The sequence below is a fragment of the Saccostrea echinata genome, unplaced genomic scaffold, assembly GCF_033153115.1.
Source record: "Saccostrea echinata isolate AGI-Se365-2 ecotype Australia unplaced genomic scaffold, CSIRO_AGI_Sech_v1 ptg000033l, whole genome shotgun sequence".
Classification (NCBI taxonomy): Eukaryota; Metazoa; Mollusca; class Bivalvia; order Ostreida; family Ostreidae; genus Saccostrea; species Saccostrea echinata.
In genome coordinates, this window is record NW_026889782.1 from 36,565,899 (window position 1) to 36,637,987 (window position 72,089).

Genomic DNA, 72,089 nt, shown 5'->3' on the forward strand with positions numbered 1-72,089 from the left:
AGAAAAAAAAATCTGGATATGTGTCAGAATTAATTTTTATTTAAAGCATTTTCCCATTTCATTTGCTTTATTCACTGAAACCTTCAGGTAAAATATGTTACATGGAATTTACACATAAAGCCCAGTTTAATCTTTTTAAAGAGATCCGTGCATGCGTGTTCATCCATTTTTTTTTAATGAAACTGATACATTTTTTGCCATGGTCTCGTTATCTAGACTGGCGTCTTTCTATGCTTCCGTTATTTACTCAAAAACATTTGAAAATTTCGATCATGTATTGTCATCGCACGTGCACAGGTAAAAACTTAAGCTGTGTATACTGAACCGTATCTAATCCCGTTAGTCCAGATATGCCTACATTCACACGTGCATCAACAGTTTATTGTCTTAAACAGTAAGTCTACAACAAAGAACCAGTTTTAATCAGCAGATAAACAGAATTTCATATGCACTCAGCTTTTCTTCTAGATCCTCAAGAAAAAAAAAGTTTGACAAGGAAACAAAGGGTGTGCGGTGGGACGAGTAGCTCCTGGCATGGGCAAATTATTCATTTTCATTTTAACCACCGAACATGTATCTCTGCTGGTGGACAGTCTGTCCCCGAGGATACTTGTCGTTCGGTACCTATTCATTCATGAGTACACAGAATAACGAAATGATACTGGCAGACGCGTCGCCAAGTATAAAAAGGCATCACTCTTTTGAGTCTATAAGGAACACAGACTCAAGGAGTTCATTCGGTGCCCCTCGGATAATCCTCAGGGATATTAAACATATGTCATACGTACAGTCTTCAGATTCCCAGTTTTGGTATAAAACCAATAGTTCATACAAACAATTGAAAGAATGTAATGTTTCTATTAGAGATATATTCGAAGACTCCTTTTCCGATCCCATGTCTTCTATTTCAAAATGTCCTGCAAAAAACTGTAAAACCTGTGACATTTTGATAACTAACACTTCTTTCACCAGTAATCTTACTGGGCAGAGCTTCTGTACAAAAACTTGGGAAAATCTGAACTGCAAATCTTCTAATGTTGTCTACGGAATAGAATGTAATCTTTGTGGACTTGTTTATGTTGGTGAAACCAAGGTATCACTCAATAAAAGAGCATCAGGTCAAAGATTTCAGATAAATAATGGGGGTCAGTAACTTTTATACAAACATTTTAATTTACCTGATCATTCTATTTTGTCAATGAAAGTTAGAATTCTGGAAAAGATTTACCACCACACAAACAGTCCATCACTGAGTACACCTTTCCGTAGACAACGAGAAGAATTTTGGATAAGAAAGCTAGGGACAGCCTTTCCCTATGGATGTAATGACAATGTCGATAGTGTTGGAAATCTTTCCAGTCCACAGTGTAACAATGTAAATGTGATGGGACTTTTTAACCATACACAGAAACGTAAGCGTAGTCATGGGCATCGGTCTTACAATAAACCTTTAATACACGATGTCTCTTTTGATTCATTACTACCTTACGTAAATCAACAGTTAGGACTACATCATATTCGCACCAAACTTTACTCTGTTCCTTTGAAACTTTTAAACTTTTTAACTTTTCTTCTTGAAAAGGTCAAGGAAAGTCCATTTTTGGATTCCTAGACACCAGAATATAGGCTCGGATCTGTAGTTATGGATATTGCCAATTATAGGCTTTTTAAACCCCCGCGTTTTACTGAAGAAAATGCAGCTCAAACAATCCGTTTTTTTCCTTAAACTTCAATATGCCAACAAAGGAATTGACGCGGTTAATATAAGTAATATTCTTAATCACAAAAGGGTCCAGTCTTGTATTCCACCATATTTCAAGTTAAAGACTACACCTTGTATTTCCTACAAATATAAATCGACTATTGCTTCCAAACTTTTTAATTACAAGAAAACTTTACAGGGCCTGGATATCGAATATCTGAAACATAATCCTCCATCGTGTTCATGTTCTTCTTCGCCCTATAACTATAGTCCTGCTGGACACGTTATTACTGGTGACGTAAATATAGTTAATAATGAGGGCCTTAGATCACTAATTTTAAAATGTCCTAAATTTAGGGAACCCAGATCCTTCAACTGGCGTAAGAATTTCATAAATGTGATGGATTCTGTAGAGGACTACGCCAGGCGATGGGCCAGACATGCAAAAGAAGACCTTGACACTTTGTCAGAATGGATTAAATGTATCAGATGTATGTTAAAATCGCGCATTAAAAGATTGAGAGGCAATATGAAAACCATCTATCCTTCTGTATTCAATAATCCAGAAGTGAAAATAGAATTAGATAGATTACATGATCAGTACGTACTGGTCCCTGCTGACAAAGCAGGTAACAACATTGTCTTTGTTTGTAAGGCTCATTATATTAAATGTATTTTAGAGGAACTTGGATTTAATTCTACAAGTGGTAATCCAACTTATACTCATAGTTCCCTTTCTAAGGAAGAAATTCTTCAAAATCATATGTCAGTTTTGAATATTTTTAATATTCCAAACAACCAAAATGAATTCGAATTACCATATTTATATTGGATTCCGAAACTTCATAAAAATCCTTACTAACAAAGATACATAGCGGCTTCCAGTAAATGTTCAACCAAGCCTCTATCTTTACTCCTCACTAAGATATTAACAGTGGTGAAGGAGAAACTTCAAGAGTACTGTACAATAATATATTCGAGAAGTGGTGTAAATCAGATGTGGATACTTAAAAATTCCAAGGAACTTTTGGAAAATTTGAAATCACAAGATTTTACCAAAATCAACAGCTTAAAAACTTACGACTTTTCAACTTTATACACAACCATTCCCCACGATAAATTGAAGTCCAGGCTTTTTGATATCATTGACAGCTGCTTTTTCAATAAAAATGGAACTCGTAAATATACTTACCTTGTCATTGGTCATTTGCAAAATTATTTTGTTACAAAACATTCTGATTGTACACACAAGTACTCTGAAGTTGACATTAAAAATATGTTTGAGTTTCTGATTGACAATATCTATGTGGTTTTTGGAGACCAGGTCTTCCAACAATGTATTGGAATTCCTATGGGTATCAATTGCGCCCCGTTATTAGAAGACCTTTTTTGTATTCATATGAAAGAAATTGTCCAAAATCTTGTACGTGAAAAGAAGAAAACACTTGCTGTGGCGTTCAACTCGACATTTAGATGAAATATATGGAGATAACGAACAGTATTCAAGCTCAAAAGTCCATTATACAATACAAAATAGGAGCAGAGCAAACACGGACCTCCAAACATCAGAGGTGGGATCAGGTGCCATGGAGGAGTGAGCATCCCCTGCCGACCGGTCACACATATATCGACGACGTATTGTCAATTAACAATGGCTATTTCCATTCTTATGTCGATACGATATATCCTGGTGAACTTGAGATAAAGATACCATCTGTTTCATATTTGGATATTTTACTTGAAAAAGACGTTAATGGTAATCTAACAACCAAGCTTTATGATAAACGTGATGACTTTAACTTTTCAATCGTCAACTTCCCTTACTGATGCAGCAATATACCTTCATCACCTACATACGGGGTATATATCTCTCAGTTGATTCGATAGGCAAGAGCATGCTCTACGTATGTACAATTTCTAAAACGAGGTAAATTATTGACAAATAAGTTGATGCAACAAGAATATCAGCTGTCTCGTTTAAAGTCATCATTTCGTAAGTTCTATGGTCGATACAATGACCTTGTCAGCAAATACAATTTATCACTGAGTCAAATGCTGACTGACGTTTTTCATACTAATTGTTAGGCCATTATTTACACACTGAATTGTCGACGGATTTTTCCGTTATTTCCCGATCATGACTAGGAGCACACGGCGGGTGTGACCGGTCGGCAGGGGATGCTCACTCCTCCATGGCACCTGATCCCACCTCTGATGTTTGGAGGTCCATGTTTCATGTAAAAAGAAAAACAATTAGCAGAAAAGTAAGTGATATTTTGCACTAATTTTGTGCACTTCTACCGATTACTTTTCAAAGTATTTTTTTTTCTAGTGAGCCAAACACCTTAGGTATCCATGTAAAAAAAAAATATAATTCCTCGCAAATAAAATTAAACCTATTTATTATTTTATTGTTTGTTTGGTCAATCGGTTAAGAGATTTTTTTATGAAGCAACAGCAACAAGAACATAAAAAGAATGATAGACGAAATTAAAGCATAAGGGATTTACAAAATCAAACTCATTTGTTTAAAAGTATGATAGGTGAATATATAAAATAATAATTGTATTCAATTAGAAAAATTAAACAAAAAAAAAAAATAATCTACGCTTATTCTTTAAAAAAAAAATGCAGATGGACCTTTATGGCGACGCAACCAAATATTTTTTTTCATCCTTGTTATACAGTATGTGTTGATATGCTCCATTTCTTTCCATGTTATTGAACCATAAGGAGATAGTGTACAAAATAAGACAATCAATAGACAACTTAGCGTATTTTTTTTTAAAAATCAAAAGTAGTTCATACAGAAAGTAAATTAAAAAAAAAAGATACAGTAAATAAGACAACTAGTTACATGTAATAACGAAAATACAGTTGTAAAATGGAAATATTTTTAACAGCTTTAACTTAAAATCAGCTTGTTAAAAAATGCATGCAACACCGTCCTTCCATTGATATAAAATAAAAAGATCATAATAAAGAAATAAAAGACTTTATGAAGTAGCCAATCATAAACTAAAGCGTACAAGCTCCGCCCACTTAATTTGCATACCCTTCACCAAAGCGTACCGTTCACAAAACGAACCGTTCCAAGCAAGAAGCGTACCGTACCGTGCACAAAGCGAACCGTACGGTTCACAAAGCTACCGTTCCGTGCAAGAAGCGTACCGTACCGTACACAAAACGAAACGAACCGAACCGTTCAAGTGTTTAGTAGCACGTTTTATTGTCTGTACTATTACCACAACTACTACTACGTAGTGATGGCGTGTTGTATGGTAGCGCGACCTTGTGTTTTTTTCTGAACACGCTGTTGAGCTTTTGCAAATGACCCTATCCGGATACCTTGCTTCTTTCACTTCAGCACTAAGTCTCGTTTAATTAGAATTTTGATTATCTTCATGACCCATCCTTCTGATATGGGTATCACTATATCTGTAATATTCTTTTCAACCTCTAAGTCTGACCAATAGCAATCAAATATTTTCTTGCTTGTAAATGATTTACTATGTCGAGGCATTTTCCTTGTTGCTGTAAACATGCTTCCATATATAATGATTTCACTTATGAGACAGTCTATTAGTGAACTTTTTCCATTAAACCTTTGAGCGTTTATTCTTGCTCTGGTTCATATGTATAACTGTCATCAGCATGCACCTCCTCCTTTGTTGACATGCCCTAATATCCATAATTGTGTAACTTCAATAGCTTCTATTGTGCTTTGTTATCAGATCATGGAATATTATACATGTTACAGTATTCAAGTCTTGTGAAAAGGAATGTTAGCACAGATATAAAAGCACAATTATTTCAATAAAATTACATGGTCATTATAAATTCCGTAGATAAACTGCATATACATGTGCTGCACTACATTGTAACTGGTAATATTCATGCAAAATGTGTATATTTTATAAGTAATGAAAATTTTTACCAAAATTATGTTTATGATCCTATGTGAGTCCCTGTACATTTCGGGGTGTATGTACATCTAATAATTTTCTCAATATATACCTTTTTTTTTTTTATTTTGCTCATTGAAACTGGTATAACCATTCTGATAAAATAAGAACCATTATTAATTATTTATTATAACATCCATTTTCTTGGGGAACAACCATTTCAGTTTCATTTGTAGGGAGGTGGGTGGATGGGGTAAAACTACTGGGTAGATACACATGTATATAGAACCTGAACTTGAAAATGAGTAAACTTTCCTCCACTGGGAAGAAGTCAATCTGACCTTGAATACCCCCACCCCCTCCCTGCCAACTAGTTTCAGTGAATAAATATATACAAAAAAGTATCCGGTCATCTCCTAAAATAAAACTCTATCTGCAAGGGTATTATTATTACTATTATGGTTATTTAGACAAAGTATCGAATAAATTACAAAGCTTAATACAATTTTTTTTAAGAATACATGTATTCTACAAAACTAAGATAAATGCCCTGACAAAATTCAACAGCTCCCCCCTCCTATTTGAATGAAATTATCACTCTTTTATCATGTTTATAGATCTTAATTTCATTCCCTTTTTTAATTCTTTCCAGTTTGTACTGAAGGCCATATGTTTTGGCTGCATTCGTGTGTTCTTTGCACAAGCGGAATATTGTAAACGTGTATCATGATACTTGCTTTGTCCTTGCTTGTTTTAGGATGAATCTTCTATCCGCATACATGCACAATGTTTGCTTGTCTCTCCAATAAACAAAACATCATCACGATGTTTTAAAGCATACATGTATTATAAACGTTTTAACAATTAGATTTCATCACAATTTCCATGTCTACACACCGATACAACATAATGGGCCTTAGCGCAGGGGCTATTTGCTTGTTCTAGCTAGATTGTTGCTTTTTTTTCTTACATTTAAAGATATTTAAAATGAGTTTTCCACTTTCATTGTACAATGATGATCCACAACTCCCTTTGTTCATACAAAATGATCATACATCACCATGATGACCTTCGTTATTCCATGTTTATAAAAATGTCATTTTTACCCCATAATACCAAAGAGTTCCAACAAGGGGAGATAACAATTTAACTCCAGGAAATTGGTTGCAGGGGGCTTAAATAAGCAATAGAAATTTATATGAAGTATCTAAATCGGTTATTCCTATTTTCAAAAAATATATATATATATTCGATTTAGAATTTTCTTTCTTTTTTTTTTCATTTAGATATTTAGGAAATAGCCAATAAATATGATAATAGGCTGTTATTTGAAATATGCGAAATTGTAGCAAAGTGTGGTATTTCAAAATTTATTTTGAACATGTAGATATTATTTCCCAAGCTCAATATTTTAATACATAGTAGACCTAAGACCATTCTAAAGATTACGCTTATTTTAATTAAATTTTTTGCTTGGTCTTGAGAGAAAATAGCATTTAAAATTTGCTAAAGAATCATACTCATTGATTTAGGATCTATAAAAAGACCTTTAAAAGATAAAACATTCATTTGAATTAAGTTTTTCTTCATTATTTGCATATAAATAAGACCATGCTTTTGAAAAGAAAACACAATTTGAAAATAATCTGATGGCAGAAGGTCACTTTTTGAATTAATCAGTTTGTACGGTTTTGTCCGTATAATTTAGTGTGATTTTATTAGTGTGAATATGCAAATGAGTTGTTAGTAGAAATAGATGCGAGGTTCAACAATTTTCTGTAAATATTCTGACTTCTACTTTTATGCAGAAAATTTTAAGCCACTAAAAAATCCTAGGTTGCAACCTTCCATTTGGACGATTCTTTTAATTTTGCACGGACAGACTTTTAATGTAATTAATATTTTGTTAGTTGAACTTCCTTTGTCAAAATGTTATAGAGTTGTAAATTTTCTGTCTTGTATACAAATCAATATATTTTTCATGCTTTTAAAAAGGCAAACTGCCAAAAGTTCTGGAAATTCTATTTTACTTATACACTAATATAGAGTTGAAAAATATATTGCAAGCCAGAATTTGGAAATGCAAAAATTTTATTTATGGAATAAATGGGAAGGTCTATTTGACAATAATATTAAGTTTTAATCTGTTACAATACGTGAGGTTTTCCTGTGTACTTATATTGATAAATAACTATTTTTCTCTCTCTTAATTTTAAAATATATTAACAAGTAAGCTTCCATGAACCACAATGAATGAGTGTTAGTGAGAAAAAAGGAGCAAATGGATAGGTAAAAAAGAATAATATGTACTTGATAACGTATGTTAGTATTCAGTTTAAATAATGGATAAATAAAAACTTAACAAATTGTTAATTATATATATTAGATTATAAGAATTTCATCTTTTTGTAATTTTAAATCATTTAGAAGTTATTTCATTTTCTTTTAAATTATTAACAAGATTATTTTTTGTATAATCGGAAGATAGAGATCAAGTTGATAAACTAAATATCATTCGTCTTTTGAGCAAAAAAGAAAAAAAAGTATTATATTGGTAATGTAAATATTTCGAGTAGGAATTAAACCTCTAAGTGAGAGGAGTAAATTGTTTTATATACAGTATTTATACTTATATCGATTACAATGAAAAGTCAAGGTAATTGAGGTGATAAGTTATTTGTATTTATTTTGTAGGGTCTTGAGGTCTTAAACATCCTTTTTATAGGTGTTTATAGAAATAATCATTCAATTTTTCTTATGTTCATCATTTTGACCTGATGTATGTCTACGGACGGATTTTTCTTTCTATTTTCCAATGGATATAGTTATATTTAGTTCCCGAACTACATTTCAACGTACGTTGTGGTATAATGTTTATCAGCGTATAAGTCTCCATCCTCGCAAGCCAGGGTTCCTGAGTCAACACGTTGCCGTTGGACCCCTGGCATATTTCATTCAATATTTATGGGCTGACTGTAGCGACGTCTTTCGGAAAGATTACAAATCCTGATTGTTTTTCTTATCTTTCAACCAATCACATTAAGCCATTCTATGATAAACAACTTGTAACACGTGCATTTGAGGTGTCAACTGAATCCTTATCTAACTATTTATGAAAGCTTTAATTTGATTGGTGCTTCTCAATGAGAGAAGCAAGCCCACGAATATTGAATTAAATATGCCAGGGGTCCAACGGCAACGTGTTGACTCAGGACCCCTGGATTGCGAGGATGATAAGTCTGTGCAATAACAAGTTCAATGCGACTATGTTATAAACTTGTTGAGAAGCATGATTAATAATTCTTTTTATGTTTTACCTTCAGCTTCTCTAAATCTTTTTTTTCTCTCTCTGTGTGTTTTAAAGGATATGTTTTAATCATGTGTTTCTATTTTTAATTTATACAATGAAATTTTTTTTCTAAGTGGAAAAAAAATTCAAATGCATATTTATCGAAGTAATTGCTGGTTAATGTCGAGGATGATAAGAGATATAATTCTGTAATGCAGCAGGTGTTGTTCGATTTTTAATTTCCAAATAACAATTTATGTTGACTTTAGTACAAATTGAAAACAAAAAATGTAAAAAAAATTATTACGAAGTTTATGAAAATATTAAAATAATAAAACGACCTTAGACTAAGTTTTTCTTAATGTGAGTGTTATTCTCACATTTTCAAGTATTTCATCTTCATAGCAATTTAAATACAGGGGTATTTACTGTAAATCAAGTTGTACGTGTATACTAAGATGTATCGACAAGCAAGTTTATTTCCAGATATTTTAAACCAGAAGATTTCACTTTTTAATATTCCGTTGCACCCCCTTCGACCTGCCAGCGTTGACCGTTTGCTTACTGACAACAGAGCAAATTTCTCCCTGGTTTATGTTGTAATCGCTTTTAAAATTGCACGTGTAGATATTTTCCTTACGTAATTGCTAACTTAGCAAATTACTATATAGAAAATATCATGGTTTTACCGTTTGCTCGATAATGACAAGGAGCACAGGGAGTGGGAGCGGTGGACAGAGATACTTACTCCTCTATGACACCTGACCCCACCTCTGATGTTTTTAGATGTCCGTATTTGCTCTGCTTCCTATTTGTTTTGTTTCAATGGACTATTGAGCTTGATTCCTGTTCGTTATCATCATATTTCATGATTGCAATTTGTGGCATTATTATTTGAAAATGAAAAAAAAAGATATGATTTTAAATCTAATTTATGTTATTCTGCTGGTAAATCTTTACTCCATGAAATTATAAACGGAGGGTATTTGAAAAGTTCCAAACTTTTTTGATGAAGCCTTTTCGTAGACGTTGAAGTTGTATACCTCTAATAAAGTCACAATTTTTGTGATATATTAATTAATGCAATGACGTCATGGTTCCGTGTGCCCAGTATACCGGGTTTTGTAATACATGATGACGTCGTAAGCGGATCTATAATCATCGTTTTTGTTAAAACTTTTTTTAAACAAATTTGTACCGAGCTCTGCCAGGACCAAAAAATATTTTAATATGATAAGTCAGCTATTCCAAATTTCTCTTCATAGCTGCATTAAGGTCCAATTACTTTATCACGGATGATTTTTATTCATCTGGTATCGTTCGTTGGTTGATTTATTATAAGGCTTTCTACTTTATTAGAAGAACATATTTCATGTGAACTATGCTATGTTTTTAAAACAAAACATGAAGAACAATAATCTCAGCAGTATAAATAAAACAGAAATAACTCCGCAAACACGCCTGTTGCATTGTGTGCATTTTAAGCATTATTTGTACAATCCAAACAATTATTGCGCCTCACTTTGGAGGTTAAAATAATGAGTATGAGTTTCATAAGTTACAAATAATATCTATTTACCATGATTCGTATTTTGTAAAAACAACGTATTTTGAACCCTTTATTTAGAACATGTATCGTAAAATCTTGCCATTTTTGAAAGATTTTTAACACGTCTTAGAACGATCTCAAAGAACACTTTTACTACTGTATATTACAAATCTACATAATGTCTTTCTAAGGTGTGCTCGAGAATTGTAATCCGAAAAATTAAATTCAAAAGTTAAAAAAAAAGAACATTGATAATGTAATGTGTTACACTGACATTTGGAAGCTAATGTATAAAAGTTGAAACACTTCAATAAATTCTTAATAAATTCCGAGAATCGGACATTTGTTTCTTTGATTTTGAATACCGAAATCGCAGAATTATAATTGCATTGAGTAAGAGACCAATAGTGAATAAGGAAAATATGTATAAAAATTCGATATTTTCAAGACAGCTGACTAAAAAAAAAAAACACTCAACAGTAGCTTAACATTAGAGGCATAAACTATGTGAAGAAACAGCAAATTTTTCATTTTGATATTTGAATTGCAATTGCAAAGTAATCATTTATGACAATTCATATTAACTTCAATAAAATCGATACTTGAACGATTGTAAAAAACAGAGTACGTAACAGTTAGCCAATCACTTTTCTGTCATTGATTAAGTTTCTGATATATATATATATATATTTGGCGGTTGAAAGATCATTTAGCAAACTTTCACAGGAACGCAGCAGTTACTTTTTTTCCTTACAAAAAGAAGAAAAAATGAGCAATCAGTGTCTTATCTCTTTTATTGTCGGATTCATAGTTTTATCCGAACCTATCATTATTTCACAGAAATATAATGCGATACTGGAATTTAATGATAAGAAATCAAATCACGAACTTTTAGGAGAATATAATTCTCATTCATTGACGAGTGTGCCGCGATGTGTCAAAGGGAATGTGTCTTCTTTGGTTTCAACTCTCAAATGAAGAAATGTCGTACCCACAAGGAAAGATTAACGTCTGAGATGTCTGATGAGGCCGGTTGGAGATACTACTCTGGTAACTGTATGTATAATTGTTATTTCTTTTATGTCTGTTTGCTTGTTTGGTTGTTTGTTTTTAAGGTCCCATTGAAGAATTTTTCACTCACATGGAGACGCCACCACTTGCCGATGGAGGGCTACAAATGTTTACCTATGTTCGGCACTCGGGGGCCATTGAAAAGTGAATAATCTTTTTCGTGCCAACACCTACTTCGACAGGGGACATCGGTTTATACAGTCTTATCCGAAGGTCCAGTGTCCACGTCCCGCGGTGGATTCGAACCCGCGACGTAAGGATTAGCTCCTTACTCGGCGAGTCTAGAGCAGATGCTCTAACCACTGCGCCACGCCGGCGACTTTTTCTGTCTAACATAAATCACAAAAAACACTCTAAACGCTTCATCTGCTTTTATCCAACTCCTTTTAGGTCGAAGAGGTTTACCAATATTTACTATTCACGATACGATTTTTCCCGTGAGATTACTGTTTTATGCGGTATAAACAGTTTTGTTTTCAACATTATTAATTCTGTATAATATATTTGTCTCTTTACTGATTTTTTCTTATTATTTTTATTTCTAATTAATGATTAATTTGAGGTTGATGGAATTATATTTTGTGATTCCACAATTTTATTTTTCTTTACTTTCTGTTAGTATTAACTTTGATAAAAAAAATAATTTAAACTTCTATTGTATAGAATATATTTATGACATATATAAGGTAAACTTTTCACACGGTGATTCTACAGTAATTATATTAATTTTTAGCTTAATGACACTGTATCATTCTTAACCATTAGAAAATTATAGCTTGTAATTGACTAAATAATCGAAAAAGAGAGCACTTTTAGTTAGGAACTCGAAAATGCTATCTTGCAAATAACTGTCCTGAAAGCTGGGTGGAGAATCCTGCGCCATGCAGTAGTAAGCACCCTCTGTCTACCGGTCAGATCCACCGTGTGTCCCCTGTCCTGATCTGGAAAACGGAAAGTTCGTGGACATTTCATTGTGAAAATAAAGGCCTTACAATCTGTGTTAAAGACGTCAGTCTACATTCAATACAACGACAGACTGTATTTGAAAACAAGGTCATTGTACGGACCTAAGAATTTAGGAAATGTTCACTTTAACATACCTTATATCAGCTGAAAGAAACGATATCATTGCCATGTTTTTTTTACAAGTAAAATTAGTTCTCTTTCACTGTCCACGTGGTACACCATCTGATCTATAAATGTATTCCTCATCAATATTCCTATAAGAAATACAAATAATGTTCGAATTATCAACAGAGTATTGGAGTTAATTGTATTAAATTTTAAAAATACTTTTAACCATATCATCGATTAAAAATCTGAAACAATTAGAAAACCAAAATAATTTCATGTAATTAGGGGAGCTTAACATAATCTACATTTTAGTTCACAATCTAGCTTCAACAATTAACCTTAATATATCTTGCAGGTATAATGTATCCTCTCACTGCCTGTATTTAGGCATAATATGATTCCAGTATATTTTTTTTTCTTTTTCAGTTATTCCCTTAGATTGTAAGGATCTTCACGCAGATGGTTACACTGATACAGGGGTGTATAACATTTACCCCCATGGCACCATTACCAGTCCTGTCAGAGTTTACTGCGACATGGAGACAAGGGACGGAGGGTGGACGGTATCTAGTTTATATCAAAATTAAAAGTACAAAAAATAATTTACAGTCAGTGTTCTTGCTGTTTAAAGGATTGTAGAATTAAAAAAAAATATATGTATAATTTGAGTTGATATATCATAACACATTGATTCTACAATTCTTCTTCGAACCAATGAATTGTATTGTTATACATTTTAATTTTCAAAGGCAATTCAGAAACGCGTGAACGGGTCCCTGAGTTTTGATAGGACCTGGACGGAATATAAGAATGGTTTTGGTTCACTTGAAGAGGACGTCTGGGTTGGTAAGTGTAAATCACTTTCAAATAAGGGTTATCACCCGCTACGAAGTTTGACAACATTTCTTTATTATGGCAGATATAAATTTGAAGCGTATCAAAGATTTGGTTTTAAGACTGGGTAGTATGTTTCGACAATACTCACTTATCCTGTTTAATTTGTATCTTAAATAATGAGAAAATAATGAAAGCAAGAGGTAATTAAAAATCACTTAGTGGCATGGTATTAAAGAGACGAAAAATAGCACTAGTGTCTACAGCTTAAGAAAATAATTTGATTTTCATCAAGGTATATTCATATTCAAAATAGAATTAATTGTATGCAATACACTTTACAGTTGATTTTAAATATATCTTAATGCAGGAAATGATATAATTCATCAGTTAACAAAAGAAAACAACTCATTCCTCTATGCTGCTATCACTCTCCACAATGGTACAAGGCTGTATGAGTTGTACGATCGCTTCTCTGTCTCCGATGAAACAGAAAAATATCAACTCTTTCTTGCAGGACCGGCCACGGGAACCTTAGGTAAGTGTTTTTTTTAGGTAAGTTCTGAAAATTGGGTTCAAATCAAGTGCACCATCATATAATTCTTTGCATATAATGTTTATTTAGTTGTTGAAAAAAGAGACAAAGAGACATGTTTCTCTAGTATTCAGTAAAGGTCTTTGATTCTGAGTTAAGCAAACTTCTTTTTTGTATTTTACGATATCATTTGTGAGTACAATTCACAAATTCCGCATGCATTGAATTAGTAACTGCTAAGTAGAAGAAATTTTAAATTATATATCTTAAAAACGAAGAAAATTATGTTTAATTATTTGTATTTACGCAGTACAGTTAAGGTGACGAATGGAAATATCGGCGAAGAAAACACATTCTTTACAAGGATGGGCAATTCTTTTTAGGACTTTACTATTATCGGACAAATGCAATGTGGTTGAAAACTGCATGTTGGGGACGATTAGATTACTTATCTAGAGATGTGACGTAATGTGGCAGTCACGTGATTTTGACAAATATACCTGCAGTATTGAGGTCATATATAAATTCCAATATTGCAAGGGCATAACCACGTTAACAATCTAAGTTTAATTTATAATTATTTTCAACACTCTTTGTAGTTTGTGAAAGGTGTTGCGAACCTATATAGATTCAACTATATAATTGCTAAAATTATGTTTTTAAGATTGTATGTTAAATACTGTGCTGGTCAAGTACATTAAATATAGATATAATTAATTCATTTGCAAAATTAATTCATTTGCAAGATTTCATCAGGTTCGCAGCACTTTTCAAATAGTATATCCAGTAATTAGTATATACAGTAATTAGTATATACAGTAACTAGTATATCCAGTAATTAGTATATACAGTAACTAGTATATCCAGTAATTAGTATATACAGTAACTAGTATATCCAGTAATTAGTATATACAGTAACTAGTATATCCAGTTACTAGTATATCCAGTAACTAGTATATCCAGTTACTAGTATATCCAGTAACTAGTATATCCAGTTATTAGTATATCCAGTAACTAGTAAATGCAGTAACTAGTACATGCAGTAACTAGTACATGCAGTAACTAGTACATGCAGTAACTAGTACATGCAGTAACTAGTACATGCAGTAACTAGTACATGCAGTAACTAGTATATCCAGTGACTAGTATATCCAGTAATAAGTATATACAGTAACTAGTATAACCTGTAAATAGTATATCCAGTAACTAGTATATTCAGTAACAAGTATATCCAGTAACAAGTATATCCAGTAACTAGTATATCCAGTAACTAGTATATCCAGTAATTAGTATATCCAGTAACTAATATATCCAGTAACTAGTATTTCTAGTAACGTGTATATCCAGTTACTAGCATATCCAGTAACTAGCATTTCCAGTTACAAGTATATCCAGTAAGTAGTATATACAGGAACTAGTATATCCAGTAATTAGTATATCCAGTAACTTGTATATCCAGTAACTAGTATATCCAGTAACTAGTATATCCAGTAATTAATACAGTACCCGCATCGTTATTCTTTACAATTCTATCGTGTCCTGTCGTGCATTTATCCTATCATATCGTGCGTGTATCCTGTTGTATCGTGCGTGTATCCTATCGTATCCTATCGTGTCGTGTTTTCCGTTTATCACGTTTGGCGTTTTCCATTGTGTTTTCCGTTTATCAGGTTTTGCGTTTATCGTGAAGATCGTTTATCAGGTTCTATCGTATATCGTGTTTTGCGTTTATCGTGTGCATTCGGAAACTCTCGCTTTTTATCCTTACCTTAAAGAGAAACTCCCGAGATATCTCGAGTTCATTTTTCGTTTTGTTAATTTATTTAGGATTAATCTAACTGTTGAACAGAAAGAGAAATTAATACTCTGGTATATTTGTTTAAGAAAATAAATAAATAAATAAATAAACGTCAAGTTCCGTGACCAAGCAGAGAGGGTAATTCGAAAGTCAAATTCTATTTTTGGACATGAAATAATCGATCTACTGTTTGAGTCATTCGTTATTTTTTTTTTTAATTTGTCGATATGTAAGAAATATTTTTGTCAAAGATAGAGGTATTATAATCCCTTTACACAGTCAGAGTCACAAAAGCAAGATCTTTATTAACTTTGTTTTGATAATTATAGAAACGTAAAACATTAGGTATATGTGCAAAAAATAAATTATGAATTAAAAAATAACAGAATCTTTATTAAGTCTATCCTTTTTATCAATGACGGAAACATAAATTTTGTCCATGTGCGCAAGTTTTGTTGTTCATTTTTATCATCATTTTTTATTTATTTGTTTCTATGATGTGTGTCTACAAGTTTAATGACAATTTATTATACATGAACATGCTCCATTCAATTCATCATATAATAAGTATGTATTATAATATAGATGTTTGCCATTCATATTTACCTACTGCATTTAGAAGATGTAAAAAAAAAAATAATAAATAAACAAACCACACAAATTTTTATTATGCAACTTGCCTGTTTCGGCGTGGAAATGAAGCAATATATACCTTAACTAAGTGACAGGTGGAAGCACTCCCGTGACAACTGACACCTATATGTACATGTACCTGCCCAATCTGTACACGGTCTTCTTGTCAGATCAAGACACCCCTCCCCCTTCCCCTACATGATCGCCCGTGTGTATTCAACGTAGACATGCCTGAACTCCTCTCTCACCTGGTGTCAAGTATTTACATTGAATCCTACTGGATTTCAATGAAATACATCTACTTATTTTCTGGATATTATTCATAATTTGTATGAACAACACTTAATCAACAATTAAAGATTTTATACTAAAAAAATGGTAAATGTACACTTCCGTTACAGATTAAAAATTGAATAATTGAATCAAATAGAATATAGGCGAGGTTCGTCCTCCAAACTCCGTTGAATTAGTTCATTTGTATATTTTTATGTAACTTTTATAGGTTTACAATCATAAACATGATTGGTGTGATCAAATAAAAAAAAAAACTTCTGGATCTTCGGGTTTTCTGTGTTGTCTGTCGTTTTTAACGGCGTCTCAAAGATACATGGAAAAAAATTAAAAATAAAAGAAAACGCCCGGTTCTGCCCTGATACACAAGACTGGTAAATACCTTGAATTTAATTTAACTATTGTTTATCGATTGCATTTAATACGTGACTATATTGAAGAAGTCAATATATATTTTTATTTATTTATTTATTTATTTATTTTTATTTTTTTTTATTTTTATTTATTTATTTTTTTTTTGGCATTTTGAATCGGACCTTTTTTTTTTGGAGGGGGGGGGGGGTGGTGGTGTGGTTATGGACCACCTTCCCCTTCCCTGCTGACTGTGCCTCAAATGTGGTTAAGACTTTCATAATTTACAATGTTTTGTCTATTTTTGCCGATGTTGTTTTGTAACAATTAATACAAAGTCTAATAGCAATAATTGACAATTATTCAATCCAAAAATCCACTTGTTGGAAATTGATTTATTATTAATTTGTGTGTGTGTGTGTGTGTGTGTGTGTGTGTGTGTGTTCTAATACGTTGTAAACAAGTGTACATGTATGTAATCATGCAATGTTATTTATTTAATACAAAGTTTAAGTACCCAATAAATATATTCACATACATTGTAAGCTTTGCTTACACGTGTCTATAGTAGATACAAGTTCTATTATTGTAAATGCTTATAACACAAGCACGCGTTGAAAGCAATGTGATTTCTTTGGAGGCGGCGGGAAGGGGAGGGGGAGTTCTAATAGAAATGTTTTGAAAAGCAAACAAAAATTGTTAAAGACATTATTATTGTCTATGGGCAATATTTTATAAGCATTGTATTTCTACTTTATACTACACATGTTGGTACACTGTAACATTTTTTGGTATACAATTGCATGCTCCCTTCTAGCTTAATCTTAAAAGCCTATAACATTAAAAATACCAAAATAAATACAAAAGAATGGACATGCGATATTTTTTTTCGGATAATAGATGATGACAGATCTAGTGACGTTTATTAATTTATTTAAATTTGATTTCTTTTTGCCGGTCTCCTTCCTCATATATACATAAACAATGTATGTACTTGGAATATGTAAATAATTTCTATGTGCACGGGATATGTGTGACATAAATATTCACATATAGGGGAGATTAATTAATCACAGTCCAGAGCACGATCTGTCTCAATACAACTAGCAAATTTGAGGAATTTTAAAACGTAAAAGAAAATTTAATTAATTTATATAAAATATAAATTAAAGAAAATTCGTAAAAACTTAGAGGAGAAAGCATTAACCTTAAAATAATTATCAAATAATTTTTCAATTGTTTCCCCTAAATTAAGACTAGTAATTTTTTTTCGTAAGATTTGATTTATTAAATACAAATTATTAAAGGCGATTTTGGATACTTCGCAGACTTCTAGCAAAAGATATTGAATCCAAATATTTCATTTTTTTTTTACATGTTTTTCCGTAAAAGTAATCAATGTTTATTATGAATTTCATAAGGTTTTATTTGTTAAAATAATGAATATATTTAAAGCGTTTCGTGAATTTATTGCACTTGGGTGTAAAACTGCGCTTGTTTACGGAATTTTTGAGCCACCGACAAATTAAAATTTCCGCAATTATACGACTCAAAATTCAAATTTAACGATTCGACGGATTTCGACATTTGTATAATTACACAAAAAATTCGCCTATTTTCCATCATAGAGTGGAATTAATCTTAAAATAATTACAGTTTGAATTTGATGACGATCAATTTTATTGAAAAAAAAACGCATCTTTTACAAAAACATCATTACTTCAAATGTTTTATAACGATAGATTTAAAATGTTTTATCATTTCGATTTAAAATTGAGGCTTTGTAAGTAATTAAAATTATCATACTACAGTATATCAAAGAGGAAACTTTTCGTCTTGTCAAAAAACGTTTCGCATTTTAAAACAATCCTATCAGGTTTGCGTTTATCCTATCGTGAAGATCGTTTATCAGGTCTATCGTATTTTGCGTTTATCGTATTTTGCGTTTATCGTGTTTTGCGTTTATCCTATCGTGCGTGTATCCTGTCCTATCGTGCATGTATCCTATCGTATCGTGCGTTTATCCTATCGTATCGTGTATCCTGTAAAGAATAACGATGCGGGTACTGTATATCCAGTAACTAGTATTTCCAGTAACGTGTATATCCAGAAACTAGCATATCCAGTAACTAGTATATACAGCAAGTAGTATATACAGTAACTAGTATATCCAGTAACTAGTATATACAGTAACTAGTATATCCAGTAATTAGCATTTCCAGTAACTAGTATATCCAGTAACGTGTATATCTAGTAACTAGTATATCCAGTAACTAGTGTATCCAGTAAGTAGTATATCCAGTAACTTGTATATCCAGCAACTAGCATATCCAGTAACTAGTATATCCAGTAACTAGTATATCCAGTAACTAGTATATCCAGTAAGTAGTACATCCAATAACGTGTATATCCAGTAACTAGTATATCCAGTAACTAGTATATCCAGTAACTAGTATATCCAGTAACTTGTATATCCAGTAACTAGCATATTCAGTAACTAGTATATCCAGTAACTAGTATATCCAGTAGCTAGTATATCCAGTAACTTGTATATCCAGTAACTAGTATATATAGTAAATTGTATATCCAGTAACTAGTATATCCAGTAACTAGTATATCCAATAACTAGTATATTCAGTAACTAGTATATCCAGTAACGTGTATATCCACTAAGTAATATATCCAGTAACGTGTATATCCAGTAACGTGTATATCCAGTAACGTGTATATCCAGTAACGTGTATATCCAGTAACGTGTATATCCAGTAACGTGTATATCCAGTAACTAGTACATCCAGTAACTAGTATATCCAGTAACGTGTATATCCAGTAACGTGTATATCCAGTAACTAGTACATCCAGTAACGTGTTTATCCAGTAACGTGTATATCCAGTAACGTGTATATCCAGTAACGTGTATATCTAGTAACGTGTATATCCAGCAACGTGTATATCCAGTAACGTGTATATCCAGTAACGTGTATATCCAGTAACGTGTATATCCAGTAACTAGAATATCCAGTAACGTGTATATCCAGTAACGTGTATATCCAGTAACGTGTATATCCAGTAACTAGTATATATAGTAACTAGTATATCCAGTAACGTGTATGTCCAGTAACGTGTATATCCAGTAACGTGTATATCCAGTAACTACCTTTGATGGTCTATTGTTATTCAGCTTGAGTTTCTTGATGATTTTCAATAATTTACATTTTTGACTACTAATGATTAGGAAGTTTACAGTGCGTATTTGATATGTAATGTCAAAATGTTTATGAAAGCTTGATGTTTAAAGAAAATTATTTGATCGGGAACATAGTCAAATTAAAACAACCGAATTCAAAACATCCTAATGTATTTTGCTGAGGAATGCTACGGCATTCAAAACACCATAACACAGAAAGGTGGTCAAAAGGTTAAAGTATGCGTTTTATTTTGACGTCACAAACGTTGAACGCCTTGGAAGTGCTACGTCAGGAGTTAAAATCAAAATCAAAATTCGCGCTCACATTGAACAGAATCTGTTGCAATGTCTCTTCTATTAATTGTAACTTATCTAAGGATAATACAGGGATTTTGAAATCTAAATCAAATTTCGTCAATGCAAGGAGTTAAAAATGTAAAATAATATAAGCGAAAAAGCTCGTTACTCAATTCGTTTGCACATACTGTTGCAGTTATGAGACTATATCCTGCATAAAATAATGATTCAATACTTAAATGAATCAATCTATTATCTCTGTGATGTATTTTCTCGACAGGTGACAGTATGTTAAACACGGGGGATTCTAGCTACAACCTGTCAGGGATGTACTTCAGCACACCAGACAGGGATAACGACAGGTGGAGTGATAACTGTGCTGCTGAAATTGACATTAGAGGAGGGTGGTGGTTTAACCGCTGTCACACCGCCTTCCTCAACGGTCCCTGGTCCCCGGCAGACTGGTGGTGGCCTTGGTCTCTTAAGGTACTGAATGGAACATATGTGAGGGGGACTCTGATGTTAATAAAACGTCACTAGGTAAACAACACTCAATCTTAAAAACCCGTATTTAATATTTGGTATTTCCTTGAACATTTTAAACGGTTATCAGAATATTCGTAAAAGGCATAAAACATGCCTTTTTTTCTAAAACATTTTCAAATTCTTTTACTTTTTTCATAAAACATTATTTAATTCTTTTATTTTTTTTATAAAACATACCCTTTTATTTTTCTTAAAAATTATTTAATATTTTTATTATTTTTTTTTTTTTTTACTTACAACAGATGGACATTCAAAATTGAGAGACCAGGCCTCAAATTGACGACGATCACCAATCAGTCAAATGAAACATTTCTGATAAAAGAGACAATTTTAAATTTATCATGGGATTCTATTCATTTTTTTTTTTTTTTTTTTTTTTTTTTTTTGGATAATGTTATATATTAAGAGAGAAAACTTGTAAAGGATTGTGTTTTGAGGGGGTATTGTGGTTGAAATATTTGCTGAAGCAATAATGTTTTATCAATTTTCCTTACCAAATGTACCCAGTTAAAACTGTACATAACATGTGTTGTAATAAATTTGAAAATAGAAATATTTCGTTCTTATTTACAAACACTGCCACACTGCCATATGAAGATACCTTGACGGATAATTGGGATAAAGATTGTTCTATTATAAAAAGTATTACAGTGGAAACTGTTTTCTCCGACACCTGTACAATCTGTGAATTCCGACATTGAATTTCATTCTTATTTCTACTAATTTCTATTATCTTTACACTGTGTAATCTTACATCATGTTTATTTTCTCCCAGTGTATGTCGGATAAAACAGGTTTCATTGTAATCAAGGTATTTTATAACCTAATCATAATTAGTTACATTGGATGTTCATGTTCTGCAGTACAATATATCCACGGTTATGCTTCATTTAAGAGATTGCCCCCCATTTTTTTTTCCATGCATGCATATTTTGAATGGATGAGCAGACATAATCCATTATATACTTAAGATACTTTATATACATAACAATAATTGTTTTTTTTTTTTTTTTTTTTGTTTTTTTTTTTTTTTTTTGTTTTTTTTTTTTTTTTTGTTTTTGTTTTTGTTTTTTTGTTTTTTTTTGTTTTTTTTTGATGCTCTTGTTCCATTTTTATTTTGTGAAAAAAGAAATGAGCTAAATATTTGACGTCAGATATACTTTATATTTCTTTCTACAAATTGAATTATACCATTAATCCCAGATGCAATGAATAGTAACAAATATTAATTTTACACATTTATTGTGAAACAATGATTACATTTTGTGGCGACTATTTGTCACAATCTATTTATACATAGATGTAAATACCCCGGCGGAACCCAGAGAATCACTACCTGCCTACCGGGATGACCTCCCTAGATCCTTGGCGCGATAGCGCCCCCACAAGTGACTGTGGTGGGAACAGACCTCTTGGTACCAACAAGAGTGAGTGCCACATCAAATGAATGAATTCAAGTTCTGACTCGGGCCCTAACTCTATACCTGCCTCCCCTGGAATACAACAACAACATGGGGATAATACCCCCAGGGGTAGGCCCCAAAACTTGCCTTTGGTACCCACAAAGATCAAGCTGGTCCCTCAGGTACCGCTGAGGTAACCCCCAAATCAATCCTCCCCAGTACTGAGGATAGATTACCCAGAGTTTTGAGCCAGACATGAGAGAATTCCTCATTCGTGGTAATCCCCAACCGCCAAATGAACTTGTCTATACAAGTTCACCCCCCACTAACGTGTTAGGTGTATACATGTTAGTTTTTAATTCATTCCATTTCACCCACCTGACCTTTAAATTTCAAATTTTATAAGTGTTCATGTATAATAGACACTTGTTAGTTGTTCCGTGTAATAAATCAAGACTCATCTTGAACTCATCTTGGATTAAACTTATATCAGACCAAATAACTGACATACTTTGGACTAATAACTTGCAGCATAAGCAGGAACGTTCCATACTATGAAACAATAATGATCCAGGCGAGGTGCCCAGGTCCTTGAAACCTTAATGTACCACCCGAGTGCAATTTAATCTATTCTAAAACAAAGAGTCAAATTCCTCCACTCCAAACCCATTTTTTTAAATCAAATTGAGGGCTTTTTCCTCAAGGACAAATGGTGTCACTTTGGGTAGCTCAGTATCCTATGAATGCCATATCCCAGACTACACACAATCTACAAAAACTAAAATTTTTATATGGATAAATGTATAATACGTTTAAGCCAAAATTGAGCTATAATATTTTAATTATACAAATCTCACACCAATGTTTGAGGCATATATAGTTATGGATTCCACCTGCCCAATTGTTTAATAATTTGTTCAGGAATGCCCTATAATACTGCTGCTGAAAAGAGTGTGATCTAAAACAGTATTTGTTTATGTTACAGAAATGTATAGTATTGCAATTAGGGTTTGATAACTAATAACACGTTAGTAGTTAGGGGATTAACATTGAAATGTACCAAAATTTGGCCATGGCTAGGTGTACCAAGTTCATACTCTATTGTTAACGATTTATTCATCAATCTAGCTTAATGATACCAATGTGACATTGTTGAAAAGGTGTGAATCAATTATTGAAACTTATTGTTTCCACTATTGACCTGAGATGCACGAGGACCCAAAGCCCAAAAATGAAGCCACTGTCAATGCAAAATAGAATCTGCAATTTAATTTGATATAATAACTAACTAATGAACTCTGCTTAAATATAATAGTGAAATAAGTGATATTAACTACAATTTCTAACCAATAGTCTGACCTTAGCAGAATTGACTATTTGTACGACCGATTGCTTGTCAGTATGCAATAATATCCTGTTGTTAGCCAAAGGTACCTCGATAAACATTTATAGGTATTCCGGAATTTGGAAAAAATTGCATGGTATTAATACTCATATCATAATGGCATTTTTCTTATATTTTTTTCAATCATTATATAACACATACCTGTAGTGTAAAAAGCATGTGCTATCGTTGGAAAACATCAAATATCACTTCAAATTTCATATCATAGTTAACAAAGCAAGCTTGAAGGAAAAACGATTTATCTAAAGATTTTTAAATACTTTTATGGGACACAAATGTCAACTTTTCCCAGTTTCTAGACTACGAAGAACTTGAGTTGCATGAATAAAAATTGTTTTACGAAACGATTGAATTTCAAGCTTAATTTGAGTCTTTTTTGATTAAATGATCATTTTTTTTTTATTTTTATAAAGAGTTATCCTTCTTGGCTGGGGAGCGGATATTCAAGATTACGAAAATCAGCTACATAACTTCATCTACTTTTATTTTTAGTTATTTTACTTAATTTGTGTTTAGCATTCTAGACACCTATCCTGGGATTGTTACATAGCTCAGTCAATGTATCTTGAGGTAAAACTATTAAGAATAGATATAACTGTCTCCATTCTATCCTTTAGAGTCAAACCTGATGAGAGTTCCGCGGTCTTGTCAGTAGATATTCCACGTTCAACACAAACCTAGTGCAAAATATCTAGCATATGTTTACAAATAGTGTCACCCAATTTTCCTGTAAAAATAAAAAAATCATCTATGTAATAACATTATCAATAAAATTATTTCAGAGCTATTAAAGACCAATGAAGGCACCAATAGAATTTCTTAATTCTTAATCAAATATACACTCCATGAAGTTTAATATCATTGGATATTTCTAAAATCTAAATCATTTAATGCCCAATCCATATTGGTAATATAATTCTAGCTAACCTTACAGCTACATTTATTTGCAATTATGATACTTCACCGGAGAAGAATAAATGACAGTGGAGTGTATTATAACTGTGTCTAAAATTATATCATTTCTGTTTATATTTTAAATTCTGCTCTATAAATGCGAGGTGATTATATATGCAGAATTCCAAAAATATCTACATCATTGACAATTCTATAGATAAGAAACCTCTAGAAATCTTAACACTATTGGAATATATGTATCTTATTCATTTTATGCAATATATTCAGTTAAACAAACCCAATATTTAGGGGAATAAATCCTTTAAAATAAAACCCCGACCATATAGGGGTATAACATCTTGTCTGAATTCAACCCCGACCATATAGGGGTGCAACATCTTGTTTGAATTCAACGCCGACAATATAGGGGTGAAAAATCCTGCTAAAATTAAACCCCGACCATATAGGGGTGCAGGATACTGCTTAAGTAAACTTCAACCATACATATGCAAAATCCCGCTAAAATTAAACACCGACCATATAGGGGTGCAGGATATTGCGTAAGTAAACCCCGACCATATAGGGGTGCAAGATCCTGCTAAAACTAAACCCCGACCATATAGGGGTGTGAAATCCTTCTAAAACTAAAATTTATGGTTAGTCTTAAATAAGCTGTTAATAAATAATACACAGGATCCAATTAAACAACCTCAACTTTACGGGGGTGTCATAAATGTATAAATTAAATGATATAATATTTATATGACTATATGCATCATTATATTAGATTGCATTAAATCACCACTGCATATGTGGATTTTGAAAATCAACAGGTGAAAAATGGAAAAATGTATCGTTAGACTAAATATAAATGCTGCACAAACATGTACCCACCATTATTGATAGACTTTATCAAGGAAACAATAACAGCTCTCAAATTATTATAATATTCCTTATTTCCCTGATTATTCAAATGGACCCCATCCGCCAGAAATACCATACTATGATTAACCAGATAGGCGAAAGAATGCTGCTCCCTCTACATTCTGCAAGTAATAGGACATGCGTCTATTTAATTCATCAACTCTCTTGCACTCTGTGTCCACAGGAAACCTGATACGTCTTGTCGGGGGAATTCTATGCAATGTCTGAAGCACCACTACTTTTTTCACATCTTCCGCATCACGGAGATAAATTACAAAGTCTGCAAGTTCATGAAAAATGTCTTCCACTGATGTGTTTCTCCGACACAGATCGTTTGATACAGCTTGTAACAAAACAACATCTGGACGCAAGTCTCTTACGTAACGAGTGCCTTGCGCACGAATTTGAGCCAGTGGCGCTCCCCCATAACCTAAATAGAAAATCTGTAGCTCCTCTGAATTAAGATTTAAATTCGGCGTCACCCGATGGTCAGAACAAGTTGATATAAACAAAGTTCTCAAAACTGCGTATAAATGAATGCCCCAGAATAAGGACTTTTAATGTCATTCTATCCTCAGCATCATGATGTACAGTCACAGATACCACAAAGTGCAACGATTATAAATTCAAGCCTTTATAACAAGGGGCATCATGTTATTGTTCGCATAAATTACTTACAGTGTCTATAAACCGTATCCTTGGAACAAAATAATGCACGAAAATGGAAATAATTTTGCTGAACTGTGGGTCAAAACATTTTCCAGACAAAGTGTGCAGACTAGAGATGAAATTTTGCAACATGTCTGCCCTTCTAGCTTTTTCGGTAGACTATGAAAATCGGGGTCATAAGGTGCTTGATTATATTGCGTCCTCTATTTAAAACTCATGGTCTCAATAATGTTTAACCACTACCAAGAACGCACGAGTTATCGCTCTTGCACTGGTATTAAAAGCATTTATCACAATATGGTGATAAATGCAATTAATTTATTTGTTTGGCTTATTTTTTTTTCTGGCAAGAAACGCAATGATGCCAGATTCGTACGTCTTAGAGGTCTAACGTTTTTAGCAAGGGTACGTTATGAGGTTAGAGTCAAGACGTCACATTTTCTGAAGATAAATATCTTTTATTGCTACAGACAATCATTTAAAAAAGATAAAAATTAGAGTTTTCCGCTCTTGAATGTACAAGATCCGTCATCGAAGACTAATATCGTCACTGTAATTTTTGTTCAGGTTGAAACACAGATAGATATATTTACATTTTACAAGTATTTTGTTTACAAAATGTGTTGATAGCTACGCATTCAAAACACAATAACAAAGACGGGGGGGGGGGAAAGGTTATAGTATGCATTTTAATTTTGACGTCACAAAAGTTCAACGCCGTGTCAGTGCAATGTCATAAGCGGAAATCAAAATTCACGTTTACTTCTATTAATTGTAATATACCCAAGGGATAATACAAATTTAAAAAAAAAAAAAAAAAAAAAGCAAGGCGAGGAGTAAAAAAAGAGTATATATAAGCATTGATTCATTATTGATTCATTATTTTTTGAAAGATGCCGTCTCGAATCAGCAATGGTGTGTACAAACAAATTTTCATAAAGCGCTAGCTCGCGTTTCTCAATTTGTTTGCACTCACCGTTAATATTATGAGACAACATTTAAAAAAAAAATGATTCAATGCTTAAGTCTGTGTTAGGACAATTCATTCTCTATTATGCGGTGTATGGACTATGACATATTTCCAATATATATATATATAGAGAGAGAGAGAGACTGCATTTTGGTACATGTAGTCCAATAAAGAGAAAAGTTTTTTTTAAGGAGCTGATGTAAATACAACAAGATGTTTTGGGAAACAATGATGCCCTCGTATGGTCGCTTATCGCGGAGGTTGTCATTTGCAAGTTAAACTCTAAGGCCAGGGTCAAGAGATCATCATTGTTGGTACTCCAAAAAAATGGTCTTGTCAAAATGAGTTCATCTTTGAAATCTAAAAGCTATAAAAGCACCAACAGTTCAATAATTATGGCCAAAATTAAAGATTTTCAAAAGTTATCAAAAATTGTCAGGCCAAAAGGCCAAAATTAATAGTACACAAATGAATTTCAGAAGAAATACACAGGTGAATTACGAAAGTTTTAGAATCAGCCATTAAAAAATTATGACCGAAGATTTTAAAAAGAGGTCAAAGTCTGAGGTCAACATCAAAGGGTAAAAAATGTCGGTATTCAAGAAAAGCTCTTGCCACAAGAAATAAAGCGGTGAAATATTAAAGCCCTAGCACTAACCATTCAAAAATTACGGTCAAGTTTAAAGTTTTTCAAATATAGGTCAAACTCATCAGGTCAAGGTCAAATGGTCAATATTGTTGGTACCTAGGAGGATGTCTTGTCAAAAGAAATGAACACGTGGTGCATGCAATTACCTGATTTAACTGTTCAATAGATTTGGCCAAGGTTAAAATGTGGTATTTTTTTAAAGTGTGTCAAACTCCAAGATCAAGTTCAAAAGGTCAAAAATATTTACACCCTGGGAAAGGTCTTTTCGCATGAAATACGCCTGAGAGGAAAGAAAGCCATTCTTTAACCAATCCAAAATTATGGGTAAGGTTAAAGTTCTTTTTTTACAGACTAACAGACAAACAGATAAACTGACAGACAGACAGACAGAAAAACAGACGGACAGTCAGAGTAAAATATATATGGCTCCGAATCTTCCATTACGGGTGCATAAAACTTTATAATGACACTTGGTGTTAGGTATTATTTTCTACGTTTGGAAAGAAGAGATCTGAATGTAAGTTTCCCTGACGAAGTGCGAAGATAACGAGACGCCACAATATGCATTCTGTCTACATGCTATCCGAAGTTTATTTAAAAAATCTCTCCCGAGAAAACAAATGAACTACATAAAATTGAGAAGATTCCATTTAATTATTAACATTTTTTACTGCATTTTTTCAATGATAAAAATATAATGGTGGCAAAAGTTTATTTTCATTTTAAAACAATGAAACATTACGTAATAGAACACTCTTCTGGCTCCAAATAAAACGGAGAATCCTCACAAATAAAGAGAAGTTTTAATCCGTCTTCTCCTGTATAGTACGTGTAATTCCTTTCAGTAACCCAGCGCCACCTACCGCCGTTATGATAAATCAAAAGGAGGCCAAAGATAGGGTCAACTGTCGTCTCACCATCGTCATTCGGATTCCAGTTCTGATGCGTCACAGGTGTCCAATTATCAAAAAATTAGTCTTTCATTGTCGTCAAATGTCATATAATTGGCACAGAATGCAAAAGAGCCATTGGGATCAACTTCTGCAGAAAAAGAAAAGAAATTATATCATTACTGAAATCGTTGTTCTACACCGCGTATCCTTTAAAAACTTACAAATCGATAAAATTGAACTAGTATCCCATTTTGATACGCATTAGCAAGCCAAGGCGAAATTAAAATTCAATTTGAAGAACAAAGGAAAAGTATCATAGGGTTGTGTTCAAAACCAAAATGATGGTCTTTTGGATAATCTTCCAGATTAGAGATGAAGTTTTTAACCTAAAAGGTTAAAATTAATCTTGTAGAACAAAAAAGATACCGAAAAACAAAAACAGGTAAATATATATATATATTTATATATATATATATATATATATATATATATATATATATATATATATATATATATATATATATATATATATATATACCTTACTATCTGTCTAAGGTGTTTATACATGAATCTACATAAACATTGAGTCTATTTTTTAAATCAATTGCTTATTATAGAAAATTGGCAGAGAATCATTATTGAATATATATATTTTTTTGTCAAGGAAATATACTTATGGGATAAGAAAACTGTTATTCACCCGAATGTATGCGGTTTACCCCTAAAAATCTCCCATATCCGTCCCCAAACCAGACCGGAAGCTCTGTCCCCAGTTCTATACGTCACGTGACGTCATATAGAAGATGATTCCCTGGCATGTTATAGGGATGACATTTTCTTCTTTGTGTTTGGCGGGAGAGTTGACGAATCGCAACCACTTACTGCAAGATGGATCTTCTGCATCTATGGTGTAAGTAACATTGGTACCCTGTTTATCTACCTTTCAAAAAAATAAGGTCACATTTATTCAAAAATAATTCAAGGTACTGAATATCTAAAGTTTAAATTTAATTGAACATTTTGAACATTTTCTAATCATAATAGGTATCCCTAGCATGAAATAAAGAATATTATCAAAATGTCGGCTCTTTCCATGTCTGCTTAGATCACCCTCACATTATACTTTTATTTTTTTCAGAACGTTAAACACCCAATTTTACGTTTACGCCCCAAAATCTAACTTATTCAAGATCAATAATATACCGCCTGTCAATCATAGAAAAAAAACAATAGCTTCAGATTTGATTTACAGGCCAGCTACCCGTGCAACCTGATAACCTGTATTTGCAGGTTTTGAAAATGATCGCCTGGTCACGCGTCAAACACTTTCATGTATCGCGTGAAAAGTCGCTTTGTATATACACTCGGGTTTAAAAAAAAAATCAAGTCGCTGTTATATTGGTTGGTCATTTTATTCATATAATTAAGAGTAGCTAATTAAACCTAGACTTTATGATATTTTTTTTCAATCTCCACTGCTGTTTGATACTAATTAAAAGCGATATGATGTCCATGTCCAAAATAGATGTAACTCTTTTCTTGAAGAAAAACTAGCGGCTCAATCTTTTTCAATTACTGCCTGGGACTTGTATCCGGAAAGGAACGAAGCTCTCGTAGCAGCTAAGACAGTTAATTCTTCCTCGGTTTATACGGTCTCATCCGAAGGATCGGTCTCCACGTCCCACAATGGGATTCGAACCAATTCGAATCAACTCCTTACTTCGCGACTCTAGAGCAGACGACCTAAGCACTGCGCCACACGGGCGACTATCTTGTTAATTCTGTATGAAATGATTTACTGTTTCATGTATATTTACAGAAACTAATATACTCGTACAATTTCCTAATGAAGGAAACGACGTTATTCACACTCTTACAAAGGGAGGCAACTCATCCCTCTACGTCTGTATTACATTACGAAATGGCACAATTTTATACGAACTTTATCATCAGTTTTCTGTGTCTGATAAATCAGACAACATCAAACTTTTCCTTGGAGGGCCAGCTTTCGGAACCTTGGGTAAGTAATAGGGAAAGTGTGTGACTACCAATACAAAGAAAGTGAGAGCTCAAGTGTGATAGAAGGAGAGAAAAGAGGAAAGATGAGAAGAGGGAGAAAATTAGAAAAAAAAAATGAGACATGCTTAATGTATAAAAAGGACTATGGAAATTTTAATCTATAATGTCTTCTACCAGCAAAATGCATGTGTCCTGTTTCTTATTCTTGAATACAACCCCCACCCCCCCCACCCCGCCCCCCCCCACCCCCCGCCCCGTTTATATCAATGATTCTTTAAGAAATGTTTTTAAGCTTTGTGTGAGTTATTGGTGTGTAAATCACACAGACTTGTCACATAGGCATATTTCAGGAAGTTTCGGAGTTTCTTTGTGCATATTTCTACGCGTGAGTATACACGAAAATGGTATTAAAATCAATTTCACAGCTGGCTTAGTAGAAAACACAGCAAATGTAAATATTTTTAAATAAGGTTAAAATATTTTCAGGGTACGTTATTGATAAATAATGCCCACGCCTTTCACATTTCCCGTGAAGCTACAAAAATTCGTATAAATGGAAATATGCTCTAAGAAAACGATTTATTACTTTGAAAAAAAAAATGTTACCAATCTTTTTTTAAAAGATTTTCATCAGCCAATATATTTTGTATATGTCACATTCTTCACCATAAAAGGATTGCTTTTACATGATTTAATCGCTATTTGGTGTCACTAGTCTCAATAAGCTAATGTCAGAGAATGGGATATGATTATGTGGATATGTTATAGAGATAAGTAATAGATCTAGCAAATGATAAAAAAACAATAGAAAGGATGAAATGTTATTGTGTACGTCATTTTGAAGTATTTCTATTTGTTCGCTATTTGACTTAAACAGGGGAATATTGTTTTAAGTGGAAGTAAAAGTCGTTAAAGAACAAGTCTCGATAAGGCTTATCTGTGGTCCCCGGTTACTCGTAAAATTTCGAACATTTACTAAAATTTTTAAAAATTAAATTTTATTATTAACTAATGTCTTTATTATTTGAATCATCATCTAAAAATGTCAAATAATTGATAGAGGCAGCATACGAAACTGTGCGTTGATGGTAGGGTCCTTTGATTTTCATGAATATCATAAGAAATAATGACAGGTGCACACTTCAAAGCTTTCGTAAACACCGAGCACAGCTTTGTTCAGAGTCGAGTTTGAAATATAATGTCTATATTATTGTGTAAGGGTTGAGTGAAAATATCTTGGTTGAACAACCTTGTGCTCTATGTTTTCTAATTAAAAGTATTGTAATTTTGAATCTCTTCGCTGACTTCATTTACATGCGATTAACCTCTTTATGACCTGTTTAGAATCATAACAAGCGACGTGGATTCGTATAGTTTCGGATAAATGCCCCCAGTATAAACGTCCTAGTTCTCAGTTGAAACATACTCAGTTTTATATCGATCAGCATGGACTTGTTTGTTTCGTTTTGTTATGGCTTTTTATGCCAAAGTTTTGTTAATAGAAAATTGTATTTGTAGTTGATTGTGAATTTTGAACATATAATAATAATTATTTGAAAGAAAAATATCATACAAAGATCTTCTTTTTATAGTATCTAATCTAAATATTTCCGCCCATTTCCATGTAATAGAGAAACCGTAGTCTGATCGGGGGAAAATGATCCGGCATTTTTTAGTGCGATAGGTGTTAAAAATAGGCTTGTAATTTTTTTTATATGTTTAATTATTCATTATAAATACACAACGTTTTAATTAGACATATTTTGTTACACACAATGAAAACAAACAAAATACCGTATGCTAATATTTAACCGGTAAACCAAGGGTGTAAAAAGGGACCACACTACTATACTTAAGTAGAATACTCCTTAAAGAAATATCTTTAACAAAGAATGGGAATACATTTATTTATTATTTATTTGAATCCTGTGCTAGGTGTGCACAATTCATTTTAATCATTTCAGAGTCCTTGTAACTTGTTTGACATCCTTTGTTATGTATAAAAGTCCATTTAAATTATTTCAAAATTCATGTAACTTATTTGAAATCTTGTGTTGGGATTGTATAATTTATTTTAATCATTTAAGATATTGACAAGGAAATGCCTTGAACTGAATTAAGTTTTGAACATAATTTATTTTTTGTCTACAGGTGACAGTATGTTAAACACGGGAAATTCTTTGGACAATCTGTCTGGGATGTACTTCAGTACACCAGACAGGGATAACGACAGGAAAAGTGGAGGTAATTGTGCTGCTGACAGTAGACGTAGAGGAGGCTGGTGGTTTAACTACTAGTACTGTTACGATGCCTTCCTCAACGGTCCCTGGTACCCGGCAAACTGGTTCTTACCTTGGTATCCTACAGTAGTGAGTGGGGCAAATGTGAGGCAGACCATGATGTTAATAAGACCTCACTAGGTAAACAACACTCAATCTTAAAACCCTTTTTTAATATTTGGTATTTTCTTGAACATTTTCAACGGTTATTAGAAAATTTGTACGAGGTATAAAACATGCCCTTTTATTTGTCTTAAACATTATTTAAACATTTAAAACATTACTTAATTCTTTTATTTTTTTAATAAAACATACCCTTTTATTTTTCTTAAACCTTTTTAATACTTTTTTCTCAACAGATAACATTCAAAATTGAGAGACCAGGCCTCAAATTGACGAGAACAACCAATCAGTCAAATGAAACATTTCTGATGAAAGAGACAATTTTAAATTTATCATGGGGATTCTATTCATTCTTTTCTTAAATAATGTTCTCTTATAAAAGAGAAAACTTGTAAAGGATTGTGTTTTCAGGGGGATTTGTGGTTAAACTATTTGCAGAAGCAATAAAGATTTACTAACTTTCCTTACCGAATGTACCCAGTTAAAGCTGTACATAATATGTGTTGTAATAAATTGGAAATTAGAAATATTTCGTTTTTATTTAAGAACACTGCCACATGAAGATGCCTCGACGGATAAATGGGATAAAGATTGCTCTATTATTGAACGTTTTACATAGGAAACTGTTTTCTCCGACACCAGTACAATCTGTGAATTCCGACATTGAATTTCACTCTCATTTCTACTAATTTCTATTATCTTTACACTGTGTAATCTTACATCATGTTTATTTTCTCCAAGTGCATATCGGATAAAACAGGATTCATTGCATTCAAGATACTTTATAACCCAATCATAATTAGTTACATTTGATGTTCATGTACCTCAGTACAATATATCCAGGATTATACTTCTCTATAGATATATACCCCATCTTTTTTCCATGCATGCAGCATTTTCAATGAATGAGCAGACATAATCCTTTATATACTTAACATACCTTATATACATAACAATAATTCCTTAATTGGATGCTTATGTTCCATTTTTATTTTATGGGAAAAAAAATGAGCTAAATATTCAGACGTACAAGTACTTCATATTTCTTTCAACAAATTGAATTATACCATTAATAAATCTATTTGGCTCAAATTTTTCTGGCAACAAACGCAATGATGCCAGATTATTACACCCACAGGTCTAACTTTTTTAACAAGGGTATGTATGAGGTTAAAGTCAAAACATCACATTTTCTGAAGATAAATATCTTTTATTGTTGTAGATAATCATTTAAAAAGAATAAAATTTAGAGTTTTCCGCTTGTTGATAGCTACGCATTCAAAACACAAGAAAAAGACGGGGTTGCAAAAGATTATAGCACGCATTTCATTTTGACATCGAAAAATTTCAACGCAAGTATATGTGCAATGTCAATATTCATGTTTACTTCTATTAATTGTAATTTACCTGAAGGATAATAGAATTATTTAAAAAATAGTGAAGCAAGGCATTGTCGTCAAATGTAAAAACATTGGCACGGAATGCAAAAGAGCCATTGAAATCAACTTCTGCAGAAAAAGGAAAGAAAATAATATCATTATTGAAATATCCATATAAAACCTGTTTCATTCAATTTCCTACTAAACTGATTTTAATATTGTTGTCTGGTTCTCTTCCAAAGCAAAAAAAAAAAAAAAAAAAAAATAAAGAAAAAAAAATTGGGAAATACTGAATTTAATAGAAATTTCTGAAACTCTTATATCATCAATTTATTTGTCAAATAATCAGCAGTCTGCCTCGGCTTAGAATTTTTGGTATCGAATAAGTTGGAAGAAATTAACTCCGTATAAGGTTTGAATTTAGTAAAAAATAATTTCTGGAATACTGTCTTTAAAGGAAATTGTTAAAATTCCTGTAAAATTACCTTGTTTGCCAGTAGCCTGCTTCGATTTCAAATTGATGAACTCAAAGCATGCTATAAAGGATCGAGTAAGTTGGGAGACATAAACACACCTTAGGCAGGTAATAGCGGAATGTCACTACAAAAATAAAAAAAAAATTGACGATGGAAAAGCTTATGTCTTTTTCTTTTCACGCAATTTAGTTGTTAATTGATCTTTTTTGTTAATAGTCTATAAAGCATCCAAATAATGAAAGTATTGGACTTTTAACGTTGTCAGAAAATTGAAAAGAAAGATCAATATAACAAACAGTGACCGATCTTAAAAAAACTCTATATATAATACAAATCTGTGAACGGAGAATAAACACGGACCCCAGTAAATTCCAGAGGTGTTATCATTATATGAGAGATATCAAGTATTATCATTCCTCTATTGATTCAAACAATATGAGAAATTGGTTTTATATCTCAGGTATTATTATAAGAGAGATAAGCTTTATATCTTAAGTATAATTCTTTTGACTGTCAAACAGTATGAGAGAAAGACTTTATATCTTAAGTATCAATATTTACATTTGCAATTTTTTAACTTGTATAACACTATTTGAATAAAGGCGGTTTTACACCTGTGTAAAACAAGTTCGTCATGTGACAATGAATTGATTGTTTAGACATAAACGATCTACGCAATTTAATATTGACGTCATTGGTGATCGACTTGTTCATCACTTTCAATTTATACCGCTGAGTTTTGTGAGAGAAAAAAAAATGGGTTTAAAACTTCAGTACTTTACTTTTTGTAATAAATCGGTCATAGATGTAAATATAAGCAATAAGGTATCATGTTAAAAGTTTTATCAGGATGTAAATACGGGATGGCATGTGATCAAATCTACATTTTTATCACATGACCAACCTGTATTGAAACTTTTAAAATGATCAATTATTTCTTAATTATATGAGAGATAGGTTTTATATCTCAAGTTTCATTATCCCTCTATTGACTCTACTTTTTTATTATTTTCCGATAAAAATGTAATTTTTGATTAAAATGTGCCCACACTGACAAAAATAACCATTTTACTTGAATTTTTATACAAGCAAGATGTGTTTGTGAACCACTGATGCCCCCGTATGGCAGCATTTGGAGAAGATTAAAGATTGTCAATGTAAATCAAACTCCAAGGTCAAGAGTTATCAAAAAAGGACTGGAATATGAAATCCCACGCATTAACCATTCAAAAAATATGACCGAGGTTAAAGCTTTTTTTTTCAAAAGTAGGTTAAACTTCAAGGTCGAAGTCGAAAGGTCAAAATTATTGATATCAAAAGGAAGGCCTTATATCAAGGAATACACGCGTGAAATATGAACAGCAAACAATCAATCAATCAATCTTAAGAGTGGGTCAAACCCAAAGGTCAAGGTGAAAAGGTCAAAAATATTTATTTCTATGGAAAGGTTTTGTCAGAGGGAATATACATGTGAAATATGAAAGCCCTAGCAACAACAGTTTAAAAGTTATGGACATGGTTAAAGTTTGGTAAGTTCTTGTAATAAAGATAAGTTCAGAGGTTGTAAGCAATACCCTAATGAGACATTTAGGAAATTTTGTGGTCGTGCTATAAATTACTTTGACCTTTGCTGTCAGATGGAAAAGGTAAACAAAAACTACAATACTCTAGTTGATGTTCTTATGCTTGAACAACTAACTAATAGTTCTTCCAGAGATCTACAAATCTGGTTAAAAGAAAGACAAAGTCAATGGAAGAAATGGTAATATTAGCAGAGGCCTACCAAACTGCACATCAAAGTTCAGTAGTAATGAGCAAAGGAACATTTCCCCATAGACAGGTAAGAAACAAAATTATTATATACCCAACTGTTTGTCACTCAGTTTTACTGTTGAATTTATGCAATTTATGACGGTGTGATCCGACGTTCCGGATCACCACACTGTGGTTTTCTGAATCCATATCACCCCTCTCTGAAACTGATGACGTAGTACACAGATAAATGACGTTTTTATTCTCGCGCTTCAAAAAGTTCCTTGAAAAAATGGTTTGTTTAATGTATAAAAGTTATGTAATTTATCCAAAAAGTTACCTTTTATTACATTTTGCTAGTTGTAAAGGGGTATATAATAAATTTATCATTATAACAGTAACTTGATCCGAAGAGCCGTATCACGTCTCGTTGACAGTCGCGGATCATCAGATCAAACTCGACGCTTCGCGTCTCGTTTGATCTGATAATCCGCGCCTGTCAACTTGACGTGATACGGCTCTTCGGATCAAGTTACTGTTATAATAATATATATGTATCGGAGTCAGAGGCAATATTACTCCTATGGAAAGTCAGAACAAGGTAGAGAAAAGATGTTTCCAGTATCAAAGGGTAGGTCACTTGATAAGCAATTGTCCTTTACGAAAGCAAATGCCTAAGACTAGTACTACTGCCAGTATAAGACAACCATTTGTTGCGGAAAGGAGTAGTGCAACACTGGGACATTCAGGTAAAGATAAGGCAGGTTTGATTCATTCACCAACTATATCTAGGAAGGGAGTGGTAATGGAAATTCCAGTCATAGTCAAAGAAAACGAATTTATTGGTAAGTTTGATAGTCATAGAGGACTAAAGTACAGTGAATGGTAAGAGTGCATCTGTACTGAGAGATACTGGCTGTACTTCGATACTAGTATCAGAGAAACTTGTTACAGATGAAGACAAAACAGGAGTAATGAGTGAGGTTACATTGGCCAATGGATGTTTGCAGAATTGTCCAGAAAGTTGGATACAGATAAGTACACCTTATGTAAAAGGTAAGGTTGTAGCATTAGTGATGAACTCTCCATTCGCAGGGTTGACATTCGAGTGGAGAAGTCTAAGAGTATTCATAAGTCATGTGAAGAGAAGGAAACCAGAGTTTCAGCAAAACACAAGGAACAAAGGGACGAAAGTCTTGATGTAAAGTCTATGGTTTGTGATATAGTTTCCAGAGAGGAATGGATAGAGGAACAAGGTAGGGATGAAAGTTTACAAGTGTGTAGGAAACGGGTAGTCGATAGTGGTACAGAGGAGGCAGACAGTTATATCACAAAAGAGAAGGGAATGATATACAGAGTGTTCAGAACTGCTACGGAAGACATTCTGAAACAGGTTATGGTACCAAGAAAGTTTCGAAACCAGATTCTATCATTGGGTCACGATATTCCTCTAACGTGTCATATGGGAATCAAGAAGACGAGAGAAAATATTCTTAGGAATTTCTTTTGGCCAGGTATATTTGAAGATACAAAAAAAATATTGTCAGTCATGTCCCAGATGTCAGAAAGGAATGTCAAAGACAAAGGCAAGTAAAGTACCGTTAGTTAAGTCCCGTTTCAACGAGTGGCGATTGACATGGTTGGACCGTTGCCGAAAACAAAGCGAGGTAATCAGTATATTTTAGGGGTTGTGTGACTAGGCAACAAAATATCCAGAAGCGATTCCTCTCACAAACCAAGACGCTGAAGTGGTAGCTGAAGCAATGATGGAAGTTTTCACGAGAGTCGGTGTACCCAGAGAGATTATCTCAGACCAAGGTGCAAATTTCATGTCTTCCTTAATTTCAGAACTCTGCCGACTGTTGAGTGTACGCAAGTTAAACACTACACCATATCATCCACAAGCGAACGGACTTGTTGAGAGGTTCAATGGAACTTTGAAAAGAAAGCTTCAGATTTATGCGCAAGACGAACCAAGTAAGTGGGATAAAGTGTTACCTTACTTGCTGTTTGCTTATAGAGAAGTACCTCAAGAAACCACTGAATTCTTCCCATTTGAATTACTTTACGGGAGGTATGTAAGAGGTCCACTTGCTATTTTGCGAGAGAATTTGAAGGAAAGCGAAGAAGACAGTGATCGCTTGCAGCCATCAGTGCTGAGTTATATTATTGAGAGCAGAGAGAAGCTAGCCAAGATGGCGGACATTGTCACGGGAAATGAGGAAGTAAGTAAACGAGATCAAAAAAGGTACTATGATCGGAAATCAAGACAGCAGTCTTTGGATGTAGGTGAAAAGGTTTTAGTTTTACTCCCTACAAGTACTAAAAAGCTCTTGGCCCAGTGGAAGGGACCAGCAACGGTCACTGGAAAGGTAAGTCCTGTTGACTATAGATTTCAGTATGATGATGGGGTGAGTAAAGTCTACCATATTAACGTACTGAAACGATGGGTAGAGAGAGAAGAAGACAATGTGGTGATGACGGCCGTATGTAACGTAGAGTCTGCAGATGATGATGATTGGATTGATAATCCTTTAATGCACGCTCGAGATAAGTTAAACGACTAAAATTTCTCAAACGCTTACACCAGAACAAAGAGGTGAGTTACAAGTTTGTTTAGAGCAATTCAGTTCGGTTCTGTCCAATGTTCCAGGTCGGACTAATCTGTTGAGACATCATGTGGTAACTACAAATGAGATAACAGTTTGTCAGAAACCTTATCAGATGCCACATTCCTTGCGTGATGAAGTCAAAAAGGAGTTATCGGTCATGGTGGAGACAGGTATAGTAGAAAAGTCAGTTAGTCCATATGTGTCACCATTAGTGCTCATTCCAAAGAAAGACAAATCTATAAGGTTTTGTGTAGATTATAGAAAACTTTACCAAAGTACTCAGTTTCATCCAGAGCCTAATGCACAAATAGAAGACATTATAGATAGGTTGGGAGAGGCTACGTATCTTAGTAAAGTAGATCTAACTAAAGGATACTGGCAAATTTTGCTTGATGATGGCGCAAAAGAGAAGAGTGCATTCATCACACCATTTTGCCATTATCAGTTTACTGTATTGCCATTTGGCATGATGAATTCAGCAGCCACTTTCAACAGGTTAGTGAGAAAAATTCTAGTAGATCATCAAGAGTTTTCAGACGCATTCATTGATGAACTGGGATAGTCACATCAAACACATGAAGGCAGTACTTAAATCTATCCAAGACGCAGAGTTGACAGCAAATCCAAAGACATGTGAGTTTTGTGCCAGAGAAATGATATTTCTTGGTCATTTAGTTGGAAATGGTCGGGTTAAACCGACATCAGACAAGGTTCAAGCTATTTGTGACATACCTATCCCAACAAAGAAAAAGGAGGTAAGATCTTTCTTAGGCTCAATCAATTTCTACAGGAAGTTTATATCAAACTTTTTCTGAAAAATCAGCTATTTTGTCTGATCTTACGAGGAAGTCTAGTCCAAACAAAGTCATATTGACGGATGATCATGACAAGGCATTCAGTCAATTGAAGTCAGACTTAGTAACTGCTCCAGTTCTGTGGAATCCAGATTTTTCTCCAGTATTTTTCTTACAAACAGATGCCAGTGACAGAGGACTAGGGGCGATATTACCTCAAGAGAAGAACGGTGAGTATCATCCTGTGGTATATCTCAGTAAAAAGCTTATACCTAGAGAGCAAAACTTCGCTACGGTTGAGAAGGAATGCTACGCAATAGTATGGACTGTGCAGCGTTTACAGAAATATCTGTACGGTAAGGAATTTGCAATAGAGACAGACCACAGAGCTTAACAGTGGTTAAAAACCATGAGATCCAAGAATCCAAGGCTATTACGATGGAGCTTGATTCTACAGGAATACAAATTCACAGTGAAACATATCCCTGGAAAAGACAATAAGATGGCTGACCTATTGTCTCGGTTTACATAGAGGTTCTCATCAACTTCATTTGTGATTTATTTACAATGGACATTGGTAAAAAAAAAATGAGGGCGTATGTATTAAAGTTGATTCAATTGTTTAGTTTCATATAGTTTTGTTAATTTAATTTTGACTGTATTGGATGACCGTAGATGGGTGTAGAATGAGAGTTATTTTTAGAAGGACTATATAAGTGACCGGTTAGGCCAGAGTGGTCAGATTAGGGAGCGGTAACAACATCAGCCGGATGCCACGTTTCTGCTTGTCCTTTACGTTCTTACGTCCTAGCGAATATTGCAGTTAGAAGGACTGTCAAACGGGTAGCCATTAGAGCTACGCTTGTTTGGACTGGCAAATTTTTGTGTTTTCCCTATCTTATCAGCCGGTAAGCTTATCTGTTTTGTTTGTTCAGTTTGTCAATATTGTAAGTATGTTCGTGTATTTGGAGTTTTTCTAGGTGTAAATTTCGTTAAGGGTTAGTTAAAAGTATGATATTTTCAGTGCGTGAGGCGTGAGGGGTGTTTGGCACATTTTCTCGACGGATACCAATTAGAGTCATGTGTGATGTAAAGCGACATTATGGATGGTCATGCGGGCACTGAGGGGTGGATTGTTGTAAAGGACAAACGTGTTACGTTCGTTCCAAGTAGGAGGGTGAGACCAGAGAGTCCGGGCCTCTAGCTAGAGTTGTGAATCCTTCGAAGTCGATTATCCGCATGTTTGGTTATCAGGGGGCGGATCAGCACGTGGTAGCGGGAACCCTTCCTGTGTGACTAGTGTCGAGTAGTGAATTTAGTGAATAAATTTTACATGTGAATAAAATCTAAAAAAGGAATTTCCGAATACTATTATACAGATTATTCATTGATGTTGAACTTTTTCTAATTTCAAATTAAAAAAAGATAATTTTGAATCATTGTATCTGACCCGTTATTTGAGACAAGACTTGTGATTTAAAAGTAATTTGAGTATCAGATATTTGTAAAGTTAATAACTGTTTTCATATTATTTCTAGTTTGTGTGTGGTGTGAAAGGAGAGAGAGAGAGAGAACATATTATTATTAATTTTGTTTATTTTCATTAATAATTTTTTTTTTGTTAATTTTACAATTTGTTCTTTCATCTCAGCCATACAAAATCCTAAAGAACTCATTACACTTATAGAGTTTCTATTAATGTAATGGGAGGATGTACGTTATATCTGTCTCATAGAGTTTCTATTAATGTAATGGGAGGATGTACATTATATCTGTCCTGTAGAGTTTCTTTTAATGATATGGGAGGATTATATCTGAACTATCTTATAGAGTTCATGTTAATGTAATGGGAGGATGTACGTTATATCAGAGCTATCTTATAGAGTTCCTGTTATTGTAATGGTAGCAATCTTAAAGAGTTCCTGTGAATGTAATAGGAGGATGGCCTTTGAAATTTTAATTACATATTCATGACATCAGCATTTGGCCTAGATAACACAACAGGTTGTAGGTATACCGTATATGCTCGCGTATAAGTCGTTTTTTTTTTTTTTTTTTTTTTTGGGGAGGGGGGGGGGGGAGTTCAATTCTGGTCCAAAACTCTGTGTGCCACTTATAGGCGAGTCGAAGAAAGATTGGCAATTTTCTGGATGATGATTTTATAAACATCCCCGATTATTATCGGTGAAAAAAAGTCTTTATATATTATATCATTTTTGTATTCTAAGATTATGCATTAATTACAAGTATTATAAATTTCAATAATTTTATTTTTACCATACGTTTACATTACTTATTTTATTCAATGAATTAAAATTAAATTTCGACTTATTTATTGAAACCGAGTTAAAAGATCAAAGCATTAATTTGAAATTGTAAACCAAATCTGAAAAAAAAAAAAAAAAAAAAAAAAAAAAAATTCCTACTTAGTATAGGGTCAGAGGCAAATCCCTCCAAAATAACGGGAAAGATATAACCGCTTATAGGCGGAGCAACTTATATGCGAGTATTTACGGCACATTGAATATGAAATGACAGAACTTGTTTGATAACATGCACTAAATCAAAAATTAAACATGCTATTTCATCCGTAATTCGTTATATCCATGTAACGAATTAGCTAAAATATACGGTGCAAATTCACAATATTGATTTTTTTTTTCTTCAAGTAAGACTATCAATTTTATTTAGGGAAGTATAAAATACAAAATTTACCCAATGCTTCAATTTTTTCGGATTTATTGAGTTTCAAATATAAATATTTAAACAATTAATGTTAGTTAAATATTTTAGAAATTGAGATCTTTGGAAATTCATTATAAATGATGTAAATTTTGTTATATTTAAGTAGTGCTCCGCGTAAAAATCATGCAGGTAGCACAGAAAAGGTGCTTCATCTATAATCTGCAAATTCATTAAAACTGATATATTCATTTGCGTCTAAAATGAATGATAACGAATTGTTTTGTAATAATTCTTGTAATGTTTCCAGTTTGAGTTTATTGGAAGCGACATTCCACCTCGTGAAGAGGGTAAAAAACTAGATACAACTCAAAAAAAAAAAAAAAAAAAAAAACAAAAAAAAAACAAAAAAACAAAAAAAAAAAAAACAAATGACATATATATCATCTAGATTTACCCAAAAAACATAATAATTGACATTAACAATAGTTTCTTATACATGACTTCACTGAACTGACTGACATTTTACTAAAAGATTATTTAAACATTTAAATTTAGCAGCATCATTGGTATAATTCAAATATGTTCTTAACATTATTTTTCTTGAAATTTCATGAATTTAGATAATTACTTACTCCTGTGAGGCTTTCCCAAGTACAAGCACATGTTAATTGAAACATTTCTGCTTGGACGGAAACACAAAGAATTACATAATACTCAAACCTGTAACGGAAAAATTTCCGGATCGGGGACTTTACAATTCTTCTATTTTCATATAGCTAGGGATAGGGTACTCCAGGGGTAATTTTGTATGGATAATGTGTAAATAGTGCATATTTCAGAAAACAATTTCTTTAAAACCCAAGAAGATGTATAAAATCTAAACACATAATTACAGTGAAAATGGAAAGTGTCAATTAGATTTACTCTAATATTTTTGTGCAAACGAAGGATTGAAAAGACACAGGGTGTTAAAAATCTGGATATTTGTTATGATTCTTCGTATGAGTTATCTCCCTTAGGAAATTTATATAGGTGGCGGTAGTAAAAAAAAAAAAGGGGGCGGCCTCCATGGAAAGCTGTACTCTGTAAAGTTATTTTGATGCATTATGCGGTATTCAATGCAAATATCCGTGTGAATTGAGAAAACGTTCACTGCATGAAAAGTTGCGTTTAATATAATTTAATAAATTTGTTTACTTAATTAAATTTCTTGTTTTGCATTTAATTTATGTATAACGTTACATTATGTATAAAATATATTGTGATATAATTTACTACATTTTTCAAATAAGTATAACCAGATTTAATGCAAAAAACATCGAGAATAATATAGTTTAATAAAAGAAATTATACGTTTCGTTTAAGAAAATCGACATGTAAAAGTAAATCCGCTTATACTTTAAGTTTAAGTATGTTTTTGGTATTTTATATATGTGATAAATAATGTGTCAATAATTTTTTTTTATTTTATACAGAATAAATATTGTTTACATATTTATTATCGCAAAAAGACAAAAACATTTACATTAAATCATCCTATATATATCGCTTTTGTTTGGCTTTTTATTAACTCTGAAATAATTTAATATTGACAATGTATATTATTAGTACGGTAGTACTAGACCTAGATTTGTCGAAAAAAAATGTATTATGAAACTGGATCAAATTGTTCTGTTTACTTTGATGCTGTTTATTCTAAAACCTACTCGATCCCGTTTGGTAGCCAGAATTGTCCAGTTTCAAAGGATCATCTCTCTCTCTTTCTCTCTCAGCCTTTACTTTTAAACGCATTGCATAAAATATTAATTCAATCAGTTCTTTGAACGTACAAAAATTAATTTGAAATATATGGAGATAACGAACAGTATTCAAGCTCAAAAGTCCATTATACAATACAAAATAGGAGCAGAGCAAACACGGACCTCCAAGAATGACGCAAGACTTACTACTTATTCAAGTATTCTGGCGATAGACCACTGTCATCAAAAATATTGGTAGAACATATTTTAAAAACAGGTGCCCCACCCTGAAATTTTAACAATTTTTTTATGAACCAAATGAATAAAGATATTTGAATTTTTTATATAAAGTTTGATTCAGGAGAATATCATGGAGAGAGAGAGAGAGAGAGAGAGAGAGAGAGAGAGCTCAGAGAGAGAGAGATTTAATTCGAAAGAGATTTTACTTTATACTGAGATCGCTGCTGTATTTGCAAATATCGAATTTTGTAAAAATTGGACTGTGCTACACTCTTAATAATCATAGATTGTTATTTACTATTGTATTTATCTATAAATGCTCATATATTTAAAATTCTTAAAGACGACTTAAATCTGATTTACTTAACATATCTAATTAAATATTAGGAAAAAAATCATCAATATGTCATGATCATTTACACCTCAGGCTCAGTTTTTTTTTTTAATAATAGAGTTATCTGTCCTTCCAAAAAATTTAAATCAAAATCTTTTTTTTAATTTTCTTTCCTTTTAAAGTTTGAGAAATAATAATAAAAAAAATCAAATAGGCCTATCTAATATAAAATGATTTTTCCCTCTACGCGCACGCTATACATAATTATAAATTAGCCAATCAAAATCAGGCAGCAGCATCGCGAATATTCCGAGCCCGCCAAACAGCACCAAACATGTCGGACAGGCCAAGTATCGGAAATTAGTGAGGAGGATGGATCCTTATCATGCTCATGGAATAGTTTCGAATTACCAGTACCATCGGATTCATACATCGATGAAATTATTGGGGAAAATGCAAGACATTTGAGAAAGGGAAGAAAAGGGCACCTCAACATGCTCAAGGTCAAGCAGGTAAACATACTGTTTAAGAAATAAAAGATGGCGAAAAAGTCATTATTTACATGTACATCAACACTAGCTGCAAAATCTAGCTCGCTGGTCTGAAACAATTGGGATGGACGACCAGTCTCCGGTCTGTCAATATATATATTTTTTCGGAGAGCTACAGTTCTGCAGCTACATCAACACTAAAAAACGTGCAACATGACCATGATGACCTTCAATATCTATAGATGACTCGTATATGTATGAACGTCACACTATGTTATATCCAACGTAGCATATTTGGGCAATTTGAGACGAAAAATAAAATATTTTTAGCCGTATAACTATTCAATATGGTATGTCATAATAATCCTTTGGCTAAAACCTTCATAAAAATGACTGACATGTAAAAATTAGCATAATATGTCCGACGGTGAAACCGTTAGGGCGAGCGCAGTTCATTTTCTAAAACTCAAAACATCTCAAATGTCGTTTTACATTGCTTATTACACTGTTATCGCGTGTTTACCGAGTATCGTACATATTTTTTTTTTTTTTGTAAACCATTATTGACGTATATATTCTCTAACGTTGCAGACTCCCAATGCATTGGGATCGAAATTCCTAACTTCTCGGATATTTCCGACAAAATTGGAAATATCCGAGTCGTTGAAGTGACAAAAATATGACGTCACATACAAAGTCGTGTTTACCAGGGATGCAAGCGATAGTTTTGTGGGTAATTACGGCACATGGAAATTGAATTAATTCGTTATTTATTAATTTTATCAAGTAAGTTGTTGCTATTATGCTTATGCCACCATGTTGCTATGCACCGCAAAGGATTATTGGGAGTATGGAATATTTTCACATGGGACGATAAAAATTTCTTTGAACAATGTGCATATTTCAACCCGAATTTCCTCCATTCGTACACGTTGTCTATGGAGCTCGCTACGTGAGCGGCGCTTTGCGCCGCCTCGCTGCGCTCGCTATTAACGCACATGTCGGAGGAATAGCGCATGGAATAGTGCATAAACACTCACTGATAAAGGAAAAAGTATTCGCTGAACTCACATAAAATATGATAGATACAATAGATCAAGTGTAATTGTTATTTAATATTTTTTTATCGCATTCTTGAACTTGACTGTACTAATTTCTCGGCATTTGATTTTTTGTAGTTTTTCTGCATGTAGAAAATGACATCACAATCGCATTTGTTTACTAACAGCTCACAGTTTCCTGAAAGTGAAGGAGTAAGGGGGTTTTATAGAGATACACAAATGTACTGTATTACTCAAATAGAATTAATGTGCAAAAGTTTTATTTCATTATTTCTATAGCTGAAATTAAAAGAATGCTAGAATTCATTACCAAACAAAACATTTTTTATAGGCCGAATAATTATACCCCGGCTAGGTCCCTTCAGAATGAGAGGGCAGTATAATACCGTTTTTGTCTGTCTGTCTGTGCATGCATGTTTTTGTCCATAACGAATTTCCGTCACAGTTCTCAGCAACTGCTAATTGCAAATGCTTGAAATTCTAATTCCTATATACAGCAAAACTCAAATTTAACAAACATAGATACAGATGGCGAACTTTTATTCATGTCCAGCAAAGTCCTTATATAAACCTACAGAAAATCGCTGTATGTAACGAACATGGCTATATATAACAAATTTATGGTTATAACGAAGTAATTTTAAGATATTTTAATGCTTTTTTTTTCATTTAAGTATAACAAATATTTTTCATTACAAATTTCATTAAACATACATAAGATTTTAAGATCATGATGAGGAGTTCGATGAAGATGCAGATGACACTACATTAGCATTGTTAACTCAGAAATTCAATTGATCCTTTAATGATATTGTTCATGTTGACAATAAATTTGAGTTGTGGACACCCGAGTCATCAATAAATACTCCTATGTTTGTGAGTCACCACGTATACATGTAAATCATATATATTTGCCACAATTAAAAAAATTGTTCTGGAAATAAAATCTTTATTTCATCGGTTCTATTTTTAATTTGTTACAGATGTATCCGGTAGCATGGATATGATTATGAAGCTAAAGGATGAATATATATGGCAGGTTTCATTATTTTCTGACATTTCAAATGCATTGGTTAGATAATATTTAAATGTTCAAATCTAAATATTATACACTAAATTCTTTAATTGTGCATCTAAGGAAGTGAAAAGGTTGTATTGACAATTTTTGTAACTGAGGGTGATATCGATTATATAACATACAATAGTTTGAAGTACTGTTAGCTGACTGTTTTATAACAAATTCGGTATAGGATTTCTTATGAATTCACTATATTAAACATATAATGAATTAAGACTATAGCGAAGATCTTTCTTTGGTCCCTTGAAATTTGCTATGAAGGAGTTTTGCAGAATTGCTGTAATTGCAATATATGTATATATGTTATTCCCATATACATGTACATTGTAATAATGTATACTGTATACAAGTATCGTAACTAACTCTGGAATACATTACTGGCCAGGATTCATTTTTGTTTAAATGTTATGTCAACTTCTTGTCAAATGATCATGATGATAGCACAGTTATTTTTAACTGACTTGTGTATTCACATCAAAAAGGGGGGTTGGGGGGGTTGGTTGGTTATATCACTATTGAGCATTCATGATTGGCTCACAGATTTCTTGTTTTGTTAAAGCTACAATTATAATAAAGCAGCATGTATTATGATAAAGCTAAATGATGTACTATCATTGTGTCTAGCTTCAAATGATTTCATTTAAATGCATAATCAGGATGTTTTATTTGTAATTTGATATGTTAATCTGTGAATGTATACTTTCAGACTGCTGCGCATTATGGATATCCCCATGACAATTCACAAAAGCTTGAATGGAAACTGAAATCTGATGGTGGAAACCAAACGTTGAAGTAAGAAAAAAAATAATAACGTACTTTTAAGCTCACAAGAGCTGAAAGCTTAAGCGAGTTTTCCTGATCACATTTTGTCGTCTTCCATCTGTCTTTCTATCTAACCATAAAAAAATCTAGTAACATTTTCAAGGGGAGATGATTTAAATTTAATGAAAATGTCTTTCTATCTAACCATAAAAAAACTAGTAACATTTTCAAGGGGAGATGATTCAAATTTAATGAAAATGTATTGGCAATTTAAAAGAAAATCTTGAACCATTTATCCAGAAAAATTGATACTTATGTTGAAGCATCCTCAATTAAAGTAGCTTTTAGTTTGTTCAAATCATCGTACCTTATTGTTTTCCATGATATGTGATTAAATATCTGTACATGTGTGTCAGACATAGTTGAACAGGATATCAGATGACCAAACTCTACTTGGCACCTTAAATATTGTGTATTGATATGAATACGTATCATATGAAAATTGTACTATGACATGCTGATCACCCGAAAGTAGGGTGGGGCTACACTAAATCATATATTCTTGTTCCTTGCAATTGTCAGATCTTAAAAACACTTGATACACCACACAACTTGTGTGGCATTTCAAGTGTTATAAAGATCTAGACATGTGACCCCATGAGGTGCTCCTGACCCCCCCCCCCCTTTTTTTTGATCAAAGTTATGGCCATGGTTGCTCAGGTGAGTGATGTGGCCTTTGGATCCTTTGTTGGTTTGAAGTATTTATTAAATTTTTACTGAAAGACAAGAGAAAATAAACAATCTACCAACAATTAAGCTATGATAGAGGTAGCCATCTAGTGGATAAGAAATGTTGATATAGAACATGCATATACCATTACTTGGTAATTTATTTTTGGATCACATTCAATTTCAAATGCTGGAATGATTATGTTAAAGGTAAAAGTATTAGTTTATGGATTATGTAGAATATTTTCTGTGGAATAAAATTTATAGTACTGTTCTTTAAATGGAATTCAGGTAATTTGATATGATGAGATCATGTGTTGCAGACCTTCATCAGATGGAAACAAAGAAATGACTGAACATATATGCCAGTACGTCGTAGGCATCTATCTAGCTTGCTGAGCATTTGTTAGAGGTCAGTATAAAGCATATCTTTAATCTAGAATAAAAAATGTAAAGTTTATGTAATAATGTTTAAATGTATGTTAAACATACTTTATTATTATATAGTCTATTTAAAGTCCTTACACAATCTATACAAGCGCAAACAGTTTATAACACTACATAATCACCGGATTTGAGCCTTATTTACCGGAGGGTCAGTGCGCATGCAGCGGCATTGTGACATCACAACACCTCAAACAACATTGTAAACAATGGTTGCAACGACCGCAGCCAGCTGAGTATCTGAGCAGGAAAAATGTTATACATTAAACCTATCACAGGATTATATGGACATATTCCACATAGCATAACTTGGAAAAGAAAACACGGAAGTTACAAATTGTAATCTGAACATTTTTTTTTCTATTTTCAATGACGGAAGTTCTTAAATGAAAATGGTGTCGTCATGCAGCCTTCAATATCTTATTTATTCAAATCTGGACTATATAACAAAACAATAATTATGGACTTTTATGGTGTTGAATATACATGTAGTTTTTTAATCACCAGAAAATATCAATATTGACCTCGGCTTCGTCTCGGTCAATACTGATATTTCTGGTGAGTGGTGAATAACAAACCACATTCAACACCAAAAGAGTCCATAATTGTATAATATTTAATACATCTGGTGAATGATGGTATCATTTATATAAAAATACTTTAATTTAATCATGAAATTTTTTATTTGATTTGCAAGTCAAAAATTCAAACATTGCTCATATGATGATAGTGGAAGAAAAGAATTGTTAACTTCTGAAAGAGATCAACCAAGTGCAAAATTCAAAAAGACTTGGACACAGAGCTCAAAATTTTTTTATAATTATATCTTTACATTGTTAATGTCTAGAATTAAATGAATGCAAATGTTAATTTGCTCACAGTCAATAAAGGGTATATGTTACTCTATAGCTGTGGGTTTACTTTACAACCTTGGATATTTGATATATGTGTGATTGTAATCTCAAGTTTTGAAAAAGAATCTTAATAATCAAATATAAATAATGTATCTTACTAAAGATTTCAGACATTCTTAACTTTTGCTAATTTTTGCTGCAATGTCATATTTTAGGTGCAATACACATATACTTTCAATCCATACAAGACGAAGAAACGCCGATTGGAAAAGCTGATTCCATTAAAGCAAAGAATGGTGATGTACCAAAGAAAGTGGCGTTCTGATGAATGTTAAAAAGTATTCGAAGAACTAGACACCAAAAGTGCCACTCACAAATCAAAGCTGTCTAAAAGGCAGAACATCAGAAGAATTAGGATAAATAAGGAATCCAAAAGAGACAAACCTGATGATGTAGCGATTGAACAGAAATGGGCTATTAGAGATCAAATATCTGAGTTGCTACTGTTTTGCATAATTGTGTTGCTTTTTTTACTTAACTTGAATTGACACATTCAAATGTTATATAAGAAAAATATACCTAGTGTTGTATTTTTGACAGTTAAAGAGTTTTCTGATGCTTGATTACAGATTAAAACTCAGTCATATTTTTTATTGTTTGAAGATCGATTCGCTTATTTTGTATAGTACACATGCACATACATTTTTAATCTTGATTTATAAATTACATTTATGTACAAGTTTGACTTAAATAATTAGTGTATGGACAATTATTGTGAAAAGAAGTAGGAGACAATGCAAGGGTAGTCTGAAAGAGCTTTGCTGGCAGTAAGTTGCAGATCTTGATACCCAAGTAAGAGAAAGGTGGTGTCTAAGACCGATCCTTTTGCTGTTGCTTGTGGGCGAGTGAGGCTTCTCTGTCAGTGGCTTAGTTTGTCTTAGATGTAAAAAATAGACTAAACAGACCAGATAAAGAAATTTCTGAGTAAATAGGGTAAATAGTGATTTTAATGTATATTATATTGCAAGAGTAAGAAATTAATTTGTTTCCGTTCATTTGAAGTAAAGAGTTTAAGACCAGAATTTTTTGCATTAAGTTTAAAGAGTAAGGCTAAAAAATTTTGTAACATGTACTTGTACATATGTTTATACAGGCCTTTTTATATGTACGTTTCGGAGCTTATTCTTGAAATTTTACGGCAAAGACTAGAAGATTATTTACTGAAAATATCATTATCAAAATGTCTTACGTTCCAATGTAAAATTGATTTGATGAGGATATGTTATGTTTCAATCCACAAGTGATAAACCTGATGATGTAGCGATTGAACAGAAATGGGCTATTAGAGATAAATTATCAGTTGTTACTTGTTTTGTGTAATTGTGATACTTTTTCCTTAATTTGAATTCACATAATCATGATATAAAAGAAGTTTTCTTGATGGTGAATTTTTCACAGTCAACATAAAATGTTTACTGTACACAGTTAATGATTCAACAGCTATCTTATTTTTTATTGTTTGCAGATCAACTGGCTTATTGTGTAGCACACATGCCAAACATTCTTAATCTCCGACTTATTTCAATGTTTTTACAAGTTTAACTTGAATAATTAGTGCATGGATATGGATATTTATTGTGACAATAAATAGGAGACAATGCAAGGGTAGTCTGAAAGAGTTTTGCTGGCAGTAAGTTGCAGATCTTGATACCCAAGTAAGAGAAAGGTGGCGTCTCTGACCGATCCTTTTGCTGTTGCTTGTGGGCGAGTGAGGCTTCTCTGTCAGAACTAGACTAAGAAGACATTTCTGCAAAAAATGTATTGTAATAAGAAGAAAAGGCAACTTAACTATTAATAAAGATAAAGAGTTAAAGAACGTTTATCGTGTACATGAATATACTAATGCATGATATTATTTGTACATGAATATTCCAGATATATTGTTTCTGAACATATATTAGGCATAGACTAGCTAGAAGAAAATGCTTTGAGTGTAAAGGTCAATTTTATGTCTCAATTTCAAATTAGCCTAAAATTGTTTTAATGAGATATATGTAGTTTCACAGTATTCATATTCCTGTCTACCTGCTTGTGCTTATTGAAATTCTTAAAATTGAAACGACAAAAGATGTTTAATGTTATAAGTGTACCATTCCCCTAGATCTTGATATACATGTGGAATCATTGCCTCTTTGTCTTGCAATGTTTGTGCTAATTTATATAAATGAATGCCCTTGTATTCCAGTATGTTCACTAATTTGTGTGGTCATAATGTACTTTCTCTTCTGTCCAAAACTTTTTAAGGATGGAAAATAGGAAATTATCATGGAAAAAGATCTCAAAATCTTTTGTGAATGATTTCAAAATTATCACTTTCAACAATATTTTTCAAATTGCATGCTAAAAAGTATAATGACTCTGTGCTTTAAGTTATCCACATTCATTTTTTGAGAAATTTGCCTATAGCACATGTAGAATTTTTTCAAAAAGGCCTTGTATTTCATGCTGTATATGAAAGACACATAATGAGATGAATAAACTTTTATTTTAAATTTACAACCCATTAAACAGTTTTGATAAGGACTGTTTCTATCATGGATATTGTATTTTTTTTTTGAAGTCCAAATAGACTGCAGTTTTTACCTTTTGTGCAGATTTAATGCTGATAGATTTGAATGTTGTATGCAATTCTATTTTGTAAATTGTTGTAATTAATTTGTTTCGATATGAATTATTTTGTGACCCATTGTTATCAGCGTCTAAAAACTTAATTTCCATTAAATTGTGTATTGTAAAATTCTAAATTCTGACAGTATATTTAGAACTATGTAAGAATTTATAATAATAATAATAATGGCATTGAATTCCAATTACTAGTACCTTGGTATAAATTCTGAAATATTATATAGACTTATTAAGTTTTTTAAGATTTATTTGTTTGTATGTCATTAACATAATGTAATAAAATTATATGAAAAATGGATTTGTGTGTGATTGTAAAATAATTGAAAAAAAAATTATATATATCAGAAGTCCATGAATTCACAGTGGTCGGTATAGTAGTAAAGTGAAAATAATGAAATTGAAAACACGAAGACAACACAGTAAAGCATACATAGAAAATTTTTAAAGCATCTGGAGATTTTTAAAAGGATTATGAAAGGACTAATGCTTTACTTTGTGGTCTTTGTGTTTTCAATTTAATTATATATATATATATATATATATATATATATATATATATATATATATATATATATATATATATATATATATATATATATATATATATATATATATATTCTACAAGGAATAATGAAATAAAAATAAATATTAAACTAAATCTTTAATAAATCAATAATAAATGTTTAATCCATGTATATAATTATATTTATACATGAGGTATAATATTAGTTTATGAAAGGGTTAAATTAGACATATTTGGTAAGTTTTCCCGTATATAATTCAGTTTAAGGAAGTATTGTTCAGTAAAGTGTGAATTAAACAAGTAATTAAATAATGAGGTAAAACTCTACATTAAATTTTATTAACCAAACAATATAATATAAACATAAAACTTTATTTTATGTGCATGTTTAATAATGATTATACATTTTACATACTAAAGGTATAACATTTGTTTACGGAAGACTTAAATCTGAATGTATTAGTAAGTTTACAATTTTCCAAACTTTATTAAATTTGTTCTTTTAATTTTCTATTAAACTCGTATTAAATGCTAATTATTTTCTAACGTTTACGATCCCACAATATGTTATACTATGCAGTTAAACATTAAATAACCGCAGCATTAAAATTGCATTTAAGGTAAAAGTAAACCCGACTTTTCATGCAGTGGTTATTGAAAGGAATTTACAAGAACAGACTGGACATATAGCTCGTGTAAATTAAGAGGAAGAAAAATCCATGAAACGAGATAGTATAGCTTGAGAATTACTGTCATCGTGTTGATCAGGGTATCAGCAATTTTCCTTACTACTGACATCAGTATGGTCTATGTCGGAAGTTTAGCTTCTAAGGTAATCCACCAGAATCCAAGAGTAAGCCCTCAGAGAGGAGTTGCAGTCCGATTGTGTCAGCTTACTCAACTTGGAGAGGGAGGATAATGTACCGGCCCCACCGGTACATTTGGACAGCTGTTTGAACAGCTTAATAGGTAGGATTTAATTTAAATTCACTTCTTATATATGATTATTGATTATATTTTATACACTAAAGTATGTATTGGGAAAATGATTGGGGATGGCCAGTTCTTACATGTATCAATATCATGTCCATTTGGAAAAAAATGACATTTTACACATATATAGGTTAGAATAATGTTACTGTGTCTTGGGACAGGCCCTGACCACAGTTAGAATGCCTTCCATATTCCCTCAATGTAGCAGAAAATGGCGGAAACACTCTGAAATGATTTTGGAGAAAATAAATGAAATTGCATTGAAAATAACCATCAAGTATAAATACCAAAGTTAACCTTTTTTTCACAGGGATACATTTCACCCCCCAAAATTAATCCATATAATGGAAGAGTTCTACACTTTTTGTCAACTTTTTTTTTAGACGATTCAAATTTTCATGCCATGTTGAAAGTCAGAAATCTCCGGATCGCTCAGAGTAAATGCGCTGACCAGAGTTAGAGTTGTGACATGATAGCTGTGTTTTTCTTTGAAGTTTGCCGTTGTGTATTCGCAATACAGAACAGGACTACAGTGGGCGGAGCTACTTTCCGTTCTGTATTAACCCTATATACTGTCTTGTTATAAGCCAAATATTCTGTATCTAAAATACGGCACAGTCTAAGAATAAATCTGAATCAATTTATCAAAAGCAAGTACAAATAGTAAATGCTGACTTTTTTTTTTTTTTTTTTCATTATAAAACTTAGAGAAATATTTCCCTAGCAATGTAAAATATCAAACTTTCTCAATTAAAAAAAAAAAAAATATTCCACACAGTATCTACACGTTATTATTTCGATCCAAACAAAAAGGAAAATTCGCAGTTTTGGAAAACATCCTATGTTGAATAAATTTCTGAAAACCTGTTTGCTTTCCCTGCTTTTTCGGGGTCCCCTTTAACATGTTCAAAATAGTTAAGCCAATGGGTTCACGGGTGCAGCATACATTACGCGAATTTCTCACCCCCCCCCCCCATTTTCCACTCTTCTCGTGCAAACTCATTTAAGTCCATTTTTAGCGTTTTTATTTTTTTGAATTTTATCTTAAATTCTTATCGCTGACGATTGCCGCACATTTCTTTCTCTTCGCTTTTTAATGTCGCATTTCAATAAGAAAATAAAAATCCGTGACATCAAAGTTCATAGGAGAACTGTCTGTATCGCCTGCATGTGTATCTAGTTAAACTGAGATTTTAAGACCTCTGAAATAAATTAGGATCAATCTCCATCTACAGCAAGGTTAAATCGTCCACCTTATCAATTAAGACTGACTTCACGTCAGTTACGTCTACCCTGTTGTCAAAACTAATCTGACTTAATCTAACGTTGTCCGTTGAAATATATATCTACTGCGGAGGCATACTACCCGTCGAGGCCTCATCTACAGAGAAAACAAACAAACTCTGGCGGAAGTTTGGATGCTGCACAGCTATAATGTGGGTGGTGCTTTTTCTTATTGATCGTGTCACAAATCATTTAGAGAAGTCGACAGGTATCACAGGTATAACAGGCGGAGACTCGTGCTATGCACTCGTCCACCCCCAAATTTGAATCTACGATACAGAACCCGTCTCGTTCTCCAAATAATACTTATTGCCCGGTTTCTTTCGCTACATAACATTGCTAATACACATTCTATCATTAAACCGGGTCTGTAGGAGAATATCATCTTAACATATGAGTATGAAACATAGTCTGTGCTCTCATCATAAATTAATACATGTACCAAACAACAACCATTATTAAATGTGGCCAAATTTAAGGGATTCAGTGGGAAGGCCCGTGTCATTAGCTTAAAAAAATCTTTGTTTGCAGTTGCGGACCTATAATTTTTAGAGTTGGTAGGTAGGTTTTTAAGGACATTGGCAAGGTTCCTGGATATCGTGTAGAATTTTTCAAGAAATCTTGAGTAGGTTTAATGTACTGAACAAGCTATTTTCTGGATTGTTTAGCCTACCAAGCCAGCCTTCTTTTTCAGATTTTGTCAAATCAGTGTTTTTGCAATTATCAATGCATTTCCTATATAAAATGTTGATAAAAGGGTCCTACATAATTTTCCACCATAATATTTCTCCAAAACCCACTTATTTCATATAGTTTTTGTATTATATACATTATTGTATCTTCATTTCCTATGACTTCTAGATATTTTGGCTGAAAATGTATATATAGAAACAAGACAAGGACATACCGGCACTAATCTTTATTTTTGAGTTACTTCCCTTAACAGCTATAATTACATATTATTCATAATAGTCAAGAGAATCAGACTGGTTGATTGATTCTATCATGTGTTTGACTGAATTGATTGAAAGACATTGTCATAAAATATTGGCATGGATTTATTTCAAATTTTATTCGTAGTTAGTAAATGCTGCTTCCTCCATACAACCTAAGAACTGATCTCAGTCGGTCTACCTTTCAGCATATGTCACATCCTTGCCCTTCCCAGCATACTGAGCATAACTATGGTAAATGACGACCTGTTGACTCTGTCCCCTGAATAAAATTTACAAGAAAGCAATTACTACTTTTCCTTCTTGCTGTATATGATTCTACCAGTTGAAGGAAGTACACTGTTTTTGTTTTTTTTTTACCTCTGTAAACATACGCTTTATTGGTTTTCACCGCTTAGAGAATTCTACACGGGAGATCACTCTCAATCACTATTTCATAAGTGAAAAAAACCCATGTATTCAACCTTTGTTTCTCCGGAAAACATTGACTTGCCATTGTCCTTAAATAAGTTAGTTTTCAGACTTTTAATAGATAACAAGTTATAGAGATATTCATACTTCAAGGCTTACTAAACATAAATAAGCTTCACTTGATAAAATCAGAAATAAAAAAATGGAACACTTTCAATATCCTGAAAAACTGAACCTAAAAAAAAAATAATATTATAAAATCGCTGGAAAAAAGTTTGGGTCGGGTACATTTTCAGTGGGTGGGTAGGCAACTGCAAACAACTTAATTTTTATTTTAGTCCCCAGGTTTATGGCAATTCAAATTGAAACTGAACATGTAAATTTTACTAATTAAAAGAAGTAAATGCTTTATGTTATAAATTTTGATTTTTTACCTCACCTAAGCCAAAGGCTCAAGTAAGCTTTTCTGATCACACTTTGTCAATTATCTGGTGTCGTTCCAGGTGTCAGTGTCATCTTTGTTTAAAACTTTTAACATTTTCATCTTCTTCCAGAACTGCATTCCAAATTTCAACCATATTTGCCACAAAGCATCCTTGGATGAAGGGGATTCAATGTTGTTTAAATGAAGAGCCTTGCCCTCTTTTAAGGGGATATAATTAAAAATAAGTTAAAATTTAATGAATCTTTCAAAAATCTTCTTCTCAAGAACCACTGGAACCGAAAAGATGAAACTTATGAGAAAGCTTTATTACATAATGTAGTTTGTTCGGATCATGACCCCAAGGGATATGGATTGGCCACAATAAGCGATCAAAGTTTTACACACACACACACACACACACACACACACACACACACACATACGTGTACAACCGCAATTCTCACTACACGAGGTTTTACACCTGAAAGTCACTACACTATGTTCCAGCAGTGCTAACAAGATAAACAGACCATAACTGTGATTCTATGGGTCTTTGTATATGCAAATGAGGTTCAGAAAGATGAAAATTCAAATAATGAAAAAATGATTTTTCACCTAAAAGTCACTACATTTGGTCACGTGATTTTGCTCAATCACACACCGGAAGTTGACAAGTCACTACATGGCTTTACCAGGACACACACAGGAAACTCAGTACATAAACACTCTTGTAAGATATTATACAAGAAAATCACTACATTCAGTAAATTTTGAATGCGTTTCCCGTAAAAACACCAATTTTTCCAAAAAATTGTCGAAAATACATGACAATGTCTGCATGAAATCTGTATGCTATAGAAAAAAAAATTGTCAAAGGATATCCGATAAAGTTAAAAGATAAAAAATTGGCTTTCAACATCTGTATATAGATTAAAATAAAGCAAATGAAATGAGAAGAATAAATTAACAGTCATGACAAAGATTTAAAAGTATTAACGGCCAGGCACGTAACATCGTTTTTGAAAATCTTTGGCAAGCAAGAGAAATAGGTTAACTTCAAAAAGTCGAAAATCCTATTGGTGGGTTGAACTTTTGTGAACCCTCCAAAAAATTTCTTTACAATAAAATGACCGCATTTAAATACATAACAAAACAGTGTGTGTATGGGGGTGTGTGGGGGGGGGGGGTTAATGAACACTTTCACAGTAAATTAAAAATAAAACTTTTAAGTTTGAAAAAAGGAGGGGCCAAGCTACCCCTCCCCTCTGCTTTTACGTCGCTGACGGCCGAGTGTGCGTTGATTCAAGACTTGCTTCGTCAAGAATATTCGTTTTGGGTTTTTTTTTTCTGTTGCATTGGGTAAGACAAGTAGGAATTGAAAGTCGTTCCCCAATTTTAAATGCAATCATTATGTTTTTTATGATCTTAAAGAGTTTATTTTTTTCTTAACAAGAATTTTATAGGATTACAAATTACTTAACTACTGTTCATGTAATAACATCTCGTTCTTTTTTATGTGGATGACACCACAACCAGCATTCAAAGGAAAATTTACAATAGTAATATAGTAAATATAGTATATTCAGAAAAGGGGGGGGGGTAGCCTCCGCGTTCTACGGACCTGAAATAAGGGGAAAAATAATGATCCCTCTTATTTATTCTTGCAATTTAATGACTACAAAAAACTGAAATTACTTTGGTGGGGAAAGTCCACTTCATTGTTTTTTTATGCATAACATTCTATCATTTCATATTAATCATTTCATTTTCCAATTCAGCATTTAAAAATCCCATTGCTCAAATATGTTGGTCTCTAAAACCATGATTTTTTACGAAATGCAGTTCATACAGCACCCTTTAGTTTTCTTATCCCTTTGCTCAAATGTTTTACAACATTTTGAAAGATCAAACAAAAAAGACGGTTTGTTTGCATGAAACAATTTAATTGCATCAACTATACAAAAAAGTACATAAAAAGAAGGCTGACATGAAATAAGATACACATGTATAAGCCAAGTGTTAATAGATAATTCTTGCTGTTAATTTTTAAGGTATCCAAAATAAGTTTATTTTCACAGAACAACCAAGGACAATCAGTCAGTATTTGTGCAAAATATAGTGGCATTTTCTTAGTGCATTAAACAACATACAAGTTTCGAAATAAAAAAAAAAAACTCTTCAAGCTTAAAGCTGACAACCAAGCAAGAAATATAAATATCATGCAGTAAATAACTTCCTGTGTTTAAAATGCAACAAAAGGCCCTAGGCTTTGACTATTACCTGAGTATTATGAATTTCTCAGGCTGTGGTCATTTCAAAACCGCCTGGATCTAGAAATCTAGACCCATGCAACAAAAATCGTAAATTTTCACAAGAATTCTATATTTATTATCATATTGATGCAGCTGAACTCCTAGAAGTTCAAAAGTAAAGAGGATAAGGTATACTGGCTAATACTGTATAAAACATTCTAATTTATGACTAACTCTGCCTTTTCATGTGCCTGAAACATGAAGAAGCCTTCAATTAGAGGGCTAAGCATTAATTAAGATTAATTTTAGAGGTCCATGTTTGCTCTGCTACGAATATGGATTATTCTAATGGACTTTTGAGTTTGATTACTATTCATAATCTTCATATTTAATTTTATGCCTGCTAGTTTGCCTGCTAGATCTTCACCAGTAAAGAATTTTTTAAAACTTCAATTTACAGCCCATAGCAAGGGTTTCAAAAGTAGGGGGACTTCAAAAAATATCTGACAAGCAAAAAAAAACATTATTTACTGAACCGACCTTATTGCAACAAAAAGGGGGGGAGGGGAGGGGCAACCAGGATATAAAGGATACTTTAGTATAGCAAAATACTATACTCAGAAAAAGTGGGGGGGGGGGGGTTTCTGGGCCTGTTGCAGTGTCAATATAAATAGGTAAACCTTGCATGAACAATGTGTCATGAGCGATAAATTTCACAAATTTTGGTTAAAAAATAATTACTTGCTTAAATTATGCAAACAGCTGTCTGCTACATGTCCATGAAAAAAAAATTATAGGATATATTTTTTCAATATTCAGCTCCATCCTGAACCTATATGCAAAAATGAATCTCACAATTTTTTGTACTTAAAGAGCTATGGGCTTATATGATATGCATACCATCAACTGCCTGCTGGCAAAACTTCTCACAAAAGAGACATGAATGTTTTTTATTATTATAGTTCCCAGACGATGTTTTTGGCCTCTAAAAACCTGGTCTTTCGCTTCTCTGACTGTGGTAAAACTTTGCCGACATCATCATGATCATCTTCACATTCACTGTCCTTTTCGCTGTCACTTGCAAGTGCAGCTTGTTTCTGCTGCATTTCAGATTTGAGAGGCTTACTGGGCATATCTGAAATTATTATATATGTACATGTATTGGCAAAAGGGATTCATCTTTATTTTTATAGAAGAGGCCAATGGGCCACATGGCTCACCCAAGTCACAATGGCCCTGCACATCCCCCCCCCCCCCCCATATATCCCTATGTAAAGCTTTGATTGCCTATTATGGCCTCATCTTACCCATTCAAACCTAATGAAGAGGGTATGAAAGTTGTTTTCCATACTTTAATCTGTTAGGCATGATTGAAACACTCTATATATGTAAGCTCCTTATGGAGATATTTATAATTTATAATGCTGGCTAATGAACATCATGTTAATGTGATGCAAAGGAATGTAATTTATTTAAAATGAATTTTGTCAATTTATCAGACTGTGATCATGTCTGGAGAAAAAACAACTTATGGAATTAATCCTTAACTGTAATAAAGAAACAGTCATACTTAAAATTCAAGACAGAAATTCTGCCAGAATTTTAATTCACTTTAAACAATCTACATATTGTACAATGTAATACATAACACCTTATACAAGAGGCCCATGGTCCATGACACCTGAGCCCTTTTGCAAGAGAAAAGCAGAAATCAGTTCAGTATTGGAAAGTTTGAGTAATTATACAATTGGTGCCACCCTATGCCCTGTGGGTGATGATTTGAACAAACCTGAAACTACTTCTCCCATCCTACCCCTTGATGTTACGATTTGAATAAATTTGAATGTACACTACCTGAAAAATACTCCTGTATTAATATAACAAATCATGGCTTTGCTGTTCTTGAGAAGAAGGCCTTTAAAGACATTTTCTATATAATTCCATGTAAAAGTCTTATGCCCCATTGTGTCCCCACCCTTCTTCAAGCTACATTACCTGAGTATGCTTCTGTATTAATATGACTTGTCATGGCTTTGCTGTTCTGGAGAATAATTTTTCTGGCCCACTCAGACCTGTTTAACTTTTCTAACTGATGTCAGTATTCTAGAAGTTGTCAGTATTTTGAGCAGTTTGTCAGTAAAAATGCAACTCAGCTTATTAGACATTTTTATATGAAGAACCCCTTGTTATACAAATACTAAGCACTAACTACGCAAGTCACCGTATGCTGTCTACTGTTGCTTACATATTTTACATTTGCCGTAATTATATTGTTTTTAGATCATTTTTGATAAGACCACTTCAATCAACAAGCTTCTTTATCAAACTGATTGGCAAATTTCGGGAACGACTCTGATTTTTTCCGTCTTTAGGGAAAATCTGTATATTTTCAACGTGAATCTGTAGAGCACTTTTTTACTCGAAGATTCATGGAAAATACTAAAAAGCTGTACAAGTAAACAACTCTTCCCATTGTTTCTGGAGAAGATTTTTTTAAAGATGCCATCAAATTTGCACTTATTTTTGATTATATCCCCTTAAAATAGGGTGATGCCTTTCATGTGAACAAACTTGAATCCCCCACCGAAGAATACTTTGTGGCAAGTTTGGTTGAAATTGACGCAGTGGTTCTTGAGAAGGAGCTGAAAATTTGAAACAACAGTGACGCTGGAGATGGACAATGGACAAACTTTGATCAGAAAAGCTTACTTCAGCTTAAGAAAGTTCTGTTTTCAGCTTTATTACCAAGATCATTAATGGTATCTTCATCACAGCTTTTTTCATCGCTTGAAGGATGGTATGATTCATCATCATTACCATCATCATACTCGTCTGCTTCATCACTTAAAAGTGGCCCTGTATCATGTCCTATTTAAAATTCTAAAAAAGAAATTATCATTTTAAGACTGTTCATTTTTTTGGGGTTAACTTTTAATTTGTAACATCCAAACAACATCATAAATATAGATTACCATTCTCATTGACAACATCATGACTGCTGCTTTCATTTACAAATGATTGGTGTGATTCCTCATCCTGCTCAATTGCAAAAGACTCTGTCAAAACATTCAAATTAGATATTAAATTGGAAAATACACTTTTCTTAAAAAGTAAGATTCAAATTTATGAATACAATAGGGGTTATCTATTTTTTTTTCTTTTTGCCTTTACTATGCATGCAAAGAAGAGTCCCATAGGCTACAACATTTCCCATGTAAAAGAAGCTTTTCTTAATGTTTATAAAGAGTTTTTCTCCTTAATTTTCTCATGCAAAATTTTGAACTCATATTATGACCCTATCCAAACTCTAAAGGGTCTCTGAATCCACTATCCCCCCCCCCCCCCCCCGCTTCCTTCCTCCCTTTGGCCATGATTTGAACAAAAAGGAAGCTACAAGAAGGTTTAAAAATACTTTTTGTGGTCCAGTTGTTCTTAAGAGGATTCGTAAAGATTTTAACCAGTACATAAATGTATGTATATATTTCAAGGTAAATCTTTGATCCCCTATTGTGGCCCCATCTACCTCAAAGGCCATTTTTTGAACAATTTAAAATCTTTATTACATCAGGAAGCTTTCACATAAATTTCAGCTCCTGACCAGTAAAGTGAGAGTATTATGGGCTTTGAGAAGAAAATACACATTATGGTTTAATTTGACCTCCAAATCTTTTTTCTAGTACCATAATAGTGTACGATACATTTATTAACTTGACAACATACCAATCTTCTCCTGGATTTTGTATGCTGGTGAGCACAGACTGTGCTCACAGTTTCCAGCAAAGTTATCAGCTGTAACTCTAAACTCTCACTCTGAGTCCTGAGGAAGATCGGTGACAGTAAAGAGGGGTCAGTGCAGGGGTACTCATTTCTCTGTTCCCTTAAACCTCTTTTCTACAAGGTAGTCTACAAAGATAATCAATATTATCAACTGCTACAGTGTTTATGTGGTTTTGAACAGAGATCATCATTTCCCTTTTTTTATTCTACTTTTAAATTAGTACCTGTAATTTTACAGCCACCATTATGTTTAGGTGGTTCCCATTTCAGATAAGTTATAGAATTGTTGACAGCCTCTGGTACACCAGGTGGCAAAACCTTGGCTAAAATAAAAGTTTAAAAACGTGAAAGAAAAAATAATTGAAAATAAAGTACAATATGGTAATTGTTTTTTAAAATGTTATAATTTTTTTCAAATATACTTACTGTATTTGGGCTTGGGAGTTATGGGACCAATCACATCACTAGACTCACTAATTTAAAAACCTTCAAGATTCTTGGCCTGTATGTGGAAGTTGTATTCCTTGTCCTTTTTTAATCCCTTCACTGATGAAAAAACTCTCAAATTCAAGTTTTGTAAACAAAACAAATTTCAAGAATCACTTTTGTAAAACATCTTTTCACAGTTTTCAGCCATAATATACTAATTACATGCAACAAAAGGACATGTAAATCCACTTACTAGTTCATAAGAAAGATACATGTGTCAACAAGTAATCAGTTACTCACCCTCATAAACACACTCATCTACTGGGTAGTCATTAGCCTGCCTCCAGTGGTGGGGTCTTCGTATTCTATGACATATCCTATAATCTTCTTAAAACCATCATTTCTTGGTTTGGTCCAAGAGAGAGATTGACAAAATCTTCATCAATGTCGAAAACACTTGGATGTCCAGGAGGATCACAACAAGCTGAGGGAAACATTTAATATTTTCAAAATTTTTCAACCCAGTTCATCATGCAAGCACAAAGACATTCTTTTAATTGTATACACCAATCAATGCTCGAATCTTAACATATCCCTTCATATTGAAACGAAGTCTTAAAGTTTGGAATTCATTTGATATCTAACAATTCATGTTCAACAGAATTATCACTTCACTTCAGCTTAGCTTCAGGGGAGAGATCAAAATTCATACACATCTACAAAAACTAATCAATCACCTGAAAATGAATTTCTTTGGCTACCACTTAAATATTTAGATGACTTGCAAAATAAAGTGGACAGACAGGACAGTATATATAGCTTGAACGAATAGGGATGTACTAAAATACTTAACTAAATGTGCATTCTCAACCAAATTTGTGCACAGTGCACTATTTAAAGAATGTCCATACAAAGTAGTCAAAATACCAATCCCAAAGATCTTGAACTTAGCATTTTACAATTTTTTCCTCATAAAAATAGACGAATTCAAAATTTGATGAAAAATATTAATGCTCTCAAACTAGGAATAATTAACATTTTTGGTGGAATGGCTCTGTTCAATGGTACCAGTTATGGAAGAAAAAAAATGCTGCTGTTTGTTCTTTATCACAGAATACATTGTATTTAAAAAAAAATTCCATTTCTTTTTTATTTTAAACATTTTTTCCTTTATATTCCCACAAAAAACTTTAATCCACTATTGTTGTGCCACTCTACGGGTACCTCTAGGAACCATGATTGGGAAAAAAAATGTACAGCACTTTCTGAGGATAACAGCTAGGACATTAATATCACTAATCAATGTCCTGTTGTGACATACATTCCAATGAAAAACTTCAATCCTTCATTGTAGCCCTATCCTACCCCACTGTAGATGCACTTCATTTATTTATTTTTAATTACAAAAAGACAATTGAACAAACTACCATGTTATGACCGCATCTTATTATGACATTTTTTTTATATGTTGATGTAAAAAAAATATTGATTCCATACTGGTTCCACCTACCCCATTAAGTCAGATTTGAACATGCAAACTTGAATCTATACCATGTCAGGACACTTCCACATAAGTTTCAATGGTTTATAAAAAGGAGATTTTTATATGAATCAAATTTTCACTGTTTCATAGCTACTTCTCCTTGAAAAGTTGGTCACCATTCATTTAAACAAATTAAAATTGCTAAGTGGTTCTCCAGAAGTAAAATGCTCCTGAGCTTTTGAGTAGATTTTTGTCTTAACCTATATTTCCACTTTTGCATAATGTTTTAGTTCTTACAATAAATTTGGATTCTACAATACCAATTAAAATATATTCAGTTAAAACTCCATGATTAAATTCCATACCAAAAGCATTAAGTGAGGAACTACTGTATGTGTACTTAAAAAAGCAGGCTTCATATTTTAGGGGGCCCTTGGCGCAGACAACAATGCCCTAATTCATGAATACCACTAAGAAATCATTTATAAATACAATATATGGTACAGACATTTATAGCGCTAATTCATGATGTCGCCAACACCTCAGAACCCAGTGATTTCGCTAAATTTTGAATACACTATTTTATGGACACATACAGTATATTTTGTGGCAGAAGGTTTTTTTTTTAGAAGAAAATGATCATTTCTTTCTCTTTCAAAGTATTTAAAGTATGCTAAGTTTGGATTCCTATTTTTCCATGCAGCCTACACACAGAGTTATTCTGAGCCATGAATTGTTTTATGCTGGTCCTAAATTATATATCAAATAAAATATCATGAATTCTATCATTATATTTGATAAGTATAGCAAATATATTGTGAAAATCCAGGAAAAAATAGCCGTAATTTAAATTAAGCTTAAAATTAGCACTATTTTGGTAATATCTAAAAATTAACATCACAGACCCCCACTTTTAATTTTCTTTTCTGAATATATAAAATACTTTTAACCATTCTTCTTAAATTCAGTAAAATGTCATTACTTTCAAGATATTTTATTGCTTGATAAATTTTTTAATGCCAGAAAAATATTTTCTGAGTGCAAAAAGGTCAAATAATTGAACTTGCGAAGTAATTTGAAAGTTTTTTGTTGTCACAAATTTTAATATACCTACATATTCAAGGTGAAATAAGACTGTGTTTGTTCCCATAATTTATTTGAAAAAAATATTGGAGGAAAAACTTTAAAAATTGATTTATGTGTAAGACGTATTTACAGTGCAAAAAAGTCAAACTAAATGCTCAATAGCGCCAAGAGAAGCACATTAACCCCTATTTTTTGTTTTGATTTTTAATTAAGCTAGGTGTGTAGATTCTAAAAATATACTTGATAAAAGATTCTCATTACTTTTGAATTTAAAATTTCAAAATTATGCTTTGTAAAGTAGAAATCTGGTGTCTGATTATAATCGATAACATTGAAACACTAGAAGCTGATTCCAAACATTGATCGAAAATGAAAATAAACCAATGCAATGAAACTCACAACATCTGTGTGATAAATGTATACAGACAGGGAAACTCACTACATGTGGGTAAATAATGCACTCTGGCAAGGAAACTCACTACATGTGTGTTAATAATGTACTCTGGCATGGAAACTCACTACATGTGTGTTAATAATGTACTCTGGCATGGAAACTCACTACATGTGTGTAAATAATGTACTCTGGCAAGGAAACTAACTACATGTGTGCAAATAATGTACTCTGGCAAGGAAACTCACTACATGTGTATGATAATTTTAAACAGACAAGGAAACTCACTACATCTGTGTAAATAATATACTCTGGCAAGGAAACTCACTACATATGTGTAAATAATGTACTCTGGCAAGGAAACTCACTACATGAGTGTAAATAATTTACCCTGGCAAGGAAACTCACTACATGTGTGCAAATAATGTACTTTGGCAAGGAAACTCACTACATCTGTGTAAATAATGTACTCTGGCAAGGAAATTCACTACATGTGTGTGATAATTTTAAACAGACAAGGAAACTCACTACATCTGTGTAAATAATATACTCTGGCAAGGAAACTCACTACATATGTGTAAATAATGTACTCTGGCAAGGAAACTCACTACATGTGTGTGTAAATAATATACTCTGGGAAGGAAAATCACTACGTGTGCAATTATTGTCCTCTGACATGGAAATTCACTACATCTGCGTGATAAATTTTAAAGTTAAAGATAGAAACTCAAAACGTCGACACAAATATTGAGGTACGTGACTAATGCAGAGATTATTAGATACTGTACGTAGCATGAAAAAAATTGCTGGCTTCACATCAATGTTGCTATGGAATGAAGGAAAAAATATACTACATGTTTTGTCTTTGATGAAAAAAGAAAAAAAAAATAAAAAAGATAGAAATAATGTTATATTGTAATATATTTCAATACAAAATTTAATATTGCAATGTATCCAAGGTATTGTAATAGGATTTTTAATTTGCAATACCTAGCACTTAACTATGAACACGATGAGTGATTTGGCAATGTTAAAACAAACTACATTTCCTTTGCAGTAAATTCATCATCAACTTGTTCCTACTATGGATAAATTATATATGGCTCAACTAGTATTATAAACAATGAAAGTATATCCCTGAATAGAAAATAGCAAAATTTATATTTTTTTTCCCTAAAAATGTATGTCTGTAACATGAATATATTTCATTCAGAATGAAAGTTATAATGAAGAAATAATCCTTGAAATATTATGTTTTTACGTTATGTCAAAAATCTTGACGCGAGCCCATTGCAGAGGTCTGAGAGAGGAACGAACGACTACTCTGCATAGGAGATTGGTAAACAGCAACCCCCCCCCCTGCCAAACAAACAAACAAACAAAACAAAAAACACGATATAATATCTAATCATAATATTTAACCTCCTGGGGTAGTGAACTCTATAAAACATGTTTAGTAGACTTATCTATAATGCATATCACAGAAGAAATATGGAATAAAAATAATCATCCCAAATTAAACATACATGTATTAACCATTAGAGAGAATCTAGGTATGTCACTCCAGTTTGTTTACTTTGTACCCCATTGGTTTTTCTGAGTTGAAATCATGTTTTTATTTCAAAATGAAATGCCATTTCACATTCTTTTGACATATAATTCAGTCTGTCTTTAATTTGATGAAGCTTTTAAATTGGATTTGCATCTCATAAGAATCCTACAATTTATTCTCAAATACAAATCAATCAGTGTTTTGGAAAATCCTTAAGTAAAAGCAAGAGGCCACTCAATCTCATTCATAACAGTATGTCACTTCTTTTCATATCCATGCTCAATACATTTCACTCTGATTCTTATTCTTCATAATTTCAATACTTTGCTGATGCTTCATTGTGTTAGCAATGTATACCAGTTCTTCTTACTTTTATACTAATTCCAGTTCTTAACTACTGTAACATTATTTTTAAATTTGCAAATTAAATCTCTGTTACAAATATCAATTTAAATATTTTTGTTGTAGGCAACCAAGAATTCAAGTAATGTGAGAAAAACAAAATGCCAGTAATATGTCTTCAATTATGTCATAAAAATGACTCTGGCCATCCGAACCGAGCAGCATCCAATCTTATAATTATGTGTTGATACTTATAAGTGTTGTCAAATCGGACAATTTTTAGTAACCGGTTACTCGCTTACTTTTCCGATCAAGTAAACGTTTACACGGATGGATTTTTTTTTAGACCTTTAAACATCCTTGCTCATGGTATGTATTCAATAATAACTGTAATATATGTAACGTCATTACAATTTCCATGTTTAACATTTACATACTGGCCAATATCAAACGCAAATGCACTGTAGATGCATTTCATTTATTTATTTTTAATTACACAAAGACAAATTAAAGCTTCTAAATGAATTTGTTCTTGAATATCCTGTAATAGTTGGCAATTTTGCGGATGTCCTAAATATAAACTTACTTTAGTTTCGTTTCTGTGTATGTTAATTTCATTTTACATATTTTACACCTTTCGGATTTAAATTCTTTTAAACATTTTGGAATCTATGCTTTTGATGGCTGTGGAGGCATCTTGTTTAAAATTAATCCTGTACTGCGGACTAGCACAGTATAAGTGAGGTAATTATAATTAACCCAGGTTTTCTACATTGTATACTGCTTGGCAATCAAAGCCATCGATTAGATAAACTGTGAAAACTAAGTGTTATCAAAACAAATCGGTCATGTTTGTGAAACGCTAGATCAAGTCTTACGTTAAATAACGGTAAATACAAGAGGCCCAAGGTACTTAACGGTCACCTGAGTATAATACAACAATTTAGAAGTTAAATACACTGACAGATGAAGCTTTGTTGCCCTAAAGCAAGAGAAGTAGGAAGATCAGGATCAACAAAATAATTAGTCTAGTATTCAGTATCAACTCATAACTTAAGTTCTAATCTGTCCCCCATTTAATACTATCACCATGCAGACTATTAACAAACTATTAGTGCTTCTGTACTATTTTTAAACCCATATTAAGACCTCTAGCATTGACCTCTCTTATGGTCTTTGAAGAACTTTTAATAAGATAAGTTATTTTTGTCTCGTTTTTATTTATCTATTACTTACAGGTCTACCTGATTATTAAAACTAAGAAAGTACTTTTTGAATTATACAATAAACATTCTTGCATAATTATCTTATTCTATTAACCTTTCAAAAACATTATTTACAGTGATTAATTATCAAAGATGAATGGAAAAGGGGAATAACTTCTCTCAGTAGAATACAAATTAATAGAGCCCTGCCCAGGACCAGAATGCTTAGACGAATTGTCCAGATGTTCAAAAATCTGGTAGAAATACGCTTACGTATATCATTTAAACTTTTACTCAGTTTGCTTTCGATATGCCCAGAAGCAGAGAAGAATTTCACAGGTACAATGCATTTTCACTACAGATTCAACAAAGCCTTACCCTAACACAAGAACCCAAGACCAAAGGTCAAGAAATTTACAAATTTGGAAGAGTTACCCTCATCATCATAACTATGGACTTCAAAGAATTAACACTTTTCCACTATATTATCAAAACCCCCCTCCCTTCCTCGTTATGCCAGAACCCCTGACCCTAGGACCACAAGATTTAAAAATTCTGTTCGAATCTCCCATCTTCATCATAGCTAAGCAATTTATTTATCAGCTCAACACTAGGGAGCATACAGGATTAGTTAATGATTAATTAATAGAATTAATGCATTTTCACTATATAATCAATAGAGCCCCCCTCCCCCCCCCCCCTCCTCAAGAACCCCAAAAACTGAGGCCATGTATTTAAAAAATTTGGAAGAGGCATCCTTGCCTATCATAACCATGCACTTAGTTTGTTTAAATAATCTCCAGTAGCAGAGAAGAAGATTTTCATAGAATCAATGCATTTTCACTATATAATCAATAGAGCCCCGCCCTAACACCGGAACCCCTGACCCTGGGGCCATGAAATTCACAATTTCTAAAAAGGCATCCTTATGCATCATAACCATGCACTTAGTTTGTTTAAATAATCTCCAGTAGCAGAGAAGAAGATTTTCATAGAATCAATGCATTTTCACTATATAATCAATAGAGCCCTGTCCTAACACCAGAACCCCTGACCCTGGGGCCATGAATTTCACAATTTTGAAAAGGCATCCTTATGCATCATAACCATGCACTTAGTTTGTTTAAATAATACCCAGGAGCAGAGAAGAAGATTTTCAAAGAATTAATACATTTTCACTATATAATCAATAGAGCCCTGTCCTAACACCAGAACCCCTGACCCAGGGGCCATGGCTTTCACAATTCTGGAAGGGGCCCACCTCCTCATCATAACTATGTACTTAGTTTATCACCTTAATGCCCAGGAGCAGAGAAGAAGATTTTCAAAGAATTAATGCATTTTCACTATATAATCGATAGAGCCCCGCCCTAACACCAGAACCCCTGACCCTGGGGCCATGAATTTCACAATTTTGAAAGAGGCTCTCTTGCTCATCATAACTATGTACTTAGTTACTTAATTTAATACCCAGGAGCAGAGAAGATTTTCAAAGAATTAATGCATTTTCTTTAGATAGTTGATAGAGCCCCGCCCTAACACCAGAACCCCTGACCCTGGGGCCATGACATTCACAATT

At 32.7% G+C, this 72,089-nt stretch overlaps 1 protein-coding gene and 3 long non-coding RNA genes across 4 annotated transcripts; 2 read left to right on the forward strand and 2 right to left on the reverse strand.

Annotated features, from left to right (window-relative positions):
- Window positions 1–11,377: 11,377 nt before the first annotated feature.
- Window positions 11,378–21,056, forward strand: LOC133198505 (fibroleukin-like). The gene is made up of 5 exons (XM_061334589.1): window positions 11,378–11,495; window positions 13,017–13,153; window positions 13,340–13,436; window positions 13,795–13,962; window positions 20,797–21,056. The coding sequence occupies exons 1-5, from the start codon at window positions 11,378–11,380 to the stop codon at window positions 21,054–21,056; spliced, it is 780 nt and encodes a 259-aa protein (XP_061190573.1).
- A 27,594-nt stretch (window positions 21,057–48,650) lies between these two features.
- Window positions 48,651–51,315, forward strand: LOC133198894 (uncharacterized). Its single transcript, XR_009722651.1, has 3 exons — window positions 48,651–48,723; window positions 49,746–49,834; window positions 50,936–51,315. It is a non-coding gene; the product is annotated as an uncharacterized LOC133198894 (long non-coding RNA).
- A 9,632-nt stretch (window positions 51,316–60,947) lies between these two features.
- On the reverse strand, window positions 60,948–64,070 carry LOC133198895 (uncharacterized). The gene is made up of 4 exons (XR_009722654.1): window positions 63,966–64,070; window positions 63,218–63,301; window positions 62,991–63,125; window positions 60,948–61,380 (listed from the first exon to the last, which is right to left on the reverse strand). It is a non-coding gene; the product is annotated as an uncharacterized LOC133198895 (long non-coding RNA).
- Window positions 64,071–64,252: 182 nt separating this feature from the next.
- On the reverse strand, window positions 64,253–65,252 carry LOC133198897 (uncharacterized). The gene is made up of 3 exons (XR_009722655.1): window positions 64,752–65,252; window positions 64,449–64,568; window positions 64,253–64,345 (listed from the first exon to the last, which is right to left on the reverse strand). It is a non-coding gene; the product is annotated as an uncharacterized LOC133198897 (long non-coding RNA).
- Window positions 65,253–72,089: the final 6,837 nt, after the last annotated feature.

Excerpts from the sequence above, each read along its gene's own strand:
- LOC133198505 (XM_061334589.1), top strand. The coding sequence starts at position 11,378 with ATGTGTCAAAGGGAATGTGTCTTCTTTGGTTTCAACTCTCAAATGAAG. Across the intron at positions 13,437-13,794 it reads TGAAGAGGACGTCTGGGTTG|GAAATGATATAATTCATCAG; the intron begins GTAAGTGTAAAT and ends ATCTTAATGCAG. Across the intron at positions 13,963-20,796 it reads ACCGGCCACGGGAACCTTAG|GTGACAGTATGTTAAACACG; the intron begins GTAAGTGTTTTT and ends TTTTCTCGACAG.